Here is a 72089-nt window from a genome sequence, read left to right on the forward strand (position 1 = left end):
TCCAGTGAGTGAAGATTGATTGGTGTCTGATAGGCAATGATGAGTTAATAAAATATTTCTAATTAATTGATCATTTGATGAAATAAAGAAAAAAATAGAAATTGAGGGTTTAAAGGTGTCAAAATGCTAGAATGAAAAACCAGTGCTTGGTGATGCTAATGAAGAAAATTTAGAATGTGTAATCGTATAATTGAAATAATTGAAGAATGCATTCAGAGGTGTCAAATTATTCAGAGTGGAAAGGCGATTGTTGCTGACCTGAGTATTGGTGTATAAAAGTATAAAACATTAAATAAAATAAAGAAGCAAATGATAGAAATATAAAATAAATAAAAGCTAAAGATTTAAGACCTGAAGAAAGAAAACATCGTGTGTGTGTGTGTGTGAAAGAGAGCCATCGCGTCATACCCTTAACGGTGGAGCTTAAGTGTCCCCCTAATTTTTATAACAGTATTATATAATATAGATCTGACTTTATGAACACAACCAGTTGCACCAAGCACAGATACTTCGCTGTAATGTGAGTTGACTTTTCAAATTTATTTTCGTTTCAGCCGAGTTCCTCTTCCTGCGAGTTCCTCGAAGCTTCCCATGACAGCGCTTTCATATGAGATTAAGGCTTCAAATGTCTACTATCTACAGAGGGAATAAATATGAAATCGTCATATTTACAAAATCAACTGAATTTCAGGTGGCTGTCAATTAGCGAGCCATCGGGTGACTCGACAAAACACACAAAAGTGAAGCGCACGCTTGTTATTTTATCTGCCGGGCTGGCAGGTATGCAGGCATAGAATGCAAACCTGAGCTGCGCGCTCTACACGCGGACCGGACTTCGCATGCATTATAATGTGATAACATCTTTCGAAACGGGCTGGACGTGAGCATATTACAACACACTAGCGGGATGTCATCTTTTCCTGCTCTACTAGACGCCGCGGGTTTGGCAGCGGCTTTTACAGCATGAAACACGCACCTCGGGCGTACTAGACAGCCGTATTTCTCTCTGCACCAAGCACTACCATTTCGTACGACTCTAAAAAGTAGTTTCGGTAATCACGCCCTTGTCTTAAATCAAATACACAATGCTAAATGCTACCTACGTACCAGAGGTTTCAAAGAGCGTATTTGAATTATAGCGTTCGTAATACATGCATTGCTCCTTCTCCCGTGTTCCCATCGAAGCATAATCTTATCCTTCAAGTTACCAAGGCTCCATAGCACGCAAAACAACCTTGCTGTTTTAGGTTATAGCACGTTCTTTGAGCTAGCTCCCAGTCAGCGGGATGTGAAGTAATTCTTTACATGATGCAAGTGACATTTCTAAAGCCGATTAGGATTGCAAACGAGCGGTGGCATACACTCGTATACCTTGTTTCCGTGCGCGTCTACGACGGTGCGCTTGCCGCAGAAGGGTACGCAGCAACATGCTGGCGTCATTCCGAATAGAGCTTGGTGCCAGCAGCGACTGCTGGGATGTTAAAAAATGAATTAATCAATTGTGATCATTCCAATGCACCTTGCAGTGCAAGCACGGGTTCCACGAAGGCGCACGTTGACAGCGTACTCAATGGGAGACGCGGGCGGACTGAGCAAAACATGACCGCCGCGCACAGTTTCTGTCTCTTTCACTAGAGGGCGCTAACTTTTGTGAAGCCAAGACAGTAACCTAGGTTTTACTTGTCATGTAGATTAGGTGGAAGGGCGGTAGAGCAGCGCCTCCCCGGTTCGATGTATGCAGACGATATTGGGCTGCTAGCTGAGATTCTGGAAGAATTGCAAATTCTAAAGTATTGCGGAGACGAAGGGGACGCTCTAGGCTTCAGTTTTAGCGCAGTTAAGTCGGGTCTGATGATTTTCAACGGCTCAACTGTTAAGGGTCTTAAAATGCAAGGCCATGAAATACCCAGAGTAGAGAATACAAATATCTGGGGGCATGGTTAAACGAAGGATTGGCATACATTGGAAAGCATGAGCAATCACTTAAGGCCAAAGGACGAAGGGATGCCGGGATAATGAAGCATAGGGCATTGTGGGGATACAACAGGTATGAGGTTTTGAGGGTTATTTGGAAAGGAATTATGGTGCCCGGACGTTCTTTCGGAAAAGCGGTTTTGTGCCTAAAATCAGAGGTACAGTCGACATTAGAAATAAATCAGAGAGCCGTTGGACGATTAGCACTAAGTGCCTACGGCAAAAGCACAAATGAGGCGGTACAGGGAGATATGGACTGGGCATCTTTCGAAGTACGGGAAGCTCAGAGTAAAATATTATATGAGGAACGCCTGAGGAAATTGGGCAGTAACAGATGGGCAGCTAAAGTATTTAAATACATGTACTTAAAAAGCGTTGACTCACAATGGGGGAAAAGAACTAGGAAACTAACTAGTAAGTATGCTAGTCACAAGGACGGAGAAATAGAGCATTAAGCAACAGATGAAAAACACAGAAGGTAAAAATTGGATAAATTCGATGAAAAAAAAAAAAACAGAGTGTGGAATTATACCGAAAGTGGAAAATGCAGATCAGGAAGGAAGCTTTCTTTGATAACTCACGAGGCAGTGCCCTACTTTTTGAAGCTAGATCAGGGTGCCTTACGCAGCTACAAAAAGAAATTTAACAATGAAGATGACGCATGTGCTGTATGTGGTAACTCCAGTGAAACAATTGACCATATTATACTCGAATGTAATGGTATCCACCCGGAAGTTGATGCAGGCGCAGTAACTGTTCATGAAGCGCTAGGGTTTAGAGATACCAGTAGCCGGGTGAATAAACCGCCGGTATAACTAGCAAAAAACGACTGGAAAATTTGTGGCTTAAAAGCAGAGAAGTGACATACGTTAGTAATATAGAAACAAAAATTTAATAAATAGAATGATGGTTTAGGTAACCAATTTAAATCAATAATTAAGATATCAGGGAAAAAATTAGCATGATAGCTACTCCTATCACCCCGTTTCAAAGGGGACGCTCCTATATTCCATCCATCCATCCATCCATCCATCCATCCATCCATCCATCCATCCATCCATCCATCCTCTATTTCATACCTGATGTCGCTAATTATAATCAGGATTACATAAGGGGTATCATAATGGGCCAATAGCTTTTGATGCAAGTCACGTCACCCGACTGGACGCCAGAGCCAGACCATATCGCCCGAAGCGTAGATAACATACCGGCGCTGACCATCGTAGCTGTCATTGAAACGCTGTCGCGACGCAATGGAGCACAAGCGGGCAATCCGACGAGCTTCTCAGCCAAGGACAAGATCTCGGTGACATCCATCATTTCACTTGTAGAAAATGGCAGGATTGTGTCGAGGGTGTAGCGTGGTGGGCGAGCGTACAAGAGGTAGAATGGACTGTATCCGGTAGTTACATGTGTAGCAATATTGAATCGCGTATGTGATGGATGGCACTATGGTATCCAAGTTCTTATATATGCTTGGAGTCCACATACATGGCAAGCCTGTTGGTCAGTGCCTGATTGATCATCATCGTCAGTCGGATTATACCCACTGCAGGGCGAAGGCCTCTCCCATATTTCTCCGCTTAACTCGGTGCTGTGCTAGCTGCATCCACTTGACCCTTGCGAACTTTATTTAATCCGCCCACCTAACTTTCTGCTGCCCCCTGCTACGCTTTCCTTCCCTTGGAATCCAGTTTGTTACCCTAAGCGACCATCGGTTATCCTCTCTTCGCCCTACATGTCCTGCCCATGTCCATTTCTTCTTAATTTCCACTAGAATGTCGGTAACTTGAGTTATTTCTCTGACCCACTCTGCACGCTTTCTATCTTTCGTTCCATAGCCCTCTGGGTTGTCCTCGACTTAAATAGAACTCTCTTGGTTAGCCTCCACGTTTCAGCCCCATAGGTGAGTACTGGCAAGATGCAACTGTTGTATACTTTCCTCTTGAGCGATACCGGTAAGCTGCTAGTCATAATCTGCGAGTGCTTGCCAAATGCGCTCCATCTCAATCTTATTCTTCTTGTTATTTCCTTTTCATGGTCCGGATCTGCGGTTACCACCTGTCCTAAGTAGACATATTCGCCTACTACTTCCAGTATTTCGCTACCTAATGTAAACTGCTGTTCCTTCCCGAGGCTGTTGAACATTACCTTAGTCTTCTGCATATTGATTTTCAAACCTACCTTTCTACTTTTTCTGTCTAGGTCATCAATCATTATTTGCAGTTCATCCCCCGAGCTGCTTAGCAAGGCAATGTCATCAGCAAATCGCAGATTACTGAGGTATTCTCCATCTACCCTTATCCCTAACTGCTCCCATTCCAATTCTCTGAGTACTTCCTCTAAAGAGTCTGTGAATAGTACTGGGGAGATTGTGCCTCCTTGCCTAACACCTTTCTTTATAGGAATTTTGTTACTTTCTTTATGCAGAACTATGGTTGCTGTGCAGCCACTATATATATATCTTCCAGCACTTTCACGTACGGCTCGTTTACCCCCTGATTTCGCAATGCCTGCATCACCGCCGAGGTTTCAACTGAGTCAATTGCTTTTTCGTAATCAATGAATGCTATGTAATGCTATGCTATGTCCTATTGATGCGTTCCGTCAAACCGTTTGTCTGCGGGTGACATGGTGCTGAGTGTCTGTAGGTTACTGTGCTTAGACGTTGCAGCTCCTCAACGATATCGGCAGTGAATTGGTGGTCTCGGTCACTCATCACTACTCGTAGAGGTTCATGCGCAAGAGTATCGAGTTAAAAAGAACAGCAACAAGTGATGCGCGGTAGCCGATTGTAGAGCAGCTGCTTCACAATAGCGAGTGAGGGAGTGTGTATATATTACGATTCCCCGATTGCCGTTTGGAGACTTAGGAAAAGGTCCATGCAGATCACTTTCAGCCTGCTGGTACAGACTGCTGGGAGGCGCCACAGGGTGAACTAGGCCAGGTGGAGCGGAGGTAGTTTGTTATGACGCTGACACTGTGCGCAGCCGGCCACGTATCCTACTGTCGTGGAACGCATTCTCAGCCAGTAAAACCGCTCTTGAGCTAGACGGCGCCTGCAAGCTGAACTAAGATGTCCGGATGCGGGCCATCATGCATCACACGTAAAACAGAGGAGCACAGAGCCTTTGGGATGTCAAGCAAGTATCGTGGACCCGCAGGAGAGTAGTTCGTTGTCCACAACAGACCGTCGCGAATACAGAAACGACCTTGAAATACCTGGTTCTATGCGGAGGCAAACAGAGGCTGTAGAGATGGATGCCCACGTTGGACAGTTTTAAACACCTCAATGTCAGGATAGTCAGGGACGATGGCTAAAATGTAATGGTCGAAATTGTCACCGCCACATTCTGTAGACGGCAGCTACATTCGCGAGACAGACTGCTTCGGCGTGTCGGCGCCTGCCCTTGTATGCTACATTGAAGTTATACTCCTGCAGACGGAGGGCGCAGCGCGCGAGGCGACCGCATGAATCTCGAAGACAGAGGAGCCAGCAGAGGGAGTAATGGTCAGTCACAATCGTGAAAGGGCGACCATAAAAGTAGGATCGGAACATCTGCACAGAAGATGATCACAGTAAGGCATTCTTGTTCCGTAACGGTGTAGTTGCACTCTGACTTGCTGAGCGAGCGTCTTGCATATGAAATAATGTGCTCCTGATCATATCTGCGCTGAACTAGAATAGCGCTGATGCCAATACCACTAGCATCAGTATGAACTTCTGTCGCTGCGGAGGGGTCGAAATGCCGGAGAACAGGATGTGAGGTCAGCGGAAAGATCAGCTGGCGAATGAGGCATCGCACTCGGCAGTCCATTCAAACAAAGCCGCTTTGTGAAGAAGGCACATCAGCAGGTAGGCGATATCGGCATTGCGGTGAATAAAACGCGAGAAATAGGAACATAATCTCCAAAAACTGCGGACCTCTTTGACTGTCCGTGGTGCTTGAAATGACTCCACAGCTGTCGTTTTCTGAGGATCTCGTCTCACGCTATCCTCGTGAACGAGATAGCCGAGCACCAACGCTTGACGCTGCCAAAGCGGCACTTCTTGGAATTGAGGACTAATCCGGCGTTATGCAAACAGTCTGATACTCGCTCTAAGCGGTCGTTTCGTAGAACGTTTTACCAAAAATGGCGACATCATCAAGATAACTTAGACATATTGCCATGCACCACCGCACATCGCCGGAAGAAGAAGATGAACCATCGGAGGAAGAAGAACGAGGGTCAGAAGGACGTTTGTAGTTGCGGTCTTGCTTCCATTGATCTCTCTGTCAATAAACCCCCCTGTGCGTACTAAGCACGTAACAGTTGTGAGAGGTGCTTGGGTATCGACCACGGAGCGTTCCATCTATTAAAGGAGGCGCAGACTAGCTGGCTTGCCATCAATGCCATTGGACATGACTGAAGACAGCAATATAGAGCAACTGGGACCATCGACGGCGAACAACTGGCCACACTACCGAGAGTCCCGGACATCTTTGGAAAAACCTGAGGAAGACGTTGACAAGTGGCTGAAACACTATGAAAGGATGAGCAAATATAATCGCTGGAACGCGTTACTAAAGTGGCTAACGTGGTGTTTTTCCTTTCTGCCACTGCCTTGCACTGGTTCAAAAATCATGAGGATTCACTAACATCATGGGCTACCTTTAAAAGCGATATAAATAAACTTTTGGGGGACGAACCTGCAAAGAAGAAGCGTGCGGAACAGACATTGCTTCACTGCCCAGAAGTACCTGGATAAACTTGCACCGCATAAATCGAGGCTATTTTAAAGCTATACAAGCTAGTGAATCTCAGTATGCTTGAAGAAGACAAAATCGGCCACCTCCTAAAAGGAATAGCGGAAGATGTTTATAATTTCCTGATTAGCAAAGTGAGCCTGAACAGTACCACCGACGTTATAAAGCATTGCAAAACATGCAGTGTTGAAGCATGTTCTCCACTTTCAATAGCTGGTATGAGAAGATAAATTGTGCGTGAGGAATGGTCCAGATTCAGGGACACCATCTGTTGTAAACAATATCTGCAGTACTGTAGTGCACCGCAGGCAGAATCGACGCCCTTTCCACTACATGGGTACAACCTAGAGGCGTTTCGGATATGGACGATTGTAGCAACTCTGCCCAACGTTATGTTCACCAGACGACGGGAAGGATGCTCGCCTACCCTAGTGACGTGGTTCGTCAACAGCGAGAGTCTATAGCGTCAAGACACTGCAAGTCAGAACTCTTGTGATCGCTGGCACACTCAACCTGTGGGTTACAGGTCTGGCATTGAAGGACACATCGCTAGATACTGCAGCCGCCGTTTCCCTGCTCAAGACTACCGACCCCCCGGTGAACATTCAGGACGACTGGACACCACAGCAGCGATCCCGACTATGTCCGCTTGGGACACATATCCTATGCGGCATTCATCACCTTCATCTGATGGCAGTGTGACGCCCCCACCTTTGAAACTATAGAGGCGTGGGCGATGGAGGTGAGGACACCGGCGAGTCGATGGCGTCAATAACTGTACCTGTCTTTATGCTAAAGAACAAATTGGAAGTGTTTATTGATGGTGTGAGAACAACGGCTCTTGTGGACACTGGAGCTACAGTATCTCTTATGAGTTTGAGTTTTAAGAACCGTTAAGGTAGGAAAGTGATGTTTAGTGCTGACCGTGCAGTGTTATTCCGTAGTGTAGGTGCTGAACCTTTGGTTTCACTTGGTGTGTGTGTTTGAAATGTTGCTATATGGGGCCTAAAGCTTAGTACAGAATTCGCAGTGATGCCTCGGACAAAGCATGATGTGATTCTGGGGATTTATTTTCTGCAAGAGTGTGGCGCAACTTTAGACTGGTACGGGAGAGAATAATTTGAATTCTTCACTGCTTTCGGCTCGTGATGATTCGACAGCTGAATTTGGAGCATTTGCGGTGGAAGAAGACACAATTGTACCAGCTTTATCAGCAGCATTCGTGCGGGGTTTCTCGATTCGCAATCAACGCCAATCATTTGAAGCTGTAGTAGAACCAACACTACCTTGCTCTAAGAGTATCCTCGTGCCTCTTAGCGTCGTTCCTGTGACTAGAGGCCGCACTGAGCTTTGGGCAGTCAACCACTGTGTAGAGCCAGGTGTGTTGCCTTGAGGCCTAAAACTCGCTCGTTTCGAAGAAGGCGTCTAAGGTCCCGTTGCGGCATTAAACAGCTTTTTCATAGAGCAGCACGTGCAACCAGGTATGGAGATCGAAGTTCAGGCAATGATTGATAAGTCTCTTTCACCACCCGAGCGTCGCATTCTAATGGAACTTCTTCTGAAGCACGTGACAGTGTTCGACTTTGCCAAGGACTCAAACCGCTGTCTACCAGTCGTATTCACCACACGGTGAAAACCGGGTCCGCACCTCCGATACGCCAGAAGCCTTTGGAGTCTCAGCAGCTAAACATAAGGTAATCGATGATCAAGTTCAAGAGATGCTAAAGCGCGGAATTATTCGAGAATCTTTTAGTCCTTGGGTAGCTTCAGTTATCCTTGTTAAAAAGAAAGATGGCACAAGGAGGCGTTGTGCCGACCAACGTTGCTTAAATACAGTAACGAAGAAAGATGTCTACCCACTTGCATGCATAGATGACGCAAAACACTATCTGCAGTAAGCTTTATAATTTTCTTCTATTGATTGAGATCAGGCTACTAGCAAATTCCCAAGCCCACTGGAGATAAAGAGATAACTGCATTCGTAACACCAGACGATCTCTATGAATTCAATGTTATGCCTTTTGGATTATGTAATGCGCCTGCCACATTCGATCTGTTCATGGATAAAATCCTGCATGGACGAAAATGGCAAATTTGTTCGTGGTATTTCGACGATGGTATAATTTCGTGAGCACAACAGTCTTCTGGATATCGTGCTTGATTACATGGAACGAGCTGGACTTACACTGAATTCGAAGAAGCGCCATTTTGGGGCTCGTGAAACAATTGTTCTTGGTTACTTCGTTGACAAAAACGGTGTTCGACCAGATCCCAGGAAATTTGAAGGTGTCAAATGTTTTATGGTGCCCCAATTAGTAAATGAGCTGCAGAGCTTTTTAGGTCTATTCTCGTACTTTCGACGCTTTATACCAATGTTTTCTGCTATCGCTTACCCACTGACGTGTCCGCTGCGTAAAGATGCATCATGAAATTGGATCAGCAAATGTGACGCAGCTTTCCGTCATTTCAAACATCTTTTGGCCTCGGGCCCCATCCTATGCCAGTTCTGCCCATCAGCTGCAATCGAAATACACACTGACGCAAGTGATATCGGCATTGGTACTGTACTGATACAACGCCATGGCCGCGATGAGCACGTCATAGCATATACCAGCCCTACTTTGAGTAAGTGCGAAAGAAATTACATAGTTACTGAGCAAGAATGTCTCATTGTTGTTTTCGCTATACAGCGCTTCCACTCCTGTCTGTACGGGAATGCTTTCACCGTCGTGACCGACCACCATTCACTTTGCCGGCTCGTTAGTCTTCGTGACCCTCTCCGCCGGGGTGGCGTAGTGGTTACGGCGCTCGACTACTGTTCCCAAGGACGCGAGATCGAATCCCGGTCACGGCGGTCGCTTTTCGATGGAGGCGAAAAGCGAGGCTCCCGTGTGCTGTGCGATGTCAGTGCACGTTAAAGAACCCCAGGTGGTTGAAATTTCTGGAGTCCTCCACTACAGCGTCTCTCATAGCCTGAGTCGCTTTGGGACGTTGCACCCCACAAGCCAACCAGCCTTCGTGACCCCTGTGGGCGGCTGCCTCGATGGGCTTTACGCCTCCAAGAGTTTAATTTTACTTTGGTACATAAAATCGGCCATAAAAAGTCAGATGCTCATTGTCCTTAGCGTTAGCCGCTTCAAACGACTGATGACGACGCAGACAACTTCGATGAATACTTGTCTCCACTTTCACAAACCTTCCCCGATCTTCGAGTTTTCCAAACCGAGCAACGCAAAGGCCAAATATTAAGCTCTTGGGTTGATGCCGCCAAAGATTCCATTAGGAACACTTTTTTCATACGCGAAGGTTGCTTTACAAGTAGAATTTCGCCTCTGGGGGAGCGCGCACGCTTCTTGCCGCTCCGGAAAGCCTACGCATCACAGTTCTAGAAATGATGCATGATGACGCCACGTCTGGGCACTTAGCAATGGCCTGAACACTCCACCGCACACAGCAGCGATTTTACTGGCCTTCAATGCGTTTAACTATCGAGCGATATGAAGCCAGCTGTGTGGAATGCCAGCGTTTTAAGCTGCCGTCTTCAAGTCCACCGGGAAAACTGCGGCCAATCACACCTCTAACAGCCCCGTTCGATCAATTTGGCATTGACCTTCTTGGACCTTTCAAACGGTGCTTTAAAGGAAACTGATGGATTCTTGTGTGCGTAGATTATCTAACCCGCTATTGTGAGACAGTCGCGATACCATCCGCTACTACGTCTGAAGTATCTCATTTGTTATTTCGATTCGTCATTCTTCGGCAGGGCCCTCCTGCAGTAATCATTAGCGACCGTGGAAGCCAATTCACTGAGGACATTGTCCAAGAACTTCTTCGCCTCGGAGCCTGAAGTTTTCGCCACTCCAACCAATATCATCCCCAAACGAACGGTGTGGTAAAACGCACTAATCGCACGCTTACCACCATGTTGGCTGTGTACGTTGCTACAGATCATAAAGGCTGGGATGGCGTTCTACCGCTCATTCATTACTCACGCATACAACACAGTGCAATATGAGACAATAAGCTACAGTCCCTTCTAAGAGCACTTGCTGCTGGGCTAGTTGGTTTTGGTTCATAGATAAATAGTTTAAGACGCAAAAAACAGACAAGACACATAGGTAGGTGACAGGACGAAGAGCCAACTTCCAAATGATTTTATTGCATGCATGAAACGTACTTAAATAGCTTGTCGTCATATGCGCAGGTAGGTCATCTAAAGCTCAGGAACGACATGATAAGGCGCGCTCAAAGAATTTCTTTTCACAGTTATACATTCAAATTGATATATCGCTTAAGCACAAGTTGCCTTTCTTTTTAAAAGCGTAGCGTTTTGGGCTTGTTGGCGAACTTTTTAACTCTTCTATCAGCTCCCTAGCATTGGTATCTTTGCTTTTGTCAGGGATACGCACATCAGTGAAACATGGCTCACAGTTGCGGGACGGGCACTTAATAATGTGTTTTGTTAGTTATGTGCCTTCCTTGTTCTGCTCTACGTTTCTCTCATGTTCCCTCGTTCGCTCATTCAGGCCCCTGACAGTCTAACCTATGTTGGAGTGCCCTCAAGACGGGGATTTCATAGTGTAACAGTACAGAAGATGAAGTTTAGAACGCAAGTGAAGGAGAAAGACGTTGAAAAAAGACCCCTTCAGCACATTTCACGAACGGTCTCCTGTTCATTGTTCCGCAGCCTCGTTCCTTAGTGTTCTTTTTATCGGTAGGGCAGCAAAGGCCACCTAGCTTTCTCGGTGCCGAAAAGGCGAGCCATACACTTTTGTCTTCAGATTATGGGCCACACAATGCACGTATGGCATCATCACTGATCTTACCTCTTCTCGAGGGACCTCTGGTGTAGCAGTACCAGTACCATTCTTTGTCTTGTTTAGGAGGCATTCACCTACCGCAGTCACGAGCGAATGGGGGAACCCGGCTGCAAAAAGCCTAGCCAATTGTTAATTAAAACTCTCCTGCATTTTGTGAAGGCATGACTTTTTGAGTGCCGATTCGAGGTAAAGCTAAGCAATCCCGCGTTTCACGAGTTTTTAATGGCAGGTGTCAAAAGGTAGCAGCTGCTTCTTTGCACGCGGAGAATATGACCAACAGAACCGATCACCACAGAACTCAAGCTTGAAGTCTACAAACTGTAATTAATCATGGTCATGTAGTTCGTGTGTGAACTCCAGAGCTTTTCCATGCTCTCTAAAGGCAGATAAAACACTGTCCACTATTTCCTTACGGTTGTAAAGGCGTTCTTTATTTAAAACAGTCATAAAACAGTCATTGACATACCTTAAAATGAAAAAAACCCTTGTCATTGGTTAAAACTTGCTGCATGCAGAGCTTGTTCAATATGATATAAAAAGATGTCGCATAGCACCGCTGCCATATAGTACCCAATGCATATGCCAGACTTTGCCAGAAAAGACTACTGGTCAAAAGTTATAAAAGTAGATTCCAGGTAAAACTGCAATAAGGTTAAAAAGTCATACATGGAAATACCGGCAGAGTTCTGAAAAGCAATCTGGTCATTTTCTCCAATGCACTCTCTAACAGCGGAGAACAAGGGGCTATGAGGAACCGAATAGAATAAATCTACAATGTCCACTGAAAATGCATTCCCAACATCAGGGTTGGTTTGAAAAACGTCACAAATTACATTTGACCCTTTCGTCAAAAAAGCATCATTGGCATGCAGCTTGGATAAGCACTTAGCCAAATACATGCTAAGATGCTTCTGCCACGTGCCTTTTTGAGTTACAACAGTTCTAAACAGCATGCTTTGCTTTTCTGTTTTACCAGAAAAGAAAACTTTGAGCGCACTCTTTTTACTGTCTCTAATCTGGTTAGTACGAGTGGTATAACCCCAGACTATCACACAAGCCCGTCGCAGCTGATTTCACTTTTGTGGATATTTTAGAAATTGGAACAAATTTTTTTCTAACAGCCTGAGCTGCTCTCGCTGAGAAGTTATCATCCGAGATAACTACAAGTCCGCCCTTCTTATCAGCTTGTAGTAGATGCAGTTGACTCCTTCTGCAGTACGACACAATGGCTTCCGTCGACATTTCCATGTTTTTTGTGGTGTTTGGATAACCCGACTTTAGAAGCGATTCAACGCCCTCCAGTATGCATTTTTCTCGCTCCTTAGTTGTGGCTTTTCTTGCAATTCGTTGGTTGATGGATAATACAGTTTGAGACGGCACTTTTGGCTCCACCGCGTATTTCGGTCCTTTTTCAAAAACAGATTTCATCTTATCTGGCATATGTTTATTACCCATTATCACCAATTCTTCACCACCTTTCTTCTTGTCCTTTCTTGCTCATGTTCTCTCGAGGACAAGACGTAGTAAGCACACCACAGATCGCCTTAAATTATGGATCACCAACTGGCCTACAAAACAACCCTTCTAAGACGTCTACCCGCCCCCGCGTATCGATGACACTTTTGACCGTCTCTGCAACGCTTTCTCTTCCATGGACTTGAACAGCAGGCACTGGCAAATCGAGGTCGACAAAAGAGACCGCGTGAAGACAGCGTTTATCACACCAAATGGCCTCTTCGAGCTCAAGGTTTCAAGGGGTTCGGCCTTTGCTCCGCACCAGCCACCTTCCAGCGAGCAATGGATACTGTACTGGCTGTCTTGAAGTGGCATATTTGTCTGGTCTACTTAGGTGAAGTCATTGCTTACTCTTCGAACTTTGAAGACCCCCTGAAAAGGTTGCGGACAGTGCTTCGCGCAATCAAGTCTTCAGGGCTAACGTTGATAGTACAGAAGTGTCCCTTCGCCTACAAGGAGCTGTTGTTTCTGCCTAATATATTAAACAAGGAGGGAATTCGCCCAGACCCTCTGAAGACTGCTGCGATAGTACAGTTTCCACATGCCGGTGATAAGAAAGCAGTGCGCCGATTCCTTTGTCTGTGCGCGTATTGCCGAACATTTGACGTAACTTACAAAAGCACACTGAAGGACGTCTTCTTTCACCCGGCTTCCATGGCCTATTCCAGGCCCTTTTTTCGAAGTTCTGGGCACCTCCTGAGCTACGTCCTTCGCTCAAGGTCATCACCGCGATCACCGCGGGCGACCTGCGGGAACCGAACACGGTTTTTAACCGCGTTTTTTCTACCGCCGATCCTGGTTCCGGCCAACACCTGCGGAATTGCCTGCGCCCGTCACCACCGGGCCGGGCTCTCGGATCCGACCTACCAAACGCAGGTAAGCGTTACTCCTGCTAGACTCCCGGGCGGGTTCCTGTCGCCAGTTTTTCGGCGAATTTCGGAGCTCCGGAATCTGGGAGCCATGGGGCGCGGCGACCTTGCCTAGGCTTATCGAGTCATGATGAGGATTTGAGCTTAAGGGCTTGGGGTGCGACCTGATACCGGTGAACACCTCCGGCAACGCACTCCCTCACCAGAACAAGAATTGGCCACCCTGGTGCAGTAATTGGCCACAACCTCTCATTGTTAGTCTTACAAAACCCCGGCCCTCAGTCACCAACGACGGTCAGACCTGTGACGCAGAGGGGGGTGCTAAGAATCTCTCGCTCCGCTGGACAGGCCGCCATTGGAAACTGGCCCTGGCAACTTTTAACTAGCTAGTTAAGCTAGTCTACTTTAGCAGTGCTGCTAGCTAGAGGAACAAGAGGGTTTGAAATGGGATGTCATAGGGCTTACTAAAATTATGAGGCCAAATGAGGCCTATACTGTACTGAAGCACGGGCATCTACTGTGTTATCGAGGTTTACCGGAGAAGCGATAATTAGGGGTAGGTTTCCTTGACAATAAGTATATAAAGCTGGTAATATAGATGAATTCTACAGCATTAATGAGAGGGCGGCAGGCCTCGTAATTAAGCTTAACAAGCGGTATAAACTGAAGTTTGTACAGGTCTACGCACCTACATGTATCTTTGAAGATGTAGAATTTGCAATGCGGAAAGGAAAGACGCTGTATAGTGTACTAATGGGCGACTTCAATGCCGAGGTACGGAAAAAGCACGCAGGAGACTAGGCAGTAGGTGACTATGGCATCGGTTCTAGGAATAACAGGGGGGAATTACTAGTTGAGTTTGCAGAGCGCAATAACTTAAGAATCATGAACACCTTCTTCAGCAAACGAAGAACCGGAAGTAGACATGGAAAAGCCCTAACGGCGAGACTAAAAATGAAATTGACTTCACAATGTGTTCTAACCCCGCCGTTGTGCAGAACGTAGAGGTAATCGGGAAGGTGCGATCCAGTGACCACAGGATGGTAAGGTCTCAAATTAGTCTAAATCTGAAAAGGGAACGAAACAGATTAGTCAGAAAGAAGTTCATCAACAAATTTGTGGTGAGTGGGAGGGCATAAGAGTTCAGTATCTTACTACAGGAGAGATATTTAGCTCTAAACGAGGATGACTACATTAGCCTAGAAGCAATGAATAATTTCAGATATATGATTACTGAGTGCGCTGTAGAAGTAGGTGGTAGGATAGTAAGATAGGATAACGGTAAGCTGTCTAAGGAAACGAAGGATTTGATTAAGAAACGCCAAAGTATGAAAATGTCCAACCCAACAGACCAGATAGAGTTGGCAGAGATATCAAAGGTAATCAATAAGTGCAAAGGGGCCGATATAAGGAAGTATAACTAGGTGAAAATTGAGCATGCTGTAAAGAACGGGGGAAGCCTTAAAGCGATGAAGAAGAAATTGGGCACAGACAAAAATCAGATGTATGCGCTAAGGGTTAAGGCGGGCGATGTCATCACGAAGACGGACAAGATAGTCAAAGTAGCCAAGGAGTTCTATACTGATCTCTACAGCAGCCAACGAAGTCACGACAATAATGAGATTAGCGGTAGGGAAATGCAGATAGACGTTCTGCCAGTGACGAAGGACGAAGTTAAGAAAGCATTAGAAACTAGGAGAAGGTTGGTTGGTTGGTTAGTTTGTGGGGTTTAACGTCCCAAAGCGACTCGGGCTATGAGAGACGCCGTAGTGGCGGACTCCGGAAATTTCGACCACCTGGGGTTCTTTAACGTGCACTGGCATCGCACAGCACACGGGCGCCGTGCTTTTCGCCTCCATCAAAATGCTGCCGCCGAGGCCGGGATTCGATCTCGCGTCCTTGGGAACAGTAGCCGAGCGCCGTAACCACTGCGCCGCCCCGGCGCAATGAGAAGGGGGAATGCAGCTGGGGGGATCAGATTTGTTTAAGGACGAAGGGATATCGTGCTGGAAAAACTGGCCACCCTGTATACGCAATATCCGGTGTCATTGACGATACCGGAACCATGGAAGAACGCAAATATTATCTTTATTCATAAGAAAGGGGACGCTATGAACTTGAAAACTTGCAGACCAATTAGCTTACTGTCTGTTACGTATAAGGTATTTACCAAAGTAATCGCTAATAGAATCAGGGCAACTTTAGACTGCAACCAAGAGAAAGATCAAGCAGGTTTTCGGAAAGGATACTCTACTATCGATCATATGTATACCGTCAACCAGGTGATAGAAAAATGATCAATAATAAATAGACTAGCACAAATAACACACACATAGGAGAAGACAGGACGAGCGCTGTCTTCTCCTACGTCTGTTTCTGTGTTATTTGCGCTAGTCTTTTTATTAATGATGACCCCCCAACTAGCCCAGCTTTCTGCTTTGACTGGATAGAAAAATGCTCGGAATATAACCAGCCCTTATACATAGCATTCATTGATTACGAAAAAGCATTTGACTCAGTTGAAACCTCGGCGGTGATGCAGGCATTGCGAAATCAGGGGGCAGACGAGCCGTACGTGAAAGTGCTGGAAGATATATATAGTGGCTGCACAGCAACCATAGTTCTGCACAAGGAAAGTAACAAAATTTCTGTAAAGAACGGTGTTAGGAAAGGAGGCAAGATCTCCCCAGTACTATTCACAGCTTGCTTAGAAGAAGTATTCAGAGACTTGGAATGGGAGCAGTTAAGGATAAGTGTAGATGGGGAATATCTCAGCAATCTGCGATTTGCAGATGCCATTGCCTTGCTAAGTAACTCAGGGGCTGAATTGCAAAGAATGATTAATGACTTAGACAGGAAAAGTAAAAACATAGGCTTGAAAATGAATATGCAGAAGACTAAGGTAATGTTCAATAGCTTAGGGAAGGAACAGCAGTGTACGTTAGGTAGCGAAGCACTGGAAGTAGTGGCCGAATATATTTAATATTCAGAACAGGTAGTAACCGCAGATCCAGACCATGAAAGGGAAATAACAAGGAGAATAAGACTGGGATGGAGCGCATTTGGCAAGCACTCCCAGATTGATACTAGCAGCTTACCGGTTTCGCTCAAGAGGAAAGTATACAACAGTTGCATCTTACCTGTACTTACCTATGGGGCTGAAACGTGGAAGCTAACAGAGTTGAGGACAACGCAGAGGGCTATGGAAAGAAAAATGGTAGGGGTAACAATAAGAGACAGGAAGCGTGCAGAGTGGGTCAGAGAAATAACTCAAGTTACCGACATTCTAGTGAAAATTAAGAAGAAATGGGCATGGGCAGTACATGTAGTGCGAAGAGAGGATAAGCGATGGTCGCTTAGGGTAACAAACTGGATTCCAAGAGAAGGAAAGCGTAGCAGGGGGCGGCAGAAAGTTAGGTGGGCGGATGAGGTTAAGAAGTTCGCGGGGGTCAAGTGGATGCAGCTAGCACAGAACCGGGTTAAGTGGAGAAATATGGGAGAGTCCTTCGCCCTGCAGTGGGTATAGTCGGGCTGAAGATGATGATGATGATGATGATGATGATGACAAAATCAGACGTTTTATTTGAATGGAAAGCACCACAATAGGACTCCTTTGAGGAACTTAAGCGCTGTTTACAGTCTTCTCCTGTCCTCAGGCACTTTGCTGAAAACGCCCAAACTGAAATTCATACCGACGCAAGAAGCTTGGGCCTAGGCGCAGTCCTTGTTCAGAACAGTGCCGGTGTGAAAAAAATATATTGCTTATGCTAGCAGGTCCGTCTTATAAGCCGAAACAAATCACTCGAAAACCGAGAAGGAATGGCTCGTGGTGATTTAGGCCACGCCCCAAGTTTCATCTGTACCTATATGGTCGACCATTCAAGGTAGTTAGCGATCACGATGCGCTTTGCTGGCTCTCCAATTTCAAAGACCCCTCCAGTTGTCTTGCCCGATGGAACCTAGGTCTTCAAGAAATTGACCTGACCGCGTACGCTGTAAGTCGGGCCGCAAGCATTCCGACGCAGATTGCTTATCGCGTGCTCCCGTCGACGCTCCCCCGAAATACGATGACCATGTTGGGACCGGTAAGCGGCAGCAGTTTTGCGCGACAGCAGCGCTGGGACCCTGAATTGAAAAACCTATCCGATTAGGCTACCTTGAAAGCAAGACAGTTTCCCTTCTGCTGCATTCAGGCGTCATTTGTCGTCATTCGCATCAAGCAATGATGTCCGCGTACAGAAGAATTTTGCAACCAACAGAACCGTGCAGCTTATCGTTGCGCCTAAAAGCCTCCAGCGGAACATTCTGCAGGCGTTGCTCACTGATCCGAATGCAGAACATCTAGGGTTTGCGCGCAGGTTGCAGCGAATCCAGGAGAAGTATTACTGGCTACAGTTGCCTGCTGACGTTGCTCATTACATAAATAATGCCCTGAATGCCAGCTACGCTAGACGCCCCCGATCAGACTTGCCGGGCTCTAAACCCCATACCACTGCAGAATAGGTCATTTAAGCAGATTGGTATGCATCTCCTCGTCCCCTTTCCAAATTCACCTGCGGGTGACAAATGGATCGTCTTGGCCACTTCCTACATTACCCGCTACGCCGAAGCGAAAACCCTACTTTGTGGCACCGCGGCAGAAGTCTCCAAGTTTTTCGTCGAACGGATTTTAATGCGACACGGTGCCCCCGAAGTACTCATCAAGGACAGGGGAACATCATTTATGGCAGAGCTCACGCAGGTCGTGTTGACCTACACTCAGACAAGTCTCCGACGTACAACGGTGTACCATATCCAGACCAACGGACTTACGGAGCGCTTTAACAAAACGATTGCGGACATTATTGCTATGTATTTAGTCGCCGAACAGAAGACCTGGGACACAATACTGCCGTCTGTGATCTTTTTGTATAACACGGCCATCCAGGAGACATCCAGAACGACCCCGTTCATGCTTGTGCACGGCAGGGAGCCCACAATGACGCTCGACGCGATGTTGCCGCACGTGACAGAAGAAAACCTCGTCGTCGCCGCCTACCTCCAGAGTGCTGAGGAAGCCAGACGACTCGCCCAGACACGCATTAAAGACCAGCAACTCACCGACTTCCAACGATATAACTTGCGTCAATGCGACGTAGAGTACAAACCAGTTTATCAAGTTGGGTTTGGACGCCGATACGCCGTCGCGAACTGAGTTGAAAGCTCTAGGGGCAATACTTCGGCCAATATAAATCCTTCGGCGCATTGGACAGCTTAATTAGATACTAATAGTAGAGCGTATGAATACTTTCATACTATAAACGCCAGCAAGTTACGGGACGTTACTCCGTATGTCGTACCGGGGCTTTCAGTTGAGCGCACGAAAACACGCACGCAAGATGCAGTGGCGTTATCTAGTGTTAAAAAAAAAAAAAACACAGTCATCCTTTTCTTTCACGCCGAAGTGAAAACTAGCCAAGTTGTGCAAGATCCAGAGCCAGCTATTTTGTTTCTGTGTTGAACATTGAGCCAGGATAATACGTTACAAACTACTGATTTCGCTTTGCGTCAAGTTTTTTTTTATTGTCATTCTGATGTGCACCGTTCAAACTTCTTTCGTTCACGGAAACAAACGTGTATGCAGTCAAGCCAAGGCGATCCACTTCATGGCGTTGTCATGCCAACAAGATGACGCGAATTGTGGGGCTTAGGAACAGCTCAGCCGCCGGGCAAGGTGAAAAAAAAAAACAACGTATAAATCACTAATTGGCTGCATTGAAGCTTAAATGAGGCAAAGAAAAAGCTCCGTGTGCCATTTCTAGGCATGAGTGCGCTCAAAAGCACGCTAAAAAATACAAATTCACACTGAAGCGGGCGACCTGGACGCCGCCATCTTGTCAATGTTAGTTCCCCATTCTTCTCCATCGTACTTGACAGCCTGGCACGATAAACTCAAACTTTCGCGCACGCTGGGTGATCGTACGCGAGAGCTCGTTCTAGGCTATTGTATAGCGTATGCGCAGTGTGCATCATAATAGTTTAGGCGTGCGGTATTTCTCTGCGTGTGTTTCTGTACGCTATACTAAAGTCTCTATTATGAAGTGATTCGCAACGGTGCCATCCAGCGGTGCCGGGAGCGCCCAGAAATAGCCCATGTTGTGCACCTACAGCCTTGTTACGGGCTGAAGGCCGTAGTTATTTTTATTTATCAATTTTTTTTACCTTTCCGTGTTTATTTTCTAAGCATCGGGGCGATGCCTTCTTAAGGGGGGAGTAATGCGGCAAACCATTAAAACCTTTATTTGTTCTTTTTCACCAGCTGCTGGCATCCGGTCTTATCACTGTGAATGTAGCGCGCGGATCAATTCTGTATTGTTTTATTTTTCATGCTCGTTGTCGTGAGACTCAGCTTTATCATTTCCTTGGTTGTGGCAGATGATTCTAGATGTATCTCGAAAAATCTGACCACTCTAGTGTATTTCTATTATGTTCCAGGTTATGCTAGTCGCCGTTTGCGGCTTTATCTAGATGTTTCTTCGCACCCTATAAATTGAGCGTTGACGGGCGCGACAGGCATTCTTAGTTCCACTACCGATGAGCGCGTTTGTTGTTAACGCCGCCACCGACTACCCAGGTTCTTTTGCGAGCGCAAGTCACCCAATCAAGAGTTTCAGTCTAGTGCAGCGCCTGTGTCTTCATTTGTGGCTACGGGGTGGTCACCATTACGTGACAATATCTTGAAAGGAACGGTAGAATCACTCCAAATATACCTCTTGTGCTCAATAATACTAGTCAAAAACAGTTCCATAAGGTGTTATTTGTACAATTTTTTCCACCGCGCGTGTACAACAACATGATGCCTTCGTATCACTTCTCACTTCGGCCCGTCCTTCAATCATTTTCTTGAGACAATTTAACGCTTAGCAGGTGTGGTTTATGATTCTTATGATTCTGTTTTTTTATTGTACTTCTCCCGCCTTTCTTCAAATCTCTTGACAACTATTCTTCTGATGATGTATTTATTGCTTATAAGGTCCCTTTGAAATTCTTGTCCCCTTTAGAGAAACACGTACCAGCATAGAACCTGTTTAGGTGCTTACTCATCATCTGCCTCACATTGTAGGGTTTCCTGCTGCTGCACCTTTATTTATTTAGTTTTTCAGGTCATCGGATGACTGGTTTCAGGCTCATAGAAATTCCCACCCTGGTAAACGTTCTTTCAGTGCTTTCTCGGACGCGAAAGAGCATTGAAACCTCGCTGCTGAGAGGAACACAAGCCCTGTTGCCGAAACGGCTCACGAGCTGACGCTCCCTTCAACCCAGTGCTCTTTCATACTTCTCTTGTACTACCCAGGCAGTTCGAACCGGCCGTTGACTTTAATTGTATTCTAAGCAATAAAGACGTTCATCATCAAGCGAACTTCCTGCGAATATAGGAATGCTGGAATGCTGAGCAAAACCTTTGCAAGCAATGCTTTTCGCGCGTCTTGATATGTGCAAGGGGTTGAATATTTGCTAATTCTGTGTTTCCAGTGTGGGAAACGTAATAAGACGCTTTATCCAGATTTCTACTCTCGACATCATCTTTCGTGAATGCACAGACACGGACTCGGCTGCTTCGAAGAGCGTTCAGCACCGGGAAAAAAGTATGCACTATCGGGTGTAAACTTTTGCATGATCAATGCATCCGGAAACAAACTTGTTTTCGCGCAGTCATGCAATATAGTCGCCTAATATGTGCGAAGGCATGACGTAGTGTGCATTAGTTCCTGCACCGGCAGCAATTCCACGCTACTCTGTCGTAATGTGCTCCCATAAAACAATTTTCCCTCAAGTACCGGCCCCGTAAACCTTGCGGCCAATATTACACATAAGTACGAGTGTCATTGCCTCCGTTCTAGCAAGGCGTGCATTCTTACTGAACAAGTCTCAAAAATCCGAACATAATGCTCATGAAACCGGCCACAGCAGGAGCAAACCAGTTGTTCTAGCGGCAAACCTAGCCTAAATATTTATTGTTCAAGAAGGCCACTATTGCCTGCGTATTAGCATCTCCATCCAGTCAACGGCATGCCTTTGGGTTTTCACATTTGCTACGGGCCAGAAGATGAATATTGCTCGGTGCAGACAAATCAGTCGTCCCGCTATGGCCGAAAGAATTGCCCGGATATGTAATCAATCAACCGGGGAACAAACAATCCCTCAACAAGAGGGCCACATGAAAGGCACCATTGATCACCGCACTGCCAAAACTGCCATCTCTCGGGCGCACTTCATCCCTAATGAAACGTTTTGCTCGGCCCTTTGCTTCTTGCCTGCGCTTATGGAAATGTTTGCAAAACAAGCGCCACCCGGCGGATCCCATCACCGGACTGCTGGGCGAAGGGGCAACTTAGTTCCCCGCCCAGAGATCGCCACTCTTACTTTTCTGTGGCGGCTTTCGTCAGCTCCTTGTCGATTGCTTTCATTGGGCGAGCGAGATGAGTGCTCCCTGTAGGCCCGCCATCTTCTTAATGAGATATGGCTCGGCGCCGAAGGGTCCCAGGGGTGCCGCCAATGACCGGAGTGGAAGCGCTTCGGTCGTAACCGCGGCAGAAGCATTAAGCTCTGCACGAGTTTTGCTCTGTCCACGTTCCGCTGCAAACGGACCAAGCTGTCCAGGAAAACATGCCGCATAGCTCGTTTGGCGAAGATGGTAACGCACATAACAGACACTGGGTGCTTAAGGTGCGAAGTGCCAATGGGACTGATGCTTCTTGCAGGCAAGTAAATACTGAACGATCGTGAAGTTCTGCACTCAGACAACTGCCGTATTCCACTTTGAAACCGTAATTATAGAAATAATAGATATGCTGGAATAATCTAGAAATAACGGCCAAAAATATAGTTCACTATAGGAAGTGGTGAAACCTAAGCATTAAAAACTTTTTTTAGATAACAATTCTTATGTTACACTCGTGATTAATTGCATATTATGCTAATTTTCATTTTTATTTGCATTATAATATAGCCATGTTATGAAGACATTTTTGTTTTATGCTAGATACGACTTTTAAGTAAATAGTAAATATATAATTACTGGCTTCTTCTGTTTGGAAGGCGGAATCAAAACGTTTTTACAATGTGCATATGTTATTCCACGTGTACCGTTATACGCGTAAATATGTGCCGGCTGTAGGCTTTGTACAGGCGGGTTCGAACACGTCAAGTGATATATTGGTTTTAGTTTTTCCTCGAGCCCCTTTAATCTTCGACGAAAGCAATTTCAATTTCAATTATCGCTGCTGCCCAAATACATTCATTTGCTGTGAAAGCTGAGCATGTGGCCGTAGTTCTTCTATAGGACCCTGATAAAGCGAGGAAATTCACTCGCAATTCTGGAAACCTGATGAAGCACCACTGCCGAAGATAAGGATGCCATTTCACTGTGTGTCAGGTTTTCGTGCTTATCCTTCTCTCTATTGAACCCCATCCGCAGTGGAGTTTTGCCTTTCGATCGTGTCAGAGTTAATATTAAACTTTTTTTCAATAGAAACCTAAACCTTCTGTTGCGATTGCACCCTGAAAAGTAGCCAAAAATGAGGCTAGTGCTTGAGCCTACATTGAAGTCACTGCAAGCATGGACGCAGTTATTTTCAAAAGGTGCGAAGGCTTGGTGGATGGATGGTCTTCCCTATACAGCAGGTGTTCTTGCTGTTTCTTCTGCTGCCTTCGCTCGTACCGAGTGGTGTTGGTGACCACCGCTGCGTCCGTGGCTCAGTGACACATTGCGGTGCGGAGATGACGACTTCTCTTCTCGGACTGTACACGTTTATTTACACTTTTTACAATTGGCGTATTTACACAAATGTCGTCGGATGCGACATCAAACATAGAGGGCTAACTGCGACTGGTGAACGATCTGAGGTCAGAGGCTAGCAGAATCAGGCCTTGGCCTCCTGCTACACTTTAGGCCGGAGTCCCTTGAGACCTCCGTCAGCCTAGCCTCCCTCTCGAACAACCCGTCTGCTCTCCACTCTCGTCCGAGCCCAACTCTCTTCCCGCCCAACTCCTTCCACGCTCGCTTTCTTAGCGTTACCCAAAATTCCAGTTTTGTCCGTTGACCAATCAACGTACACCACTCTGTGGCCAATAACATACAGTCCTTTAAAATGGGCTGGCCAATCATTGTGCCACATATACCCTCTCCTACGCATGTCAAATAAAACACACACAAAGCACGCACTAAGCGGCGAGTGGTTGCGCACACGAACACATACATCTGCAACTTTTCCCTCTCCAAAATCCTCCCACGCAAGAGGCGCCAAGCAGTCGCAAAGACAAACGGCGTGGACGGTTACACTTCCGAAAATACAAAAAGAACACACACGCGCAAACCTCAGGCCCAAACATTCCGATCCCTGCTCCAGGCCACCTCGTGCAAAGGTCGATTAAACACAATGCATACCGATGTCCGCGCGTAGAAGCCGGCTCAATAGGCCCTATGCAGTCAAGGTAGACAACCTGAAATGGCTGCTGCGGCCGTGTCAACGGGGTTATCGGAACTCGGTCCGTCACCTTCCTGTTAGCGAAAGTCTGACACGTGTGACACGACTGGCAATGCTTTCTCACATCTGCAGACATTGTTGGCCAAAAGAAGGCACTGCGAATACGTTGCTTTGTCTTTTTCTCTGAAAAATGCCCGCCGCACGCTTTATCGTGTGCTAGTATCAACACTTCCCTTCGACGCATCTCGGGTAGGACCAGTTGTTTGCACTGCCTGCCATTCATGTCATCTTTGTGAAATAAGAGTCCTCCTTCAATCATCATGCCATGCGTTCCATCGCGTCCCTGTGCCCATGAGCTTTCTAATGACGCATCTTCTCTCTGCTCTTTCGCGAACGTGTCAGCGCATTGCTCGCCGTTCGGCACCGACGATTCTGCTGCAACTGCTCCGTCCTGAACACCCGTAGGGCCGCTTTCTGTCGCCTCGTCTTCGGCTACCTCTCTAGGACGCACGCTCTCCTCAACCGCTTCACGGGCGGCTTCTTCTGCCTGCACAATGCGCACGGCTAGCTCAGTGGCTTGTCTCTGCACTTTCCTCAGCTCATCAAACGCATCTGGGGTTAGAAGCGCATCTATCCCTTCCGTTAAATGGTCCGTTACTGCGCACAGTGTCATAAGCTGAGGGGCTACGCCCTCGTCATTAGCAGACAGGCTCATAAGGCGAACTTTACCTGCACCCTGAATGTCTGCCTCAGCCGGGATGACATTCCTTCTCAGGATAGTAATGTCAGCACCTGAGTCCAAACAAGCCGTAAATGGGCGCCCCGCAGACGTGAGCTCAACCCAAGTTAATTTCGACGTAGAAACGGTGTCTGTCGGCGTTGCCGCGCACTCGTACACATCACATGCAGCTCTGGCAGTCAGCTTTTCCGGTGCGGAGCCCTTGGCGCGTTGCCCACCCATTATTGCTTTAGGCCTCGTTTGGTTGCACTGCCATTGGTAGTGACCCATCTCACCGCAGGTGAAGCACCTAGAAGACGGCTTCCGATCGATCCCATGGAACCTTCCTTTTCCTACGGGGTCCCGCCAACTGTGTGAATCAACCTTACTCGCTTCAGCAACCTTCCGAGAATTTGGGCGTTTGAAAGCTCTGCTTTCCTCGTATCCCTGTGCTAACTTGGCAACATCCTCAGGTTTTAGCCATTCCCCTGTCTCATGCTGTAAGACATACGTGCGCATGTCATCCTCCATTAGCTGTTTAACGCGATCTGCAATCAGTAGCGCCCGTAGATCTTCCAAGCTTGTTATGTCTCTACTACGCATGTAGTAATCAAGCAACCCTTCTAGTTTTGTGACAAACTGTCCCCATGTTTCGCCGCCTTTCCGACAAGCATAGAACCTACGCTTATATTCCTCTGGTGTGAGCTTTAACTCACCCAGAATATAATCACGCACTTCCTCGTAGGACTGCCTTCCGCTTACTGCCCTATTTGCTATCAGCATGCGGCTTTTCTCGTTTAAGAACGGGACAATTATCGAGCCGCGTACCTCCTCGGGAATCTCGCAACTTTGAAGCATACTTTCCGCGCTTCGAAACCATGCGGGAGCCAACTCGTCTTTCTCTGGCATTGGTGCGAGAATAGCGCGTAAATCTTCTGCATATCGACCCAATCCAGATCGAGCGCCTCGCCCGCCTTGATTCTTTAACCTCTCTACCTCCACCTGGAGTCTCAGAACTTCAATCTCCAGCTCTTTTTCTCGCAGTCTGGCAGCTGCGTTGTTTTCTCCTGACGTTAGACCTCTGTCAAGATCCGCGGTTACCGACGCACTACTAGAACTTTGATCATGATCGCCAGTAATGGTACTGCTCAAGGTCTGCCCCCGCTCATCGGAAGCTGTTGCGCCGGAGCTCTGCCCCACGCCATCAGAGCTGTCCGTAGACTTTTGGCTCTCTGACCGAGTTACGACCATGGTGAACCCGGAGAAAACAGGACAAGGACCCACCTGTATACAGCTAGTGTCAGTCCGTCGCACTGGGTTGCCGTGCGGTCACTGCTTTCGGTCCGTCGAACGCCTGGACACCATCAGCACATCAGGCTCAGCATCGGTCGTCGCCACTCGAAAAGTCAGCCTTGGTGCCCTTTCTGCTACGCCGGATCTGCGCCGCCTCGCTGGAGTCGCTCCCCGTAGCTGCCTCTCTAGGCCGGTAGCGTCGATTCACGGGGCACCTCGACTTCAAACTTCTTCTTGGTCAGCCTTGGCTCACCGAGGTAGTGTGCCACCCTCCGTGTACATCAGTCCGCAGCGTCGTCGATCTCTCGCCACTCCGCAGGAAGTCGCTGGGCCGATCCTGTCGACTGCGCCAGTTAAACTCAACGGTGCGAAGTTTGGGGAATCGATGGGCTTCCCCTGTACAGCAGGTGTTCTTGCTGTTTCTTCTGCTGCCTTCGCTCGTACCGAGTGGTGTTGGTGACCACCGCTGCGTCCGTGGCTCAGTGACACATTGCGGTGCGGAGATGACGACTTCTCTTCTCGGACTGTACACGTTTATTTACACTTTTTACAATTGGCGTATTTACACAAATGTCGTCGGATGCGACATCAAACATAGAGGGCTAACTGCGACTGGTGAACGATCTGAGGTCAGAGGCTAGCAGAATCAGGCCTTGGCCTCCTGCTACACTTTAGGCCGGAGTCCCTTGAGACCTCCGTCAGCCTAGCCTCCCTCTCGAACAACCCGTCTGCTCTCCACTCTCGTCCGAGCCCAACTCTCTTCCCGCCCAACTCCTTCCACGCTCGCTTTCTTAGCGTTACCCAAAATTCCAGTTTTGTCCGTTGACCAATCAACGTACACCACTCTGTGGCCAATAACATACAGTCCTTTAAAATGGGCTGGCCAATCATTGTGCCACATATACCCTCTCCTACGCATGTCAAATAAAACACACACAAAGCACGCACTAAGCGGCGAGTGGTTGCGCACACGAACACATACATCTGCAACTTTTCCCTCTCCAAAATCCTCCCACGCAAGAGGCGCCAAGCAGTCGCAAAGACAAACGGCGTGGACGGTTACACTTCCGAAAATACAAAAAGAACACACACGCGCAAACCTCAGGCCCAAACATTCCGATCCCTGCTCTTGGTCGGCTGCGCGCGGGCGGTGGATTCACAGGGACACACAGGCGTCTTCCCGGGAAGACATGTCAACAGCGCGTTTTCCCCAGGCCTGTGTTACGCCGCGTTTCGGGATTTATGGCCTCCGCGCCCTCTCCACTCGAACCGGGAGACACCGCAGTTAGCGCCGAACCCACAACCACTGCGCTTATGCTGTGCGCTCTAACTGCACTGCTCTGCCTCCCTCGCGGCTCGGGGCGGAGAGAGCCGGCGGCGTCGCCCGCTGCCATGTGTTCTGGGCTCACTTCCGAGAAGCGGTCGCCCGCGCGACCGTCATAAATTTGCCCGCGTCAAACTGCCCCTTGACCTTGGTCGCCCCTTCGAAATCTCGCTTCTGTGCGAGGCCCGCAAACTTAACTGACGCCATAAAAAAAGAAGATTCCATGAAAACAATAAAAATTTTCCACGCTGTTCAATGGTAGAAAATAGTGCAGTACACCAGCTATTTTTGATCTAAAGAATCTTCATTGTGGCACTCATCCCAGGGGTGAAAACTAACCCCGAAATTAAACTTATTTCAAATTATTCAAGTTTAAAATTCTATGAAATTGAGGATAGCGAGAAAAAGCTGTGACACTGATTGCAAGGTACACCTTTCCTCCTCTAATTGTCAGAACAGGCCAACGCAAAGCAAATACAGTCAGTGGCTCTAGTAAATAATGCCATTTTCCAAAATTACGAAAACAAATCATCCCTTAAATTAAAGCCACGAAAACAACATTAACAGAAGTATGTGAAATAAAGCCACATTATACAGCTAGAGTGAACAGTTCAAAATACATGCAGACAAAATTAGCCACAAAAAACTCAGGCTAACTATAATACATTGCCGCGAACCATTGGGAGCTCTATTTGTTGTTTTCAACAACCGCCAGCGCGCGGCCTCCACACTGTGAATGTAGCGCATGGAACGACCTTGCTCATGCTCGTTGTCAAGAGACGCGGCTTTATCACCTTCTTGGTAGTGCGAGATGCTCAAGTGATCGCAAGGAAACGCAAATGTTGCCGTATCGATCGAGGCGTTTCCACATTCGTTTGACCGGTTGTCTAGATGATTATTCGACCACCTTAGGCTGAGCGCTAACGAATACAACGGGCAATCACACTTCAACAACCGACGAGCGTGATGGCTGCTTTTGACCTCACTGTCTTGCTTTATTCTTTTGCGTGCCCAAGTGAGACAAATAGTATTTATTTATTTATTTACTTATTTATTTATTTGTTTATTAGTACCTGGAAAGCGTAGCAGGGGGCGGCAGAAAGTTAGGTGGGCGGATGAGATTAAGAAGTCCGCAGGGGTCAAGTGGATGCAGCTAGCACAGAACCGGGTTAAGTGGAGAAATATGGGAGAGGCCTTCGCCCTGCAGTGGGTATAATCAGGCTGATTATGATGATGATGATGAGTACCTCAAAGGCCCACGTGAGGCATTACATGGGGGTGGGTTAACATCAAGTTATTACATTTTCAATTTGAAACGCGCGTTTTAGAAATGAGTGACAGCTTCGGCAGGCAAACATTTCCGGTCTTTTGCTGTTAGAAGAAAAATGACTTCAGATGAGCTAACGTAGTTGCATGAAGTGGTTGGACGGCTTGTTGATGGTTGATCCGTGCTGAGTGGCGATGCGCAGAGGTGGTAACGGCATTACGCAGGGGTGAGTGATAGAATTTGTGGAAAAGGCAGAGCCTGGTGGTTGTACGCCGGGATTCTAGGTTTGCAAGGTTAGCTTTCTGTTTTCATGATGAAACACTTGTGTGATATGAATAGTCTGAAAGAACAAATCTAACCACTCTGTTTTTGATGGATTCGAGCGTTTTTGTCACAAGAGGCATCGCCCATTTGCGGCAGGACAAGCTCACGTGCTGGTCACGAACTTCAGCGAAGCATCTCGACAAGGGCGATCACTTTTCCAGATGACCAAGCAGACATTAAAGAGGTCTTCGAAATCCCCAAACAACCAGAAAATGACGCACCCAACCAAGGCTACCAGCCCACTTTCGCTACTCCAACACAAGCTAGACCAAACAAGTACGCACACTTCTTGCAAGCTACAGCCAGTCTTTTTCGCCAGAATAGAAGGTGCGTCAAAATCGATTGGCCAAGCACCGCATTGTCATCGACCAACGCACCCGAACTCTGCGCCAAAGCCCTTCGTATCATCGTGGGAATGCCAGGCCATCTGCGATCACGTTGAGGAAATGCTTTGTGATGACGTGATTGAGCCATCGAAGCCCTTGAATAGCCACAGTCGTTCTGGTGAAGAAGATTAAAGGCATCATCTTGAACTTTTTTTTTTCATTTTTTTTTCATTTATTTACCCTAAAGGCCCAAGTGGGCATTACATAGGGGGGGGGGGGGGGGTGGTAACGTCATGAAATAAACACAATGAACAAATCGGAACAGTAACGTGGCGGCATGTAAAAGTGCTTAATATACAAGAAGAAGCAATTAGGAAAAACATGATCACATTATGATGACACGGAAATATGCAAGAAAATACATGACACACAAAGGTTAAAGCAAAAGGAAAAATGAAACAAAAGTAAACCACAAAAGGTGAAAATTTCCCACTACGCTGTTAGAAAATCGTTAAGTAATGAAGTAAACTGGTCATAATCGATAGTATTAACTACAGAAGAGGGGAGAGCATTCCATTCTCTTATCGCTAGGTGTAAAAACGAAAATTTAACTGCGTCTGTTCGTGCAAATGGGGGCTCGATTTTTTTATCGTGCTCAAAACGATGAAACGTGCGTGTGGCGGGCGTAATTATCGGTGCTGAGAAAGAGGTAGGGTTATGGTATAGTTTATGAAAAAACGCAAGGCGTGATTGCTTACGTCTTCTTTCTAATGTTGGAAGTTTAAGATTCTCTTTTATTGCTGTTATGCTTGAATAACGTGAATACTGACGTGAGATGAATCGACTCGCTCTGTTTTGAAGTGCCTCTAATTTGTTAATAAGATACAGTTGATGAGGACACCAAATGAATGACGCGTATTCGAGCTTCGGTCTAACCAGTGTGGTATAAGCGATTAGTCGGGTATCTGTATTAGCTCTGCAAAGTGACCGGCGGATAAAACCTAGAGTTTTATATGTGTTAGTCAGAAGATTATTTATATGCACAGTCCATGATAAATTAGGGGTTAAATAAACTCCTAAATATTTAAAGGATTCGACAGGCTCTATTTCCGCGTTTCTAATATAGTAGGTGTTCGACAAAATCAGGCTGCAGGTACTGAATCGCATTAATTTAGTCTTTTTAGTGTTTATAGTCATTTGCCATTCAGAGCACCACATGTGTAACCTGGATAAATCATCCTGCAACATAACACAGTCAGTAAGATTAAAAATTGGACGGTAGAGGACACAATCATCTGCGAATAGCCTGATTGATGATGTAATGCTGGAAGCAATATCGTTTATATATATTAGAAATAATGTGGGCCCAAGGACAGATCCTTGAGGGACTCCAGATTTCACGGGCTGAGGAGAAGATTTAAAGTTGTCAGTAATAACCGATTGAACTCTGTTGTTTAAATATTCTTCTACCCATCTGATAACTTTAATATTTATGTTAATGCTACTCATTTTATATATGAGGCGATTATGGGGCACACGATCAAAGGCTTTTGCAAAATCAATGAAGATGGCGTCAGTTTGGATTAACTGTTCTAAGTTTCGGTGAAGGTCGGTAGTTAGTTCAAACAGCTGGGTTTCACAAGAACGACCGCACTGAAATCCATGCTGGTTGGGAAGCAAGATATGATTCTGAGTGATATATTTCATTATATGAGATGATATGACATGTTCTAGTAATTTGCAAACAACTGATGTCAGTGATATGGGTCTGTAGTTTATCATATTATCTCTATCCCCTCCTTTAAATATAGGTAAAACATCTGCAAGCTTCCAATCATCAGGAATCTCAGCCGTATCAATTGATTGTTGAAATATGAGTGCCAGGATGCGCGATGTGTATTGTTTTGTTATTTTAGTAGTTTTGTGCTAATTTCATCAGGGCCCGGGCTCGAAAATGCAGGCAGGCGTTCAATAGCCCCCTCTATACCCTCAGGATGTATTTCCATACTAGGCATTGTGAATTCAATGCTAGGTGCGGGTTCAAATGTAGGCAACGGCTTTTCTTCTCCAAAAATGCTACAGAAAAAAGAATTAAACTGATCACACATGTCAACTGGGTCAAATGAGGTACCATCTGCAGAGACTAAACACGGGAGTTCCTTTTTTTGTGCAGGAGAAATGACTTTCCAAAATTTTTTAGGGTTGGTTTTCAAAAAGTTTGGCATGTCAAAATTAAAAAACCTATCTTTCGCTTCTTCAATTTTCTGCTTGCAGGATTTTGCAAAGTTCATATATGCGGTCCAGTCCAACGTTGCCTGTGTGCGTGCAGCTTTCGCATAGAGGCGTTTCTTTTTGTTCAGGCATCGTTTGATATCCCTTGTGAACCATTCATTATTTCCTGTGGTTGAATGCCACCTTTTAGGAACGTATTTCTCCTGCAAACTTTTTAACAAACCACGGAAAAGCAACCAGTTATCAGAAACACTTCGATTACAATACGCAGATTCAAAGGAATAATAAAAGCTCTCAAGGTGGGTATGAATACTGTCTATGTCTGCTTTAAAAAAATCATAAATCAATTTTTTGGACACAGATACTTTCGGGGTAACTAACTGGAACATGCAGTGAACAACACGATGGTCACTGATGCTCTCAAGCACCTTTACAGAGGCACGTTCAGGGTGTGTTTTAAAACTAAGTCAAGAATGGCATCATCCCTTGTCGGAGAACAAACAGGCTGCGTCAGTTGGAATAAATGCAACAAGTCAAGAAAATCAGTACAACCACGGGGCTGACAAGAATCAGCAAGTGAAACAGATGACCAGTTGATATGTGGGAAGTTAAAGTAGATTACCGCCGCTTGAAAACGTAAAGAAGGATATATTCCTCCTACCTCGGATCGACAACACACTGCACCGGTTCTGCAACGCAAAGTAGCTTTCATCGACGGATCTGAAAAGCGGCTACTGGCAAATTAAGTTCGAAGAGAGAGACCACCAGAAGACCGCGTTCTTCACACCAGGCGGCCTGTTGGACTTTAAAGTGATGCCATTTGACCTCTGCTCCGCGCCCGTGACGTTCCAGTGTAATGGATACTTTGCTGGCAGGCCTCAAGTGGCAGGTATGTGTGATATGCTTGCGAAGATCATTGTCTTCTGTTCGAAATTTGAATACCTCATGAAAGGGCTTCGCACAGTACTCGACGCAATCAAGTCGTGAGGACTAACGTTCGAAGCAGAAAAGTGCTACTTCGCTTACAAGGATTTGTTGTTTCTGAGTACCTACGTAAGTAAGGGTGGAGTCCTTTAGAGCCAAAGAAACAGCTGCGATCGAACAGTTTCCTCAACCAGTTGTCAAAAAATCGGTACGCTAATTCCTTGGACTGTACTGAAAATAGCAAAGCACGCGAGGATACTACCGGTGATTTGTGAGGAACTTTTCGCTCATAGCAGAGCTCTTAACGCGGATTAAAAAAAGGCTTACGTAACGTTTAAATGGGAAGCTCCACAAAAGGAATCCTACCACAAAGTTAACCGCCGCCTATGGTCTCCTCCTGCCCTAGGGAACTTTGATGAAAATGGCCAGAATGAAATTCATACTGCCGGAAGGCGCCGCCTAGGCGCCGCCTTTGTGCAGAGTAGTGCGGGTGTGGAAAACGTCGCCTCCTACGCTGCAGGTCCTCCTCAAAATCCGAAGCAATTAGTCAAATTACGAACTAGAAGTAGTGCCTCGCGACAGCTGGGACAGGTCGAAGTTCCATCCGTACCTATAAGGTCAATCATTCAATGTAGACCCCGCCGGAGTGGCGCAGTGGTTACGACGCTCGACTACTGTGCCCAAGGACGCGGGATCGAATCCCGGCCTCGGCGGCCGCTTTTCAATAGAGGCGAAAAGCTAGGCGTCCGTGTTGTGTGTGTCAGTGCAAGTTAAAAAACCCCTGGTGGTCGAAATTTCCGGAGTCCTCCACTACGGCGTCTCTCATAGCCTGAGTCACTTTGGGACGTCAAATCCCACAAGCCAACCAACCAACATTCATGTAGTAAGCGATCACCATGCGCGCTGCTGGCTCGCCAATTTGACAGGCCCTTTGGGCCGCCTTACTCGACAGACGTCTTTAAGAATTCCACCTGTCTATAAGTCTAATCGCAAGCACTGCGACGTGAGTTGATGCGCCGCCGAAAGAAGACGTCGCCTTCATGGAAATGGAAAGGGCTAGCAGTTTTGTGCAGCATCAGCGCTGGATTGCTGAGCTGAAAGGTTTAGTACTTTATCTATAACTCATCGTAAACGAGCGCGATACATAAAACCAAGTAGGAGAAACAGGGGAGGACACAAGCACTGTCTAACAACTCAATTTTTATTTCTAGAAAGCTTTTATACAGAGTTCGGTTTTCGGGTTTGATTGTTGTGTTTGGTACCTATAAAACTAATTTTTGTAGAAATTAAAATTCATTTATTAGACAGCGCTTGCAATGTCCCCTGTTTCTTCCACTTAGTCTTGTGTATCGCGTTGCTTTACAATGAATCCTTTGCAACTCGCCCAGTTTTCTGCCCTCGTTTACACTGTAAGAAATGTTTGTTGAAAGAGACAGAAATGTTCTGGCAGCTGTCCTGCCAGAAATTTTCCATTATGTTGTCTTCAATTTCTCGTTCTTTGCGCGGAGTGTTTCTGTTTGCTATTAAAAGAAAATGTTTGTGAATTTTGCAGAAACTGTCTGATCTGCTGTTTTCTGTCTGCACTTTTTCGCCAGTTCACAAGTTTCTCTCTCTGCAGCTGACAAAAAATGTCGGTGATATTTAGTTCCCTGTTTTCTTCTTTTGGCGACTGCATGAATTTTCTGTGAGGCTGCATTGTCTGTCATTTCACACATCTTTTTTCTTCTGCACAATATTTTAACGACTGGAATAAAAACATACAAAGAACATTAAGCAATGCTGCCAGCAATGTTTGAGCACAATAAAATAGCAATACTGCTATTCGATGGCTATCAATGAATGCTCCCCTTTCTATATTCAAAAATAACAAAATAATATCATCGTGACTGATATTCTACTTTATATGTTACTGAATTCTAGCATCCATTTTTTTTTTATTGCGCAAGTTCGCCCTTCGGCATAAGGGTTTAAATATTGCCGCGAAACCTTCAAAACTGTATTTGTTGCTTTTTAACAGCCGCCGGCATGCGGCTTTATCACTGTGATTCTGGCACGCGTATCAATTCTGTATCTCGTGTTTGTTCATGCTCGTTGTCGCGATACGACGCGTTATCATTTTCTTTGTCGCGAAAGATGCGCCGAGATCTGTCGCGAAGATTTCGATCACTTGCGTATGTTTCCACGCTGTTCCAGGGTGTACTAGTAGCAGTTTGCGACGTTATCTAGATTGTTCTGAGCAGCCTTTAAATTGGACGTTGAAGAGTGTGACGGGCATTCTTTATTCGACGATCGACGAGCACGTTTCTTGCTATCGCCGCCGCCGAGTTGCTTAGTTCTTTCGCGGGCGCAAGTCAGCTCAATAAAAAGTCAATTGTAGTACCATCAAGCCTGTGTCTTCGTTTGGTGTCAACGGCCTTGTCCACACTACATGACATCTGATGGAGGTGCTGCCTTTGATCCTTCAAGCGAAGACCCCAGCCTTGTTCCTGTTGCCCTGGAGGAACAGCCAACAGGCCACCGAACCAGTCGCCGGCTTCAAGGGCTCCAACCTGAACACCGTCTGCTGGCGCACCTCATTCGATCTCGGAAGGCATCGACGCTGACTATGGCCCAGCCTACAGCACCGGTTGTTTTCGTTCAACCCCGTGAGCCCCCCTACTTCCATGGACGACCGGGCGAAGATGCAAAAGACTGGATAGACCTTTTCGACCGTGTGGCAGAATTCAACGACTGGAACGACGCCGCGAAGCTCAGGCAAGTCTACTTTGTTCTGCAAGGGCATGCCCGAGTTTGGTTGGAGATCTACCGATTGATGCCATCATCGCAACAACCCCAGGTGGCGACACTCGCGGGCGTCGTCCGTGAAGAAGTCCAGCAGGCGCTGGGCGTTCCTCAAGCGACGGCGGCGACTGTTCCAGTATAAGAGGCAACAGCGATGAATAACGCTGCTGCATTACGTCGCCCTGCGCCCCGACATGATGACTTTCCTAGCCCTCGCCGCTACCGTCCTGTTCCTGAAAAGCGCCCCTTAGCCCCCGCCCGCCAAGCTTACCAACGACCCCCAAGCCCCAGGAAGTGCGACGCCTGAAGGACCGCAAACAACCTGCCATGATGCTTCTACTGCGGTGAGGCCGGCCACATTCTGCGCCATTGCCCGCACCGACGAATCGGTCTCCGCGGCTTTGCAGTCGACGCTCCACGACCATGCCCAGGTGAACGACCGCAAGAAATCGACAACTATCTGCGTAAGGGTGAGATTGCGCCACCAAGCCGTCGGTTCAGGTCTCCATCGTCGTACAGGGCCCGCATTGCGTCGCCAGGCCGTAACTACGATGAAAGTGTGCGCGGAAGGTCTCCAAGCCCGCGCAAAGGAAACTAAATAGAGCAACCTTTGGAGGTGAGATTGCTCAACGGCGAAAAGACGACCATCCTCCGCCGCCGACTACCACTAACGACGACACAGCCATTTCACCGCCGCTCCACACGACGACATCGACCACAACACGGCCAGTGTGCAAGCCGACACCGCCGCCCAGCGAAGTAACAATGGTGTGCCCCGGCCAGAACCTGAAGAAACAACGGTGCCGACATCGAACACCAAGGCCCACATGCAATGCGAGGACGCAAGCGAGTGACCTTGAAGTTGATGTCTACGGTCGCAGAGTCACTGCCCTAGTAGACACCGGAGCTGACTATTCAGTCATCAGTGGACTGTTAGCCTCACATCTCAGGAAAGTTACAGCCGCTTTTGATGGCCCGCTGATTCGCACCGCAGGCGGCAACCTGATTACTCCATCGGGACGATGTACTGCAAGAACAACCGTAAATGGGCGTACTTACCCCACCAGCTTTGTTATCTTGCAGCAATGCTCCCGCGACGTGATTTTAGGCATGCACTTCCTAAATGAACATAGGGCTATCATCGACCTGCGATCCAAGCTCATCAAGCTCTCTGCAGACAAAGCCATTCCTGCTACGACGACTTCAACGCAACACATCGCTCTAACGTCCTCGATGGAGAATTTACTGTGCCGCCCCGAGCAAACGTCGCAGTTTGCATAGGTAGCGCAAAAATTGAAAATGCTGAAGACATTGTCGAAGAAATATCCAATTGCTCTTAGAACGAGGTGTCGTCATCGCAAGAGGCATCGCGAAATTCCGAAGATGGCAAGCTCAGGTGCTGGTAACAAACTTCACCGAAGAATACCGGCATCTCAACAAGGGCACGGCGATCGCTTTTCTAGACGCATTAGCGGACCTCAAAGATGTATTCACCCTCCACGACCAAACGCTGGAATACGCACCGGATCAATTCCATCAGCCCACATTTGACATCAACCCGGCATTGACCCACAGCAGGAAAGACCAGATTCTCAGTCTTCTTTGAAGCTACGGGGAGTGCTCGTCGTCATCATCGAAGGTACGACAAACGCCACAGGCCAAGCACCGCATTATAACGGACAAACACGCCCGACCTCCACGCCAAAGCCCCCATCGTGTATCACCGCGAGAACGCCATGCCATACGCGATCAAGTTGAGGAAATACTGCGTGATGGCGTACTCCAGTTATCGAAGAACCCCTGGGCGGCACCAGTCGTTTTGATGAAGAAGAAAGACAGCACACTTCGCTTCTGCGTTGATTACCGCCGCTACCCGCTTCCCCGCATCGACGACATTCTCGACCTGCTCTGCAATGCAAGGTACTTCTGATCGATGGACCTGAAGACCGGATATTGGTAAATTGAGGTCGACGAAAGGATCGCGACAAGACCGCATTCATCACATTGGACGGTCTTTTTGAGTTCAAAGTGATGCCATTTGACCTCTGCTCCGCACCAGCCACATTTCAACGAGTAATGGACACAGTCCTTGCAGGCTTGAAGTAGCAAATTTGTTTTGTATATTTGGACGACGTTGTTTTCTTCTCGTCAAACTTTGAAGACCACCTAAAATGGCTGCAGACAGTGCTGGAAGCCATCAAATCATCGGGACTAACGCTAAAAGCAGAGAAGTGTCACTTCACCTACGAAGAACTGCGTTTCCTAGGTCACATCGTTGGCAAGGATGGTATTCGTAGAGACCCAGAGAAAAAAGCTGCGTTCGCACAATTCCCACCGCCTGCCGGCAAGAAAGCTGTGCGCCGATTCCTGGGGCTCTGCGCCTATTATAGACGATTTGTCAGAAACGTTTCGCGCATCGCCGAACCGTTGACGCAGCTTACAAAGGCTGACGTACCGTTTTAATGGGAAGCGCCGCAAGGAGAAGCCTATGACGAACTCAAGCGCCGCCTGCAGTGCCCTCCTGTACTTGGCCACTTTGATGAAAACGCCAAGACCGAAATTCACACTGACGCGAGCAGTGTGGGCCTAGGAGCCGTTCTTGTCCAGAAGAGTGCCAGACAGGAGAAAGTAATCGCCTACGCTAGCAGGTCCCTCACAAAAGCCGAAGTCAATTATCGGACGACCGAGAAGGAGTGCCTCGCGATGATCTGGGTCACTTCTACGTTTCGTCCATACCTATACGGTTGACCATTCAAGGTGGTAAGCGACCATCACGCGCTCTGATGGCTGGCTAATTTGAAAGATCCCTCCGGCCGCCTTGCCAGATGAAGCCTACGACTTCAAGAAATCGACTTGACCGTAGTCTATAATTCGGGCCGGAAGCATTGCGACGCAGACTGGTTATCACGCGCTCCTGTCGACGCTCCATCGAAGGACGATGACGACGACGCCTTTTGGGACCGGTAGGTGCCAGCGGTTTCGCAGAACAGCGATCAGACCCTGAGCTGAAAGCGCTCGCCGATTAATTAGAAGGAAAGATCGCTTCCCCTCCTGGTGTGTTCAGGCGACATTTATCTTCGTTCGCGTTAAGAAATGGCCTCCTCGTAAAGAAGAACTTCGCACCCAACGGTACTGCGCAACTTCTTGTAGTGCCTAAAAACCTACCGCAGTAAATTCTGCAGGCGTTGCATGATGAGCCCACAACAGGCCATCTTGGATATGCACGCACGTTGCGTCGAATCCAGGAGAAGTACTACTGGCCGCGACTGCCTGCCGAAGTTGCCCACTACGTGAAGACGCGTCGTGAGTGCCAACGGCGCCAGACGCCGCCTATCGGACCAGCAGGACTACTAAACCCGATTTCGCCTCCAGACCTGCCCTTTGGGATGGATCGCCTCCGCCCCTTTTCGACTTCGTAACAAGTGGATCATCGTGGCCACTGACTACCCTGCCCGTTACGCTGACGCAAAAGCACTACTAAATGGTACCGCGGCAGAAGTCGCCAATTTTTTGTCGAATAAATTCTTGTACGACACGGCGCCCCAGAAGTGCTCATCACGGACAGGACAACGGCGTTTACGACAGAGTTGACGCAAGCCATCCTGGAATACAGTCATACAAGCCATCGACGAACTGCGTACCATCCCCAGACCAATGGCCTTACGGAGTGCCTGAACAAAACGATCGCGGACATGATCGCCATGTACGTCGACGCTGAGCACAAGACCTGGGACGCCATCTTGCCGTACGTGATCTTCGCGTATAACACGGCAGCCCAGGAGACCACCAGAGCGACCCCGTTTCAGCTTGTGTACGGCAGGGAGCCCACGACGGCGCTCGACGCAATTCTGCCGCACGTAACCAACGAGGACAACCTTGACGTCGCCGCCTACCTGCAGCGTGCGGAGGAAGCCCGACGACTCGCCGTCTGCGTACGACCAACAGCGCACCGACAGCCGACGATACAATTTACGACGACGCCACGCAGAGTACAATCCAGGAGACCAAGTGTGGATTTGGACACCAATTCGCCGTCGCGGACTCAGTGAAAAGTTGTTGCGCCGATACTTTGCGCCGTACAAAATCATTCGCCGCGTCGGACCACTGGACTATGAATTCATTCCCGACGGAACGTCAGCATCACAACGGCAACGCGCACGCCCAGAAATTGTACACCTAATGTAAACAGCAGTTTACATTAGGTAGCGAAATATTGGAAGTAGTAGGCGAATATGTCTACTTAGGACAGGTAGTAACCGCAGATCCGGACCATGAAAAGGAAATAACAAGAAGAATAATATTGGGATGGAGCGCATTTGGCAAGCACTCGCAGATTATGACTAGCAGCTTACCGGTATCGCTCAAGAGGAAAGTATACAACAGTTGCATCTTACCTGTACTCATCTATGGGGCTGAAACGTGGAGGCTAACCAAGAGAGTTCTACTTAAGTTGAGGACAACCCAGAGGGCTATGGAACGAAAAATTGTAGGGGTAACATTAAGAGATAGAAAGCGTGCAGAGTGGGTCAGAGAAATAACTCAAGTTACCGACATTCTAGTGGAAATTAAGAAGAAGAAATGGACATGGGCAGGACATGTAGTGCGAAGAGAGGATAACCGATGGTCGCTGAGGGTAACAAACTGGATTCCAAGGGAAGGAAAGCGTAGCAGGGGGCGGCAGAGATTTAGGTGGGCGGATGAAATTAAGAAGTTCGCAGGGGTCAAGTGGATGCAGCTAGCACAGAACCGGGTTAAGTGGATGTGAAGGATGTGAACTCGAGCGGAGAGTTCCCTGGTTTTAGTAGGGGTATCAGCCGACTAGATTTTCATTCCTGCCCTTACAAAAATGAGTGTGTAACGTACATGTTCCAGTTGTTTACTTACGTAAAGTAAACCAATAAAAGTCTCACAAAAAAGGACACACAAATGTTGATATCAGGTCCACACTTATCAAATAGTCGTACTGCGAAATTGTTGACTGGGTGTACTGATGTTGACTGAAGACTTGTATTGAAGTTGTTGACTTAGCACAGGCCGTCAACACAGCCCTAATACTGTGATTAATGTTCAAGTTGTTGACTGAGTGTGCTGCTGCTGTGGAGTTCACAAGTTGTATCATAGTTGTTGACCGCACACAAAATATCAACCTTTCTGTATAAGCATCCTACGTCAGCTATTGTACAGTAGTAACTAATTGACACGTATAAAAATTATTCCATTTATATAAGGCAGGTCTGATCAGTTCTTTTTTTGTTTCGAAGAAAGTTTATTGGAATAATGGGGCATTATTTGAACATAGACACAAAGTTCTCATTGCAGAGTAAGAAACCCACACACTGCACCGCCATGCAATATACAAGCGGCTACGGGATTACTTCGTGACGTGGTAAGCCAAAGATATCAAGCGTTAGTGAATGGTTCCCTGGATCAGGAGCTAAGGTTGGAGTCTTGTTGTTAAGGCTGTAGAATTCTAGAAGGAAAAAAACGCACGGGCCTGCTACTGGCTATGTAGCTGAGCCACCTCCGCTGCCTCGTGCGGACAGAAGAGAGAAAGTAGAGAAAGGAAGAGGGAGAGAAAGACGCGCGCCGAAACAGCCGTCGTCCACCACTTGTCTTCTGGTGCAGGCCGACTCCCATCACACGAACCACGTTACCCGGAACAGTTGTATACCGAATTTGGTTCGAAAGTATATCCCTATGGTTTGCGGTATACAAAAGCTACACATTAAATACTTCGAATTACTAGTTAAAACGTGAACATATAAAACTAGCGATCGAAACCTGGACCGCCGAAACCCATCAAGCGAATATGGTTTTAATTTGGAACGTTTACTAAGGGGGACATAACTCTGTAACGGGCAGCCGTAAACAAACGGGAGTGGTACCAAAGGATTTCTCGGGACGAGATCTATCGGAAATGATACAGCGTAACTGTTAAACACGTGATCATAATTTCTCCGCTAGGCGGCGCTAGACGGCGTATGCGTGTTTGCGGCGCATGCGTATTTAATAAATATTATGATGGTTTAGTTAACCAATCTAAATCAATAATTAAGATATAGGGAGAAAAATGAGCATGATAGCTACTGCTACCACCCCGTTTCAAAGGGAACGCTCCTATATTCCATCCATCCATCGTGAGTGTATAGCCCACTTCTCGGGAGTTCAATTATTTTCTCAGCATAAAAAACGATAATTTAATGTTAACAGGCTATCACATTGAAACTGACGCACTTCCTGCGGTACTTATTGAAGGAAGATGAGGTTTGGCGGGATAAGCAGAAGAGGATGAAGCTGGTTCTGCCCCGCTCTTGTGTGCTATTCTCTAGCGCAGCCTAAGATCTGTCTAAATAAACGTCGTAACAATATTATTTCTTGCAGTAAAATGCGAGAAAACCCAAGCATCTGTTATCATTTGCACCGCGTTTTTGGTTTTTTGTGCCAGAAGGGTAAAATGAAATAAACATGGAAGCAGCCTCATCAGCACACAAAAATTGCTCAAAGAAGCAAGAGAAAATTCACTAGTGTGAAAAAAAGCTAACGGAGTCAAGCTATGAACTAAGGTCTTCCTGGGAATTTTTGAAGATCATCCGTATATGTTTAAGCCAGTCAACCTATAGTTAACAAAATTTGCACACATGTTAGTCAACAACTATATGCATTTAGTTAGGTCAAAACATGGTCAGTAACTACGCTGTTGACTAAAGGTAAATATCTATTTCGCTTACGCTTGTTGACCACAGTCAACAACCTGTGTGGAAGCTGTTGACTCCACAAGTTCTCCACAGCCTGTCAACTATTTGTCACTGCTCATTTTTGTAACGATGTGGAACAGTACCGTCGAAACAAGAGTGGTTATACTGTTTGAGGAGCTCTTCTCGTGCGTCGTTGCCAAGATGGGGCAGTGCAGCATACGCAATTCCATCTGGCCCTAGTGAAGACGAACGCCTACATCTTGAGAGCAGAGTCGAGTTCCTCGCGAGAAATAATCACATCCATTGCTGATTCCCGTGATGCAGGAGGAACACGCTGGAAACCGAGGTGGTCGCTGCACCCGCAATTTTCTTACAGAAGTCAGCTGCCACCTCAATCTGTACACGATCTTGACATACAGCCAAACCACAAACTGGCTGTCTGTCTTTGCTGTGGAGACATACGAAGGCCATGCACAGTCCGCCAGATGAGGGACATGGGCTTTTGGGGATCCAATTGCTGGCAGTAAGATGTCGAGCGCTGATCTGCCAGTCTATTCATTCTTCGCTTGATTTTTTTTCTGCATACGTCTAGCCGCTCTCAGATCAGTTAAGCCCCTTGTTCGTCTGTATCGTCTTTGCGTTCGCCGCCGAAGAGCACGTAAGCGTTCTAATTCGATGTCGAAGTCATTGTGTATTTTAGATGACGAGATCTGTTTACTTGCAACAGTCATATCATTTGCTATAGTTTCCCCTAACCTGCAAATGAAGGCTTCTTTGCATGCCTCCTCCATATGATTTTGAAATACTGTCCAGTCGATGTGCATGTACTTAGCCTGGGCGGAAGCACCAAGTTCATTTATTTTGAGGTAAGTAGGAATGTGGTCACTCCCATGGGTCTCGACATCACAAAACCATTGAACAGTGAGGTGCAAGAACCGGGAAACTAATGTGAGGTCCAGGCAACTGCTGTAGGAACAGCCGCGTAGGAAAGTCGGACTGCCGTCATTCGTATATAGGTCATCATCGGAAGAAAATAAGGGCAATTCCTTCCTTTGGCATTGATGCCGGTACGTGGTGGGCGTTAAAATCACCAGTGATGATCCATGGAGCCCGGGTTTCCTCCATGATGGCCTTGAGCCTTTCGCAGTGCAGTTGTGAGGAGGGATACACATGCTGCAATCAGTGTGAAGTGTAACGTTTTTGTCGTCACCATAAAACATGACTTTCATTGTGAGGTGGGACCGGGAAGCAAACGTACGTCATGTCATTGCGGATGTACACCAGGACTTTGCTGCGCTCTCCGCATGTGGGAGCGAAAAACGATCCGTATTCAGAGAGCCTGACTGCGTTAGTTAGGTTATGCTAGCAGATTACCAATATCGGGAAGTAGTTGGTGAAGACGTATTGCCGAAAACATGAGATTCCTGACTTCAGGCCTATTGCATTCCATTGGAACAGCGCTGCGCCTGTGACTTTCAACCACCTGAGAGTACGCAGCGATCTTGTAGGACAGTGACTTACATCTCCAGAGAGACGGACGTCTTAGGTTCCATCCCCGGATCAGGACAAATTTATCAGAATCAACTTCCTATGAACGTTGCATGGCTTTGCTGTAGAGTAGGCTGCGTTTTAGGGTGAGGGAATGCTTAGACGACACATTTAGGTACCAGTAATGCTGATGCCTGCACGCTTTAACATTTCTTTCACGCGATCATTAAACATTTCTTGGCCACGCGGTGCTCAGATAAGCCGAGAGATAATCGACAAATGCTCCGCAGAGGAAGGCGAAGGCATACGTGTCAGCAACATACATGCCGAAACCTCGACGCCCTCTAGCACATCGTGGCGCGGTCGTAAAGGAGGCTGTTCTGCACGCTCTCTGGTCCGGGCAGAAGAAAGGCAGCGATTGCGCACGCAGTAGCGTTATACTGCCGCAATTACCTGTCCTTTGTCCGTTTCTCTTGTAGATGCAGAGGGTGCTGCGAGGAGGTTTCCTCCCTTTACGATCGCAGGGTGAATCCAATCTGCGCCGCGCTTTCATTAGCGTCCCCGCGAACGGCCGGGTGAAGCGTGCAACGCGCCCGCCCGGGAGGGCGGCGACTACGTCCACAAACTCGCATTGTTCCAACGACGGCAGTAACGCGAAGCTCTTAAGGACGCCCCGACGCTTCCTGGCGAATAGGCGCATTAAAACTGTCGTTCGAATTTCTTCGCTGCGGCAGCCATGGGTGCGTTTCAACGCCGGGGCTTGGTTACGGCCCGGCAGGATTTCTTGTGAGACGTGTGAGATGTTTCCTTCGGCCCGTTAGTCCCAGACACATTTCTCTTCTCTTCTCTTCCTTACTCTCTTCCCATCTGCAAGTAAGGCGCTCCAGACAGGGTTTGGCTTTGGAAGAAGAAAAAGTTATAGGACGCTTAACCGTCGCATCGAGTTCATGCCATAGCGCATTCTGCACAGCTTTTTTTTAATCCGCCATTTTATCACACCATTTGATAAAAGTAAAAAGAAAATGCGAGTTCTTTCATCTGTGAAAAACTGGTCGCTACCAGGTTTTCAGATAAACCAAACTGCATTTTTTGAACAAGGAAGACCTCATAACCTTCCTCTCGTTTCAATTCATAGTGATGAAAGGAAACCCTGGTATTCGAACGCTTTGAGAAAGCTATCCCGAAAGGAAACAAAACGCCTTTCTGTGCTGTTCTGACATCACATTCGGAACTTATATGGAAAAAATATTTTACATGCCTGAAGGAGTACACAAATATTTTGAGACGCTGGAAGGAGTTTGATCATCGGGACTAACTGTGCATCTTTTGTACCAACCAACAAAAAAGAAACTGACTTTTGGAAGTACTTAATAATTCATCTAGTAATAGCCATTCTTTATTTATTAATGACAGATCACAAGTGCCAATTTACCAGCATTCCGATGTCATGAATTTATACTTGTCTTCTATTTTCACACGCAACTTACCCTGAACACACCCACCCCACCTTCTTTAAAGTTCGCTCAGATTCCGCCCATACATATCAGCTCCGAAAGAATAGTAAAACTGATCAACAACGCAAAGCTGGCAATAGCTCCTGCGCCACCAATATCACTGCAGGGGTACTTAAGTCCACTGAAATTGTTTTCAGCCTTATCCTATAGATCATATTCACACCGTCCTTAGATAGTCTCCGCATCTGTTCAAATCCATGAGCATCCAACGCTGGCGTAGGTCTGCTAACACCTTTAAGAAATATTTTCTACCAGCCGCAATGCAAGAGACGAACCAGCTTCCTGAACATAATGTAATTAAACGTGATGTTGCTATATGCAACGAATACTTGATATGTCATATCGCAGCATAACTTACTGCTTCTTCGTTCTAACTTGCCAACAAAACACAAAACTGGTCTGTTTTAGAATCCCATTGAAGACAACTGTACTTAGTGAAGCGCTTTTTTTTTTTTTTTGCACTCGCACAATGATAGAGACTGCCATTGTACTCCAGTTGAAAATGTTGATTGTATAAAATATCTAGAAAATTCACTTTGATAGCGATCTCTCATGGCATAGCCACATGGCTTACGTTTGTGGCAGATTACGTAGAACGGCATGGTTACTGTTTACAGTTAAATCTTTACTTCCTTTATCGGTAAAAAAGACAATCATGCATGCACTTGCATACAGTGTTATAAGATATGGCAACACAGTGTTTGCGCACTCTTCGCAAAGGTGGCATGATCGGGTAGACGCTCTTCTAAAATATATGTTTAAAAGTACCGCCTGTGAACATTCCTTTCCCCCTCAAGTAAACTTGTTTAATTTTCTTGGGGTTCCGTCCTTTGAAAGTTTATACCTCTTCGACACTTTTGGAATCCTGCTTTCAAGACGAGAGCAGTTTCTGCCAGAACACTACGGAATTGTCAACGCTACACGGTCGCCAGATACGCAACCAGATACGGCAAAGCAAGACGATGTGTACATGTCCCTACAATATTCAATATGCTTCCTGATCAGGTGTGGTCCGCTACTTCTAAAGCCACCGTAAAACAAATGCTCAGATCTGCGAAGTTTTAATTCTAAAGGACGCATGAAACTTGCAAGTTCAAATTTTTTATTTTATTTTATTTTTTCCCTCTTTTATACAATGTATCTTCCTTAGTATTTGTATTTCAGTGTGCGTGTGTGTACTTACTCTGATATTTTATTGCCTTTACTTTTCGCCGCCAATTTTGCCGGGCCTAGTCCTGCAAGCCTCCTCTTGGCTTTGACAGGTCCGAGTCTGTATGTATCCAAATGTGTTGTGGCAATAAATTTATTATTATTATTATTAATATTATTATTATTAGTAGTAGTAGTAGTAGAATGAGTAGTAGTAATATTTATTATTATTATTATTATTATTATTATTATTATTATTATTATTATTATTATTATTATTATTATTATTATTATTATTATTATTATTATTATCGGTAGACCTTAAGGTCTACATCGGTAGACCTTACCAACCATCTAAAATCAGTGAATATTACTCCCATTTCCTGCCGGCAGCTGAAAACAAGGTACGACTCCTACTCGTCCTTCCATATTGAAGTTGATGAAGAATCCTACAGTAAGCTTGTTGAGCCTTCGATGTGGCCGATGGGTTGCATATACAAGGACTTTCGTGGGAAGCTTTACGACGATATGCTTCATCCCTCTGAACTGACGCAAAATTGCAGTGGCCCCTAATTTGGATATCTATTATCAAAACGCCCGAGGTCTTCGGACTAAGGGATCAGAATTTTTTTCTAGCGTCTTGTCCTCTTGTTATACCGCTGTTGTGGTTACCGAAACCTGGCTGTCAAGTGATATTCCTTCCAATGATTTCTTTCCAAATAATTACTCTGTTTTTCGTAGCGACCGCCCTGAAACAGGTCCCAAATCAAGAGGAGGTGGAGTGCTCATTGCTATTGACAGTTTTGTGAAGTGTGTTCGACGTTCCGATCTGGAAACTGTTGAAGAATGTGTGTGGCTCGAGCTCACTTTAAATCGACATGAAAAACTTTTACTTGCAGCTTTCTACATTCCCCCGAATCTACCTCCTTCAGCCTATGATGATGTTCTGCTCTCAATCGAACATGTTATAACCCGTCATAGCAAACACAAACTTCTTATTTTAGGTGATTTTAATACTCCTGGTATCAACTGGAACTCACTTATTTCTTCTCACAACAATCATTACATATTAAGTAAGTGTAACTCTCTACTTGATTTCATAGCCTTTAACTCTTTGCAGCAACACAATTTCATTGAAAACTGTTGCGGTAATATTCTTGACATCTGTCTATCTTATTTTGAAAGTGTTCGAGTCTCGAGTTCGGACATACCGCTGACTCGCTGTGACAAATTTCACCCTCCGCTTCTAGTTACTACTGCTGTCTCTGCCTCACCTTCTACTAACTCAGATCGGGTGGGGAATTCGCCCCGTTTCGCGTATGCACGTGGTGATTATGTCGGTCTTTTCAATTTCTTCTCTTCCGTCGACTGGTCCCTTTTAAATGACATTAATGATTCAGATGGACAAGTCAGTCGCTTTACAGAAATAGTTCTTGATGGTATGCGTCGGTACATACCTTTGCATACTCCTACGCGTAGGAAGTTCCCTTCCTGGTTTTCAAGGGAACTAATAACGGCGTTAAAGCTCAAGGAACGGGCCCATCGTAAAGCGAAACGCCCTGGGTTTCACAATTGGGCAGATGAGTTTCGCCGTGTGCGTTCTCTTTGCAAACGCTTATACAAGCGGGACTACGACTCCTATCTTGAATCTTTAGAGAGGTATGCCTCAAATCGTCCTAGTCAGTTCTGGCGTTACGTTCGCAAGCGTTCCATTAAATCAGATTTAAGTATCAGCTTAGTTGACTCTCAGGGTTCGGAAATTCGGGATGTTGCCGACAGTTTTGCACAACATTTTTCCTCCGTTTACAAACATCCACATTGTGATTCCGTTTGCCTCCCATCTGGTGCACTATCTAATTCCATTCTCTTTGACGAGGAGTTGATAACTGAGAGTCTTAAGCGTCTGAGACCATCTTTGTCTCCTGGACCTGATGGCATTCCAGCTGCCATAATAAAAGCCTTCAGTTATATCTTCGTACCAGTACTGACTGCCATATTTAATAACTGTTTAAAAAATGCTGCCTTTCCTCGCGTGTGGAAAATGGCACGCGTGTTTCCTGTCTTCAAGTCTGGAAACAAAACTGATGTTTCCAATTATCGTCCGATTTCTCTTCTATGTGCAACCTCTAAGCTTTTCGAATTAGCTTTGCACAGCGTACTTTCCTTCCATCTTAAACATATCATAGTACCGAATCAACATGGCTTCATGTCGGGTCGCTCTACTTCCACCAACCTAGTCACGTTTATGACGTATGCCTCTGCAGCAGTCCTTCAGAGGGGTCAGGTTGACACTGTGTACTGTGATATGAGCAAAGCTTTCGACGTTGTTACTCACTCACTACTTCTTGAAAAACTTCTACTCTCTGGCGTTGAAGTCTCTCTCGTAGCCCTCCTACGCAACTATCTCCTTGATCGCTTCTGCTTTGTCAGTGTCAATGGACAGACTTCTTTCGTTTACCCTGCAACGAGTGGAGTTCCTCAAGGTTCAGTACTAGGCCCGCTTCTCTTCTCCGTTTTTATTAATGATGTTTCCTCGGCGATAAAGAACTCCTCGTTTCTTCTTTATGCTGATGATATAAAAATATTCAAGGTGATACATTCTTTTCAAGATTGCGTGCTGTTGCAATCGGACATATCTGCTTTTTCTGATTGGTGTGCGATGAATCGACTTACCCTCAATTCTTCCAAAACTAGGGTTGTGTCCTTTACTCGTAAAATACATAGCTTTCTCTACCATTATTCTGTCAATTCTGTGCTGTTGGATAGGGTTAATGAAATTAATGACCTTGGTGTACTTTTTGACCGCACCCTCAGCTTCTCCTCTCACACTAAACGCATTGCTCAGCGGGCTATGCGCACACTCGGATTCGTTTGCAGACTTTCGAGAGAGTTCCATACTCAACTTCCGTTCCTAAAACTGTACCTGTCCATATGCCTCCCGGTCTTGGAGTATGCGTCGGTTGTTTGGAATGGCACTTGCAAATCGAACTTGGACAAGGTTGACAGAGTACAAAAAAAATTTTTACGGATATTTCATCATCGCTTTCCTTTTGCAACTTCCCCCTCTCGCTCCACCAGGAGCGCCCAACTGAATCTTCCTTCCCTTCACTGCCGTCGTATCAGACTTGATATCATATTTCTGTACAAACTCCTTCATGGCCACATTATGTGCCCTCAGCTCTTAGAGTACATCCTACTGCGTGTTCCGCGAAAGAGCATGAGGGAATTCAGACCATTTCAGGTTTCTCCTCTTCATTCCCACTCCCCTCTGGACAGGATGCAGTGGTTATTTAACTCTTTTTGTCCTCACCTTGACATCTTCCAAAACTCGCTCTGTTCATTTACATTGGATGTTCGTAGCGTTGTATTCTAAATAGTACTTTATCACATATAACTCCCACTTTCTAGCCTTAAATTGTATTTACTTCACTTTTTGCTTTTTCTCCTGTTCAATGCTGTCTGTATCTTGAACTACTTTTTATCCGTTTCTTGCTTATATTTCAACTTTAAACTTTATATTCGAATCTTACTGTCCCTTGTTCAATTTTACTTCTTTATTGTATTATTCTCTATTTCTAGCCTGTGTTTTAAGTACCATGCACTTGTTGCGCCTGGAATGGTTGTTTATTTTATGTATATTTCTATATTACTATAATGAATGTCAGTCATCTGTTTTTCTTTTTTTTTTTTCTCTCTCTTCTACCTACCGTTCTTTTTTTTTTCTTTATTTCCTGGTGCGCTAAAAAATTCTCTCACTGTGTATATAAGTGATGATACTCATTGTTTGCTTAATTTCCGTGATACTTTTCGTCTCAGTTTCATTTCATGTATTATTTATTTCTTTTTTTTGTGTTCTCTCTGTGTGTGTAAACATGTTTGTGCTTTTTCATTTTTTTTTTGTGCTGCAGCACAAAGACCACATGGTTGTTCCTGCGCACATTAAATAAAGATTGATTGATTATTATTATTATTATTATTATTATTATTATTATTATTATTATTATTATTATTATTATTATTATTATTATTATTATTATTATTATTATTATTATTATTATTATTATTATTATTATTATTATTATTATTATTATTATTATTATTATTATTATTGTGACTACTCCTGTCCCTGCCTCACCCTCTACTAATTCAGATCGGGCGGGGAATTCGCCCTGTTTTGCGTATGCACGTGGTGACTATGTCGATCTCTCACAATTTCTTCTCTTCTGTCGACTGTTCCCTTTTAAATGACATTAGTGATGCCGACGGAAAAGTCAGTCGCTTCACTGAAATAGTTCTTGATGGTATGCATCACTACATACCTCTGCATACTCCTACTCGTAGGAAGTTTCTTTTCTGGTTTTCCAGAGAACTGAGAACGGCGTTAAAACCCAAAGAACGGGCCCATCCTAAAGCGCTAAAGCGAAACGCCCCGGGTTTCCCAATTGGGCAGATGAGTTTCGCCACTTGCGTTATCTTTGCAAACGCTTATACAAGCGGGACCATGACTCTTATCTTGAGTCTTCAGAGAGGAGTGCCACTAATCGTCCTAGTCAGTTCTGGTGGTACGTTCGCAAGCGTTCCATTAAATCGGAATCCAGTATCAGCTTAGTTGACTCTAAGGGGTCGGAAATTCTAGGTGTTGCCGACAGGCTTGCCCAAGATTTTTCCTCCATATACAAACCTCCACACTGCGATTCCATATGCCTCCCATCTGGTGCACCTTATAATTCCTTTCTCTTTGACGAGAAGTTAATAACTGCGAGTCTTAAGCGTCTGAGACTATCTTTCTCTCCTGGACCTGATGGCATTCTCCTGGAACTGCTTCCGTCCGGTGAGCGCACCCACCGCCAAACGAACTCTGATACCCATGTGTTTTTAAGAGGTACTGTTCTTCGGTTCCTTTGTTAATTTCTTTTTTCATGCCGCCGACTGCTGGGTGTTATTTCTGAACTTTGCTGCGTTGATATGGATAAGAGCGAGGAGTGTATTGTCTGTCAGAATACATTGCCGGATGAAGGCCGTTTTATGAGATGCATGGACTGTAAAGAGCCGTATCATTTGGGACAGAACTGCTCAGGTATCGCTCCAAATACGTTCAGTACGATGGGCCCGCAAAAAAGAGACGTTTGGGTGTGCGAAACCTGCCGTACTAGCAAAAAACGCAGTGGCTCAAATTCACAGCAGCTGACAAAATCAGCGGACAGCTCTGACGTACTTGCAGCACTTATGACAGAGATTAAAGACATTAAACGAAATGTCGAATGCATGCCAGAGCTTCATGCAAAAGTTGATTCTTTGCTTCTGCTAAAAGCAGAATTCACTAAGCTTTGCACAACGGTTCATGATGTGGAAGACTCGGTAAGCTTCCTTTCTGCCAAGTATGACGCAGTGGCCGAACAACTTAAAGCTGATAAGGAAGAAGCCTCGGCTCGTAATGAAGAAATATGCCAGCTGCGGGAAAAGGTGCTCGCTCAGGAGTCTTTGATTCAGCGACTGCAGAAAGGGCTTAACGACTCCGAGCAGCATAACAGGAATGCTAACATGGAAATTCATGGCTTGGAAATGGAAAGAGGTGAAAATATGATTAAGTTCCTTGACGAGCTGGCCGAGAAACTTGAATTGCAAAAGCCTGGTAAAGGGGAAGTGGTAGCTGTCCACCGTCTTCCAAGCAAGAAATCATCGCCTCCTATCTTGGTGCGATTCTCTTCAGTTGCTGTTGGAGAACGCTGGTTCGCAGCGAGGGGCAATCTCCAGAGCCTTTCTGATCCGGAATCATCGGCCCAGCTTTACTTCAATGAACATTTGGCAGAAGGCAACAGGAGGTTGTTATGGCTAGCAAGGACTAAAGGAAAGAAACAACACTACATATTTGTTTGGGTTAGAGGCGGCAAACTCTTCGCAAAGAAAGACGAAACCGCAGCTCTCATTCGAGTTACTTGTGACTCCGATATCGATAAGATAAAATGAATCACGGATCCTTCACAAATCCACTAGAGTTTACAGACTTTGCTGCTTTTAGGGCAAACCTTGGCCGAAATACAGGACAGGAATTCACGTTGGTTAACATCAATATTCGTAGTCTTCACAAGTATTGGGAACAATTCAAGATGCTGGCAAAGGAATTGGTAGGTTTTGTCGACATATTTGTTGTCACCGAGATAATTTCACCGGAATCCTGTTCACATTTGTTCACCGTGAATGGTTATCGTGCTACTAGTTTTGCCACAAGCGCAGTGCGCCGTGGTGGAGGCATTGCTGTCTTTGTGAACCAAAAGTACGATGTTTCTGTTGTCGACTTCTCGTTTGCACATGGGGAATGTTTAGCCTTAAATATAGATCTATTCCATGCGTCCCTTACATTATTGGCTGTGTATAGGCCACCATGTGCTAGCATAACACGATTCGTCATTGAACTCGAAGAGACACTTCTGAAACACAAAGCAGATGACTTGTTCTGCGTGGCAGGGGACATGAACATTGACATTTTATGCCCAAATAAGATTCCTGTTTCTGATTACCTGTCGTCTCTTTCGGCATTTGGAATAGAAAACATGATCAATGCCCCTACGCGTGAAGATCTCATGAACGGTCGACTGGTGAGGTCTTGCCTTGATCACATCGCTGTTCGAGCACTGCATCACACCTTGTCCGCATGCATTATTTCACAGTGGTTAGCAGATCATTATTTCACTGCCTGTCGTTTTTTGCCGACATATAAGCTGCCTGGAACCACTGCATCAAGTAGCAGGAATGCTAATATGCTAACTGTCACAATTACAGATGAAAGAAGATTGAATAAGCTAATAGGGTCCTTTCGCTGGGCACTCTTAACTGAAGGCGAACCGGTGGGGTTAGTTTACACAAGGTTGTGTAATAAACTAGACCAACTGAAAGAAACGTGTACTCGGAAATTAGTGCGTAAGAAAAGGAGGAATCACGACTGGGTAAACTCTGAAATCATTTTGGAATAACAGCGCGAAGGACGAGGACGAAGATGGAAGGACACAAACACAGCGCTGACTGACAACTGATTTAATTCCAGAAGTTGGCAAGCATATATACATGGCTTGATGCGCGACAGAAAAACAGATAAAACAGATGCAATGCGCATGCCGAAACCAAAGCCAATTATCTCTTTTCGGCATGCGCATTGCATCTGTTTTATCTGTTTTTCTGTCGCGCATCAAGCCATGTATATATGCTTGCCAACTTCTGGAATTAAATCAGTTGTCAGTCAGCGCTGTGTTTGTGTCCTCCTATCTTCGTCCTCGTCCTTCGCGCTGTTATTCCAAAATGTATTACCAATTAGCCGGCACCTCAACGCTTGTAATCTGAAATCATGCGGGCAATCGCAAATCGAGATTGGCTTTGGAAACGCTCTAAACGTGCTCCTAATAACAATGACCTTCGTTCTGAATACAGAACCGCCAGGAACAGGGTTGTAGCACTCATTCGATCCGCACGACGGCAGCACTTTCAGCAGCAGTTCCAACGATCCTGTAAAAATCCTGCAAAAATGTGGTCTCTGATTAAACACCTTCGGGGAAACGATGGAAACCTGTCTTGTTGGGACGTTTTGGTAGACGAACCTGTGTCGAAAGGTGACGATTTCAATAAGTATTTTACGCTAGCGGCCGAAATTGCAGCAACACGGCAAAGCTTTAAATGTACACTAAAAAATTCTTCTTGAGCTTCCGCGTATCTTCCAAAGCCATCAAAGGAGGATCTTGCCAGGCTAGTGTTTAGCTTCCGAAAAAACAAGTCCGCCGGAATAAATGGTATATCGGCCGCACTGATACAGCGGAATTTTCACGCTCTCTCGGACATACTGCTTTTCTTGATTACCGGGTTTTTGGAAAACGCTGTAATACCTGAAGATTTGAAAACTGCTATCGTAAAACCGCTGTTCAAGGGAGGACAAAAGAATGCTATCGAGAACTACAGACCGATTTCTATCCTGCCGATTTTATCACAGATACTAGAGAAATTCCTATTTGAATGTATGACTTCCTTCTTAGACAAATTCAATGCCATTTCAAACCGTCAATATGGGTTCAATAAGGGAAGAGGTACTACATTATTGCTTGAGGAATTTGCTGATGAGTTGTCCGCTGCTTTCGATGAAAACACGTTTAGCTGTGCTCTTTTCCTAGACGTTAGGAAAGCCTTTGATACGGTTAATCATACTATTTTATTAGAAAAACTGTACCTTCTGGGCTTTTGAGGTCCTTTTTATGCTGTTCTAAAGAATTTTTTATGCGAACGTTCACAAGTGGTCAGAATTAACAGCCAAATGGAGCACAGCCGGAGCTCAAGACAGTTGACAGCCGTGTAGTGCGGACGCGTGTTCCATCGCTCCTCCGATTGCACGTGGCTAGCGGAAACGGACGGACTGGCGACAGCGGGAGCTTCCGAAGCGTCAAATAGATGAGTTCTTTCTTTTATTAACTTTATTTCTTTTCAGCTAGTTAGGATAGGTGCAGCCTAAAGAATAGATTTTAGCTCTTGGTCCTAGCGGCCTGGTTTTTCGTGCCGGCAGCTAGGTTTTCTTGGCGTTCATTGTTTAGCTATCTTGTTTAGATAAATATTTTTCTTTCTAGGCTATTGGCATTCGCAGATTTGGTTTTTAACGCGTGTTTGCTAGTCGTTTCTTGTGTCTTCTTTTGGCAATTTGTATATTCTAAGAATTCGTAACAGTTATAGTTCAGTCGATGAGCGCTTAAGATGTGCAATCAAAAGATGGTAAAGTGTACTCAGTGTGAGGCGCTGGTTAATCTCAAAGAAACGCGTTTTGATTCTGTAGGTGAAGCGGAAGGCAGCGACTTTTTGTGTCGATGTTGCGTACTGAATGCAAGTCTAGATAGATTTGATCAAGAAAGGGGCAGTTTAGTGTCTCGTGTGGAGGATTTAGAAAATGAAGTACGTTTGCTAAGGACGGAAAATCAGAAACTGCTTGGACACCTTACTCAGATTGAAAAGAAAGGGGCCGACTTTGTCCTTGGAACCAACAAGGACGAACATTCCAATGCGGGCCACGTGGCTGGGGCCAGCACTGGCATGGAAGGCATAAGCAAAGTAGGTCAGGCGGATCCGAACCGTCAGAGTTATTTAGAAGCAGCTAAGACGCCTGAAAAAAAGGAAGAAGTAAGGAAGAATGAAAATCCCAGAGATAAGGACACAGATAACCGAAAACAGGAGCCAACAGTTGGGAGAGGGAGAGAGAAGACCCAGGTGCTTATCGCCGGAGGTTCTAACATGAACAGGTGCAAGCGAGATATCTTGGAACGTGTAAGGGGTGATAAGAGAGTGTTGGTTGGAGCCTTCCCAGGGAGAACAATGAGGGCTGTACTAAAAGAGAGTAAAAATAGGCTGTTGAAGGATTCCGCAGAGCGCAGTATGGTAATAGTAGCCGCGGGTCTAAACGATGTCCTAAATGGTGACGCTGCAGGAGTGGTGGAAAGTTTAGCTAAGGGAGTTGACGAGATCAGGGAGATAGCACAGCAGACGCACATAGTTGTATGCACAGTACCAGAGGTGCTAGGATTGAACGGAAAGATGGAAAAGGACGTGGTGACAGTTAATCCGGACATAAGAAAGTTAAGCCTGAAGAAGCGTTTCGAAGTGGTTGAGGTAAACAGGGAGGTACATAAAGCAGGTTTTGGTAGGGCTTTTCAGCGAGATGGCATTCATTTTAACAGAAGGGTCGGAGCAGAGATCGGCTGGCGCTTGGCAGGCAGGGCTGTAGCTTTTTTAGGGGGTGCGCGAGGACTCCATGCACAGAGGTAGTTAGAAGTGAAGCAGAAGAATGGAGGCTGAGCCCCCAAAAATGGCAAAGAGTAGGTCGAGAAAGAAAAGTACAAGAAAGAAATTTAACAGTAGGATCTGCTACATAAACATGCAAGGAGGTAGAAAAAGAGCGAAATGGCTAGAGATAGAACAGCAGTTGAAGGATGACAAAATTGGTGTGTACGCTCTTTGCGAGACTCATCTCAGGGATCTAGAAGATCCGCCGTTTATAGAAGGCTACGTCTCGGAAGGGTGCAACAGAACGAGAACGGAAAGAAAGGGTGGAGGGGTAGGTGTGTTGATACACCAGGGAACAAATTGGCAAAGAATTAAATCATCTTGTAAAGAACATATCTGGGTTTCAGGAACCATTGTAGGCATAAGGAAATGGCTAGGGGTAGTTTATTTAGGCACAGGATATCAATGCAGGCAAGAAAACAGGGATCTTGTTGAATGTCTCAGTGACGATATAAGCCAGTTTGGAAACGGGGCCAATATTATTCTGCTGGGGGACATGAACGGCCACATCGACGATCTGGATGGATACACGGATTGTAACGGGAAGCTAATGCTAGATTTCTGCGAGCGACGCGATCTGGTTATAGTAAATAGAGAAACAAAATGTGAAGGCCAAATCACGTGGGAATTCCGCAACAGGCAGACGACCATTGACTATTGTCTAATGTCGCAAAAAATTTATAGCAAGGTCACAAAAATGGAAATAGACGAAGAAGGGGAGTGTAGTCTGGGAAGGGATCATAAACGTATTAGTCTGCAGATGGGGCCCTTGATGAAAAGAGAAATGGAACTTAGACAAAACGTAAACGCAAAATTAAACGACGATCAAATAGCGCAGATAGCAGCAGACACAGAGGCAGCAATAGAGAAAAGCCCCATGGAAGACTGGGATTATGAACAGGTAGAACTACTCATAAGGAGTAAAATTCAGGAGGTTAAAGTAGCAAACCTCTGGAATGGAAAGAGGAAGCCACGGAGCTGGTGGAATAAGGAAATCAGGGAAGCTATTGAACAACGACGGGCTGCTTCAAGGGAACACCGAATTTCAAAGAAAGCACAGGCTTCTCAGGAGGAAATCGATCAAAAATGGTAATCATATGGACAAAAGAAACTTCAAGTGCAGGCCCTCGTCCAAAGTAAAATAAGACAGTCCACAGATCGCTGGATGGCTGATATACACGATTCCTCTAGAGGCGGAGCAAGAAAATACTGGAACCATATAAGCTGGCTAGGGAAGAAGAATCAAAGAAAGCAAGATCGGATTCAAGATAACGAGGGAAATTGTTTAAAGGGAGACAACGCAGTTAACTACATTACATCAGTTATAGCCGAGTCATTTAAGAACGACGATAGGGTAATCTCCGCAAATCAGGAAGCAACACAAGGTAGCAGAATACAAAGCACCTTAGAACTGACCAATCTAAACTGGAAAAAGGCAGAAAAAATATTCCTAAAAACACATCTACAGGAATAGATGGAATTCCGATGAAGCTGATTAATGAACTCGGTCCAAAAAGTAAGGAAACGTTGTTAAAAGCTTTGGAAACAGTCATAGCGAATAAGCAAATTCCGGACAGCTGGCGGCAGAGTAAAATGAATTTGATTTATAAAGGGAAAGGAGAAAGGATGCACATAAAATCCTACAGGCCGATTACCATAACATCTGTAATGTACAGGTTAGCCATGCAGGCGTTGAAATTAAAGGTGCAAGCATGGGTTGAAAGTAACAAGATACTCGGAGAACTTCAGAACGACTTTAGAAATGGTAGGCGCTTAGATTATTGCCTGTTCGTGCTTACCCAATGCATCGAAATATCTAGAGGGGAAAATAGACCTTTGTATTTGGCCTTCCTGGACATAAACGGGGCGTACGACAACGTAAGCAGGGAACTCCTGTGGAACATATTAAAAGAAGGTATCGGTTATGAGATAATAGAGTTCCTACAGGAAATATACCGGGATAACAAAGTAGAAATTACGTGGGAAGGGATAAGAAGTACGGAGGATGTCAAAGTATGCAAAGGATTAAGACAAGGCTGTCCTCTATCACCGGTGCTGTTCATGCTTCATATGATAAACCTAGAACGGAGGATACAAGACAGTAACCTAGGTTTTAACCTGTCATACAGATTAGGTGGAAAGGCGGTAGAGCAGCGCCTCCCCGGTTTGATGTATGCAGACGATATTGTGCTGCTAGCTGAGAGTCTGGAAGAATTGCAAACTCTAGTTAAGTATTGCGGAGACGAAGGGGATGCTCTAGGCTTCAGTTTCAGCGCAGTTAAGTCGGGTCTGATGATTTTCAACGGCTCAACTGATCAGGGTCTTGAAATTCAAGGCCTTGAAATACCTAGAGTAGCAGAATATAAATATTTGGGGGAATGGATAAACGAAGGATTGGCATACATTGGAAAGCATGAGCAATCACTTAAGGCCAAAGGGCGAAGGAATGCCGGGATAATGAAGCATAAGGCATTGTGAGGATACAATAGGTATGAGGTATTGAGGGGTATTTGGAAAGGAATTATGGTGCCCGGACTTACTTTCGGAAATGCGGTTTTGTGCCCAAAATCAGAGGTACAGTCGACATTAGAAACAAATCAGAGATCCGTTGGACGATTAGCACTAGGTGCCCACGGCAAAACTACAAATGAGGCGGTACAGGGTGATATGGGCTGGGCATCTTTCGAAGTACGGGAAGCTCAGAGTAAAATATTATATGAGGAACGCCTGAGGAAATTGGACAGTAACAGATGGGCAGCTAAGGTATTTAAATACCTGTACCTAAAAAGCGTTGACTCACAATGGAGGAAAAGAACTAGGAAACTAACTAGTAAGTATGCTAGTAACAAGGACAGAGAAATAAAGAGCATTAAGCAACAGGTGAAAAACACAGAAGGTAAAAATTGGATGAATTCGATGAAAAAAAGACAGAGTGTGGAATTATACCGGAAGTGGAAAATGCAGATCAGGAAGGAAGATTTCTTTGATAACTCAAGAGGCAGTGCTCTACTTTTTGAAGCTAGATCAGGGTGCCTTAGAACACGCAGCTACAAAAAGAAGTTTAACAATGGAGTTGACGCATGTGCTGTATGCGGAAACTCCAGTGAAACAATTGACCATATTATACTCGAATGCAATGGTATCCATCCGGAAGTTGATGCAGGCGCAATCACTGTTCCTGAAGCTCTGGGGTTTAGAGATAACAGTGGCCGGGTGAATAAACCGGCGGTGGAAACTAGCAAATTACGACTGGAAGATTGGTGGCTTAAAAGCAGAGAAGTGACATAATGTTAGTAATGTAGGAGCAAAATTTAATAAATAGAATGATGGTTTAGTTAACCATTCTAAATCAATAATTAAGATATATGGAGAAAAATGAGCATGATAGCTACTGCTACCACCCCGTTTCAAAGGGGACGCTCCTATATTCCATCCATCCATCCCATCGGAAAGCTCCCTTTAAAAGCGGGTGTACCACAGGTATCCATTCTATCTCCATTGCTCTGTAATATATTTACAAATGATCTGAGCTCAGTAATATCCAAGGGCTTGATTTTTCAGTACGCTGACTACACAGTTCTGCTCACGAAGCATATAAACTACAAGACGGCAGTGAATGTGTTGCAGGAAAACTAATTATGTCATGAAATGGTTTTCCGATAATGGAATCTCGGTGAACCTAAACAAAACGAAAATGATATGTTTCAGAAATCCTTTAAAGACACTGCTTATAGATAGACAAGTATTCTTGCATGATCATGATTCCCTCCCCTGTTGTTGCAAGCCAATAGAATATGTTAACTCGATCAAATATCTCGGTGTTGTTTTTGACAGCAGCTTATCTTGGCATGACCACTTGGCATATCTGTGTGCTAAGCTACGGAAAGTTACATAGTTACTCTCCAATATGAAGTCTTTGGCGCCGATGTCAGTAAAAAAAACTATAATTCATGCACTCGCGTACAGTGTTCTCAGATACGGCATAACTACATTTGGGCTATGTCCTTCACACTGGCATTGCCTTATTGATAGTATATTAAAACACGTGTTGAAGAGCATTGCGTACAATTGTCACGTATACCATCCGGCACGGACGTCTTTCAGTTCCTAGGCCTTCCGTCATTTCATTCTCTTTTTGTGCAGACAGTTGTTCACCGACATTTTTGGAATTCTGACTTTTTAATTAATAATACTCCTGAATGGAAGTTAAGGAAAACATGACGTTATTATATACCACGGAGTGTAACTAGATACGGGAAAGCAAGGCGCTCTGCTTATGTACCTGAAATCTTTAATGAGTTACCGGATGAAATTTTTGCGGTAACTTCTACGCGTAACCTAAAGATGCATCTGAAAGCCCTCTCTTGATCTTTGTATTCTTTTGTCAGGGTGAAGTTATGCTTACAAATATATTGGTTAATTCATTAATTTTTATATTGACGTCTACTCTGGGTTTAGAGTTGAATTTCTCAATACTCATGCTGTAACCCCTTTTTTTCACTTTTTTCTTTTTTTTTTGCTCTCGCTTGGGTGTAATGAGAAGCGTTGCTATATCTACTATCTTTTGTAATCTTGACCGTAACTGCCGGGCCCAGTCCCTCAAGCCTCTTGTTGGCTTTGACGGGCCTGAACCATATTGTATTATCTACAAAGTGGCAATAAACATTATTATTATTATTATTATTATTATTATTATTATTATTATTATTATTATTATTATTATTATTATTATTATTATTATTATTATTATTATTATTATTATTATTATTATTATTATTATTATTATTTCCATACCGGTTACCAGTCTTCTTCTTCTCCTTCGCAGTGTGCGAGTACTGTTACGACCAAGCATCCGCAATTGCGCGCTCTATTGTTCGCCTGTGGGCATGGATAAGTTTTGTGAATATGTGGTGATGGTCCAAAGGCTCTAAGTGAGCCTGTTTCCAGGAATCCTGTTTTGTAAGCATGTTTTGCTTTGTGGACAACCTGCAAATGCCAAATTGACCTTGTCAAGAGAACGTCTGGAAAAACACAAAGAAACGTCCCCCTGCGGGAAATAGCAGGAAGTGCTTTCTTTCTTTTGTTCACCCTTCCAGTCGAGAAGTGCTATCCTCCAGTGATGAATGCCTCCTATCCAAAGGAGACGACAGAGTGACATGTCCGCTGACGGGCAGGACAAGAAAGGAGCATGACTCATACGGCCATTAAGTGATTTCCCGGGAATGCAGGAAAGATTTGCAATTGTCGAAAAGGGACAATGTTGGGAGCCCTATGCGGCGCCACGTGCACTCGGGTTTCTGAGAAGTAAAACCCCTTGTCAGAACCAGCCTGTGGTTTCTTTGCTGAAGAATAGAAATGTACCTCCTCTCCTCGCCGTTCCCAAGCTTTTCCCGCCAACAAGTGATCACGCCCAACGAATGAATGCCGGACCAGTCAGTGCTTCAGACCATCAGTGCAGTGATGTGTTCGATTGGATGCCGATACCTGAGGGGCGTGCCCTGGATTTGGTTGGTCAGCATCTTCAGAGAGGGGCTGGACATAGGGGGGTTTTAAGGACGCTGCAGAGCACGAAATGTCGCTCTGGGCCCTGGGTAAACGGCTCATCCAGTCGCTTCTCGCTATGAACTCTTAACGCTTGTCATTTTGCTGATGTACCCTTCTTTTTCGTGTAAATAATCTTGTAAATAAGTTTCTCAAAGTGCCATTAAACCTGCTTGTACATATTTCACCAACTTCGAAGATTCAATCCTACTTCAACCCCGAGTCTCTGCACGCTACCAAGTGAAGGCCGGGTCGACATAGCCCCAGCGTCACGACAACTGGTGATCAGCGGTGGGATCTGAATCTACAAGCACGACAACTGGTGCCCAGCGTTGGGATCTGAATCTACAAGCCACAACATCTGGTGATTGGAGGTGGATCTGAAGCTACAAGCCACAACACCTTGTGATCGGAGGTGGCATCTCAAGCAACAAGCAGGAGCAACAATCGGCCAAGAGGGCAGCTCGGAACATCGATCGCATGTGTGGGTGAGTGCTTGGCTTTTCTTCTGATGTGGACCAGGTTCTAGAACAGGGTTAGATTTTAGAACTGGTAAAAAGTGTTGAAACGCCTTTAGGTTTGGTAGTTTGCACTGTTGTTTTGGAAGTAGCCGGCACTCGGAGCGATCATGGACCTACAAAAGCTGCAGAAACCGGAACTGTTGCAATTGTGTGAGGAATTGGGAATTGATACAAGTGGTTTGGCACGAAAACCTTTGATTATAAAGGCAATCACAGATTTGGGAGCCGATGATGAGGAGCTCAGTGAAGCATGGAACCTCATCGCCCAAAAAAAGGAGGAACAGCTCAGACAGCAGAAAGAGCGGGAAAAAGAGGAAAAGAGGCGTGAGCGTGAACTTGAGAGGGAAAAAGAGGAAAGGGAGCGCGAACGTCAGAGGGAAAAAGAGGAAAGGGAGCGCGAACGTCAGAGGGAAAAAGAGGAAAGGGAGCGTGAACTTGAGAGGGAAAAAGAGGAAAGGGAGCACGAACGTGAGAAGCTTGAGAGAGAAGCAAAAAAGCGGGAGCTAGAAATTGAGCTCCGGAAATTAGAAGTAGAGTTGAGCAAGAGGTCGGGCAATTGTCCCCAGCTAGCGGTACCTCTTCTCAACAAGGAGGCAGATTTCAAGATGTCAAAGTACATGCAGCCATATGTGATATCAGGGGATATCGGTCTGTATCTGGGTAACTTTGAGCGAACTTGCGAAGAACTGTCCTTCCAGCGAGACACGTGGTCTCAGAGATTATTGACGGTTCTGCCCTGCGAGGCAGCGGAGGTTGTCGCGCGGCTAAACAAGGAGGACGCGGACAACTACGAGAAGGTCAAAGCTTGCCTTCTGATTTTCGGAGACAGAGATGTGCAGGCCTTAACACGTTCAAAGGCGCGAGAACTAGCTACACTGCTCATTTCAGAAAAATCAACAGCGGAGGAAACGGCAGTTAAAACAGTGGTAAATGCGGAAGATAGCAGGTCAGAAAACTTTGAGAGCGAGGCATCTCAGATAAGTCAACTTGAAAGTGAGCTTGATGAGACGCGGAATGAGGACGTCCTTGGGAGTAACCTCTTGCCGCCAGCTTCTAGTAATCTAACGAGACTTTTAAGTGAAAACCGAGAGGACTTAGCTATGGAGCAAGCCGTGGTAAATCTAACGTTAAACCTTCCCGAGGAGATGGGGGATAACTTGATTTGCCTCAGCGGAAAAGGAAGCAACGCTCAGGAGCTTCTCAAAAAGACAAAGCAGAGAGGAGAACTAAAGAAATCCCAGCTGTCCGATCTGGGCGAGATAATAACAGAGTTTGAGGCCTGCTTCGTGGACAGGCCAGGCAGAACTGATTTGACTGAGCACGATATTGAGCTGACTTCAGACGTGCCAGTGCGATCAAGGTGCTACCGATTCTCTCCAAGGCAAAGAGAAATTCTGGATAGGGAAGTAACTCGCATGCTGGAATTAGGAGTAATAAAACCCTCGGAAAGCGATTATGCTTCGCCTATGATCTTAGTAGAAGCTCCAGGTAAAGACCCTAGGCCTGTGGTAGACTACCGAAAGCTAAATTCTCTCACCAGGGATCAAGTGTATCCTATTCCGAATATTGAGGAGAGAGTAGAACAGGTCAGTAGAGCGGCATATGTGACTACGCTGGACCTTACTCGAGGATACTGGCAAGTACCGCTCACTGAACGCGCCAGCAGATACGCGGCTTTCGTCACTCCGACGGGCAGCTACCAGCCAACAATGATGAGTTTCGGGCTCAAAAATGCTCCATTTTGTTTTTCCCGACTCATGGATAGGGTTTTAAAGGGGTGTGAAACATTCGCGGTGCCTTATTTAGACGACATTGCGGTTTTTTCCGACTCATGGGCGGACCATATGGTACATCTAAGAGCTGTACTGAGCCTTTTGCGTCAAGCTGGACTAACCGTAAAGGCCGAGAAATGTTGCCTGGCAAGGGCGACCGTGGACTACTTGGGTCACAATGTAGGTCAAGGTTTCAGGAAACCCAGCGAGATTAAGATTTCTGCGGTAGCAGACTACCCGCGGCCGAGCACGAAGACGGAAATTCGAGCATTCCTGGGTCTGACTGGGTACTACAATCACTACATCCCTAACTATTCAGCTTTGGCTAGCCCTCTGACCGACGCTCTCCGCAGGACAGAACCGACAAATGTAGTCTGGGACGAACAAAAGGAAGCCTCCTTCGTAAACCTGAAGGCTGTGCTGATTAGCCGTCCGGTATTGCGAGCTCCAGACTATGACCGAGAATTCACGGTCCAGTGTGATGCCAGTGATCGAGGGTTAAGTGCTGTTCTCTGCCAGAGAGATGACGACGGTAATGAGCACCCCGTGCTCTACTTGAGCAGAAAACTGAGTTCTAGAGAGAGGGCTTATTGCGCGTCAGAGAAAGAGTGCGCTTGCATTGTATGGGCCATTCAAAAATTGCAGTGCTATCTTGGAGGGGCCAAATTCACCGTAGAGACGGGCCATTGTCCCCTAGCTTGGCTGCAAACTGCGACATCGAAGAACAGTCGCCTTCTTAGGTGGAGCTTGATTTTACAGCAGTACAATTTTGAAATAAGATACAAAAAGGGGAAGTTAAATGGGAATGCGGACGCGCTTAGCCGCTCTTTCTAAGCGGTCCGAGATGTTCCTCACCATGTATCGAAATTGATAATCAGGTTTTTTTTTTTTTTCCGTGCGCTTGTATATGTGTGACTATGTAAAGCAGCACGTTTGGTTTTCTAGGAATACGTAGGTCCTAACGTCTTGAGTGTGGGCTTTTCTCGAACAACAATGGCAGTTTTCTTTTGACCTGGTCTCTTCAGACGGGAGCCGAGTGCTTGCTTCGACATGTGGTTGAGTTTCAGACAGCTCGAGCAATTTGGCCTACAACAATCAAGACAACGCGACAAGCAACAGCGAGCTTCAAGCGTTCACGTGCAGGCCATTAAGTCGTCTCTTCATGCAGCAGCTGGGACTGCTGCCCTCCGAGACTCTTCTGGCGGGGGAGGAGGCTGTTACGACCAAGCATCCGCAATTGCGCGCTCTATTGTTCGCCTGTGGGCATGGATAAGTTTTGTGAATATGTGGTGATGGTCCAAAGGCTCTAAGTGAGCCTGTTTCCAGGAATCCTGTTTTGTAAGCATGTTTTGCTTTGTGGACAACCTGCAAATGCCAAATTGACCTTGTCAAGAGAACGTCTGGAAAAACACAAAGAAACGTCCCCCTGCGGGAAATAGCAGGAAGTGCTTTCTTTCTTTTGTTCACCCTTCCAGTCGAGAAGTGCTATCCTCCAGTGATGAATGCCTCCTATCCAAAGGAGACGACAGAGTGACATGTCCGCTGACGGGCAGGACAAGAAAGGAGCATGACTCATACGGCCATTAAGTGATTTCCCGGGAATGCAGGAAAGATTTGCAATTGTCGAAAAGGGACAATGTTGGGAGCCCTATGCGGCGCCACGTGCACTCGGGTTTCTGAGAAGTAAAACCCCTTGTCAGAACCAGCCTGTGGTTTCTTTGCTGAAGAATAGAAATGTACCTCCTCTCCTCGCCGTTCCCAAGCTTTTCCCGCCAACAAGTGATCACGCCCAACGAATGAATGCCGGACCAGTCAGTGCTTCAGACCATCAGTGCAGTGATGTGTTCGATTGGATGCCGATACCTGAGGGGCGTGCCCTGGATTTGGTTGGTCAGCATCTTCAGAGAGGGGCTGGACATAGGGGGGTTTTAAGGACGCTGCAGAGCACGAAATGTCGCTCTGGGCCCTGGGTAAACGGCTCATCCAGTCGCTTCTCGCTATGAACTCTTAACGCTTGTCATTTTGCTGATGTACCCTTCTTTTTCGTGTAAATAATCTTGTAAATAAGTTTCTCAAAGTGCCATTAAACCTGCTTGTACATATTTCACCAACTTCGAAGATTCAATCCTACTTCAACCCCGAGTCTCTGCACGCTACCAAGTGAAGGCCGGGTCGACATAGCCCCAGCGTCACGACAGTACTCTCGCCGAGTCCGTGGGAAATCCTACCCGTGTTGAGCAGCCGTCTGTGGACTACTCCACCGCTCTTCGAGGGATGACTCCCGGCGATGTTGCCGGCCCATCTTCTGCCTCTGCTCCTCCCCGTGCGGTTAACCCTCCTAGTGCAATGAAGAAGCACCGCAGTCCAGCCATCACTGGCGTATCGAAAAGAAGCGTCCGAACAATATTTTCGTCTCTAAACCCAGTCCCGAAACAACATCGGTAGACCTTACGAACCATCTAAAGTCAATCAAGCTTACCCCCCTTTCCTGCCGGCAGCTGAAAACAAGGAACGACTCCTACTCGTCCTTCCATATTACAGCTGACAAAGACTCGTACAGTAAGCTTGTTGAGCCTTCGATGTTGCCGATGGGTTGCATTTACAAGCAATTTCATGAAAGCTTCACGACGATATGCTGCATCCCTCAGAACTGACGCTAAATTGCAGTGGCCCCTAATTTGGACATCTGTTATCAAAACTCCCGAGGTCTTCGGACTAAGGGATCTGATTTCTTTTCTAGCGTTTTGGTCAGTTGTTACGCCGCTGTTGTAGTTACCGAAACCTTTCTGTCGAGCGATATCCCTTCCAGTTATTTCTTTCCTAATAATTATTCTGTTTTTCATAGCAACCGCCCTGAAACAGGACCCAAACAAAGAGGAGGTGGAGTGCTCATTGCTGTTGACAGTTCTGTGCAGTGTTTTCGACGTTCCGATGTGGAAACTGTTGAAGAATGTGTGTAGCTTGAGCCTACTTTAAATCGATATGAAAAACTTTTACTTGCATCTTTCTACATTCCTCCGAATCTTCCTCCTCCAGCCTATGATGATGGTTTGCTCTCAATCGAACATGTTTTAACTCGTCATAGCAAACACAAACTTGTCATTTTAGGCGATTTTAATACTCCAGGTATCAACTGGAACTCATTTACTTCTTCTCACAACAATCATTACATATTAAGTAAGTGTAACACTCTACTTGTTTTTGTAGCCTTTACCTCTTTGCAGCAACACAGTTTCATTGAAAACTGCTGTGGTAATATTCTTTACATCTGTCTATCGAAGTTTGAAAGTGTTCGAGTCTCGAGTTAAGACATAACGCTGACTCGCTGTGACAAATTTCACCTTCCACTTCTAGTTACTACAGCTGCCTCTGCCTCACCTTCTACTAATTCAGATCGAGTGAGGAATTCGCACCGTTTTGAGCATGCATGTGGTGATTATGTCGGTCATTTCAATTTCGTCTCTTCCATCGACTGGTCCCTTTTAAATGACATTAATGATTCCGACGGGGAACTCAGTCGCTTCACTGAAATAGTTCTTGATGGTATGCGTCGGTACATACCTCTGCATATTCCTACGCGTAGGAAGTTTCCTTCCTGGTCTTCAAGGGAACTGATAATGGCGTTAAAACTCAAGGAACGGGCCCATCGTAAAGCGAAACGCCCAGGGTTTGACAATTGGGCAGATGAGTTTCGCCGTGTGCGTTCTCTTTGGAAACGCTTATACAAGCGGGACTACGACTCCTATCTTGAGTATTTAGAGAGGAGTGCCTCAAATTGTCCTAGTCAGTTCTGGCGTTACGTTCGCAAGCGTTCCATTAAATCAGATTTAAGTATCAGCTTAGTTGACACTCAGGGGTCGGAAATTTGGGATGTTGCCGACACTTTTGCCCAACATTTTTCCTCCGTTTACAAAATCCACATTGTGATTCCATTTGCCTCCCATCTGGTGCACCATCTAATTCCGTTCTCTTTTACGAGGAGTTGATAACTGAGAGCCGTAAGCGTCTGAGACCGTCTTTGTCTCCCTCCTGGGCCTGATGGCATTCCAGCCGCCACAATAAAAGCCTTCAGTTGTACCTTTGTACCAGTACTGACAGCCATATTTATTAACTGTTTAAAAAATTCGGCCTTTCCTCGCGCGTGGAAAATGGCACTCGTGTTTCCTGCCTTCAAGTCAGGAAGCAAATCTGATGTTTCCAATTATCGTCCGATTTCTCTTCTATGTGCGACCTCTAAGCTTTTCGAATTAGCTTTGCACAACGTATTTCCTTCCATCTCAAACATATCATAGTACCGAATCAACATGGCTTCATATCGGGTCGCTGTACTTCAACCAACCTAGTCACTTTTATGACATATGCCTCTGCAGCTGTCCTTTAGAGACGTCAGGTTGACACTGTGTACTGTGATATGAGCAAAGCTTTCGATGTTGTTACTCACTCACTACTTCTTGAAAAGCTTCTACTCTCTGGCGTTGAAGTCTCACTCGTATGCCTCCTACGCAACTATCTCCTTGATCGCTCCTGCTTTGTCAGCGTCAATGGACAGACCTCCTTCGTTTACCCTGCAACCAGTGGAGTTCCTCAAGGTTCTGTACTATAGGCCCGCTTCTCTTCTCCGTTTTTATAAATGATGTTTCCTTGGCGATCAAGAACTCCTCGTTTCTTCTTTGTGCTGATGATATAAAAATATTTAAGGTAATAAATTCTTTTCATGATTGCTTGTTGTTGCAATCGGGCATACCTGTTTTTTCTGATTTGTGTGTGAATAATATATCCCCAATTCTTCCAAAACTAGGGTTGTCTCATTTACTCGTAAAACACACAGCTTGCTCTGCTATTCTTCTGTGAATTCTATTTTGTTGGACAGGGTTGATGAAATTAATGACCTTGGCGTACTTTTTGACCGCACCTTCAGCTTCTCCTCTCATACTAAACATATTGCTCAGCGGGCTGTGCGCACACTCGGAATCGTTTGCAGACTTTCGCGAGAGTTTCGTACTCCACTTCCGTTCTTAAAACTGTACCTATCCATATGCTTGCCGCTTTTGGAGTACGCGTCGGTTATTTGGAATGGCACTTGCAAATCGAACTTGGACAAGGTTGACAGAGTACAAAAAATATTTTACAGGCATTTCGATATCGCTTTCCTTGCTCAACTTCCTCCTCTCGCTCCACTAAGAGTACCCTACTGAATCTTCCTTCTCTCAACTGCCGTCGTGTCAGAGTAGATATAATTTTTCTGTGCAAGCTGCTTCATGGCCACATTATGTGCCCTCAGCTCTTAGAGTACATTCTTCAGCGCGTTCCGCGAAAGAGCATGAGAGAATTCAGACCGTTTCAAGTTTCTCCGTTTCTTCATTCCCATTCCCCTCTTGACAGAATGCAGATGTTGTTTAACTCTTCTTGTCTTCACCTTGACATCTTCTAAAACTCGCTCTCTTCATTTATATTGGGCATCCGTAGCTTTGTATTCTAAACTGTATTTATCACATATAACTTCCACTTTCTAGCCTAAGTATTGTATTTAATTTACTTCACGTTTTGTTTTTTCTCCTGTTCAGTGCTGTTTAAAGTATCTTGTATTGCTTTTTATCCGTTTCGTGTTTATATTTTAACTTTAAACTTTATTTTCGAATCTTACTGTCCCGCGTTCAATTCTATTTCTTTATTGTATTTCCCTGTATTTCTAGCCTGTGTTTCAAGTACCACGCAATTGTTGCGCCTGGAATGGTCGTTTAATTTATGTATATTTCTATTACTATAATCAATGTCAGTTATTTGTTTCTGTTTTTGTCAATATATTGTTTTTTTTTTCGTGATGTGCTCTACAATTCTCTGTGTATATAAGACATGCTACTCATTGTTTTCTTTCTTTCCGTGGCACTTTTCGTCTCAGTTTCATTTCATGTGTTATTTGTTTCTTCTTTTGTGTTCTATCTGTGTGTGTAAAACTTGTGTGTGCATTTTCGTTTTTTTCTTTTTGTGCTGCAGCACGAAGACCACATAGTCGTTCCTGCGCACGTTAAATAAATGTTGATTGATTGATTGATTATTATTATTGTTGTTAGCCGATCGTCTCAACCACTGAGCCATTTCGGCGTGTGCAATGACCCTTCAAGGTCGATCAGCTGCATAGATCGGACGCCGCGGCTAACGTGCAGGCAGTCATGGGCCAGGTACACCAACGTGAGACAGAAGCTCGGAGTGCTAAGGGAGCTGCGCTTCGTGTTCCCGACACATTCTGCTTTCCCGTCACAGTGCAGGTCCAAGTTGTGAGCCGGCTTGCGTGCTTAAAAAAACATGCAGAATGTTTTCGTGTCATAGTAGCTCTTTCAGCCATCTTCGTAACCCATAATTGAGAATCCAAGCTCAAAAGTGTCAATAAAGAATGCCAGAGTCCATAAATTAGGCTTGTCGCCCTTGTGGTTGCATCTCAGGCACTCTGCAAGCCAGGCGAGCAAGGAAATGATACGCCAAGTAAGGTGGTCGCTGGTAACGTGTGTTTAGGATGTGCAATAATGTTAAATAACCGTTTTATTTTAACTATATTAATGTTAATAATTTAATAATATTTATATATAAATAATTAATAATATATTTTAATAATAAAATATAAGGGGTATGAAAACAACGTTATACAGTAAAACGAATCATTTAACATTTAACTCGTAGTTAAAATAAATACATTAAACAAAAACGAATTGAATAGCACGGAATGAAAATGCTGTTCTTAAAAGCTCTGCAGAGTCTACTATTCCACCACTTTGTTTTAAAGAAACGCGATTGCTCAGAAAAATAATTTCATTTCATTTTATTAGCCTTCAGCGCATTCGCATTACAGGCGGGAGTGGTGCAGCCTAACCGAACACAATAACGGCTAAGCGAAATAAGGCAATCCAGAACACCGAATACAAGCGCAAAAGAAAAGAACACAAGGATAACAAACCGAAGCAACTAATAAGGGGTATGAAAACAACTTCATACAGTAAAACAAATCATACATGGAGCAAACATGCTCAGAACGAGAGGAAATGAAGCAAGGTAACTGGCTGAAAAAAGAAAATATGTGTCAACTAACAGCTTCTATACAGTGCATCAGTAATCAGCGAAATGAGTCCTGATCTGAAATGATAAGACACACGTTACTAATGCTTTCACCTTCCCAAAAGTAATCAGTCCGAAATGTCTTCACCAAATTATTCCTTTTTCTGCCTTCTTATTCCATTCTCTAACAACTTCCAATTTTTTTCGGCGGCGCAAAGACGTGCCGAGATACGTGTACCGTCATCTCCCTTCTGTGTCTTCACGTACCTCCTCCGCACTGCTTCTGGTGAGCGTATGTGGCGAGGGCGTGTCGCTGCCTCACTTGTTGGGAAGCCCCTGGCCAGCGTGTTATCTCCCCTGCGCCCCACGCTGGCACGGTCGTAACAGCGCGCTTTACTGCCGCTAATGGCGACGCTTAGAGGCCTCCGCGTTTTCCGCGTTTGCGTCGCACGGAGTGCTTTAAGCGAATGGGTGCGCTTCTGCGCCTTCCTGATCTCCTAAGGCCACGCTACTAGCGCTTTTTTTTCTCGAGAACGTGGCACTCGTCGCGAGGCGATAGGCGGTCTGCTATGGCCGCACAGGTTACGCGCTGTTTAGGGCGCATAGGAAGGTGATAATCGAAGCGTCTCTGAAACATTTTTGGTCACGCATTGAGCGCGTGCAATTAGCGTCGTCATCGATGGCCCATTGACGGTTTTTGTGATGAAGGAGCGCACGCTTAGCAGGGAGCAAGCATCCATGTGGCGCTTTGCTTAGCGTGCATGGAAGCGTCTCCGGCACATAATTCTTCACGCACCGAATGCGTACTATTGACCACCCATCAAAATGTTTTGTGTATTTTTTACAGTCTGAATGCATCCCAATAATGTCCCATGAGGGATTTTCTGATGCATAGCTGCAGGCGTAGCACAGAAAAAAAAAACATTAAATGGGCTCTAAAATATACCCAAGTTGCACCGCTATGAAGCGATGGGCAT

General features: G+C 45.7%; 1 protein-coding gene across 1 annotated transcript; it reads right to left on the minus strand.

The window, feature by feature from the left end:
• Positions 1-23502: 23502 nt before the first annotated feature.
• On the minus strand, positions 23503-26361 carry LOC146187813 (uncharacterized). Its single transcript, XM_084603446.1, has 2 exons — positions 25500-26361; positions 23503-23516 (listed from the first exon to the last, which is right to left on the minus strand). The coding sequence occupies exons 1-2, from the start codon at positions 26359-26361 to the stop codon at positions 23503-23505; spliced, it is 876 nt and encodes a 291-aa protein (XP_084459572.1).
• Between the last annotated feature and the right edge of the window lie 45728 nt (positions 26362-72089).

Source organism: Amblyomma maculatum, chromosome 5 (genome assembly GCF_055883805.1).
Source record: "Amblyomma maculatum isolate TAMU_Amacu chromosome 5, ASM5588380v1, whole genome shotgun sequence".
Lineage (NCBI taxonomy): Eukaryota > Metazoa > Arthropoda > Arachnida > Ixodida > Ixodidae > Amblyomma > Amblyomma maculatum.

What these genes read in the sequence shown, in the direction of transcription:
- LOC146187813 (XM_084603446.1), bottom strand. Translation starts at nt 26,361, where the DNA reads ATGGTCGTAACTCGGTCAGAGAGCCAAAAGTCTACGGACAGCTCTGAT.